At 40.2% G+C, this 72089-nt stretch overlaps 1 protein-coding gene and 1 long non-coding RNA gene across 2 annotated transcripts in view; one reads left to right on the top strand and one right to left on the bottom strand.

Moving 5' to 3' along the window:
* Window positions 1-3830, top strand: part of LOC147648397 (uncharacterized) — a 4447-nt gene extending 617 nt beyond the window's left edge. Inside the window, exon 2 of the long non-coding RNA XR_015280656.1 lies at window positions 3467-3830. This is a non-coding gene — a long non-coding RNA (uncharacterized LOC147648397). The remainder of the gene's footprint in view (window positions 1-3466) is intronic.
* Window positions 3831-33404: 29574 nt separating this feature from the next.
* GAS1 (growth arrest specific 1) lies at window positions 33405-47285 on the bottom strand. Its single transcript, XM_086867967.1, has one exon. The coding sequence runs from the start codon at window positions 36003-36005 to the stop codon at window positions 35034-35036; it is 972 nt and encodes a 323-aa protein (XP_086724093.1). The 5' UTR covers window positions 36006-47285; the 3' UTR covers window positions 33405-35033.
* Window positions 47286-72089: the final 24804 nt, after the last annotated feature.

Below are 72089 nucleotides of genomic sequence, written 5' to 3'. Positions count from 1 at the left end.
TCTTTATCAACTTTCTTTTTCAGTATTTTCTCACAATCCCAGAGGCTGAGGGCCAGACCTTCAAACAGAGCCTGTGACTGGCAGTATCTCAATATGCAAGACAGAAGAGAAAGAGATTCTGACTCCAGGGGGAGGCAAAGAATAGAAAGCACTCATAATTAAGGGGTTGAAATAACCCCTGTGCCTAAAACTCCCACATTCTGGGCTGAGCTGCTAGCAATATCATCATAAAATTGTTCTTCAGATGAAGGGTGTGATATCTGTTGCCTTTGCTTCTGATTGCTGCAGAAGTCAGCAGGGGATTCACCACTGGCTGACAGGACATAGCAGTAAGCGTAGTTTAAAGCTTCACATCGTGTGAGTCAGGGGAGTAATAGATACGGGTTTTGAAAAATACAGCTACAGAGACAATATATGCATTTAATTCAAGGGGAAGATTTTAAACAAGTGTATCTATAAAAATAAGTGGCCGATTCCCAACAAAGCTAAAACCTTAATTCCATGATGAACCCATTATCCCACTCTCATCCAGTACACAATTCTTGGTTTTATATCAGGAAAAGGACATTGTACTCTTCCTAAGCCCCAACCTATATGAAATCCTATTGTTATGGCATTCACCACAACAATAGGCCTTTGGAGCACTCAAAATGCCTGGCTGTCAATTAGGTTACTATAAGGAAGGAACAGGACATTGTTTACATCACAATGCAGCATCAATGAAGGTATATACATTAGCCAGATGAATGCATTCTGCCGTGTTTCAGTAAGCCCAGTGCAATCAGTGCTGACAATGAATACCAAGCAGGTCTCTGGCGACAGACTGTGCAGGTACCAGACTGTGCACTGTATCTGGGTGTCCAGTGGCACTCAGTACGTGGGGTGCTCCACAGATCACTAATGTTTCCGAGGACTTTGCTTCAGGGAAAAGCCATAGATGGGAGGAGGGGTTCAATGATACCTAACAGCCTGGCACTGACCCATTGAAAATAAGGAAGCAGTTTCATACAGCCTCACCATTTGCCTTTGTTGTTAGGAAATAAATCAGCCTTTGTTTTTTCTGGACAATGTGAAGGAATGTCATTATGACTTATAAATTGTGCAGTTACAAAACAATCAGGAAATCTTCCCATTTAAATCTGAATAACTTTAATTGTTGGGAATTTAAACTTTAGTCTATTGAGTGAAACAAATGCTTAAATAGAGCTCTTCATTGAAATTCTGCATTTCAGCTAAAACCTGCATTAAAAACAAAACAAAACAAAACCCCCCCAAAAACCCAGCAAACTAACAACTGTGAGGCTGGTAAAAAACTGAAAAAATCTTAAAGTTGCACCATTTAATGCCTTTTGACTGAAGATGAGATGAAACCACAGTTGACAAAGTGGCAAATTAGTGTGGTTGGTAGTGCTTTATTTTCACTATTCCAAATATATTCAGAGAGTAATTTCCATCTCATGCCACTATACAGTTTTTCTTAAGTCTGTCTGGAGTCTCAGTCCTAAACATAGCAGTGCACTGGTAGTTTAACACAGGAAGGCAAAAACACTGAAGTCAAACATACACAGACTTCCTTGCTTTCTCAGGGAATAGCAGCAAACATGCAGGGCTTGCTCCCAACTTATCAAAGTTTGCCCACAGGTTTTGTCATGTCATTGAGGTAAACCTCTCTGACCTGGTGTCAGCTAAGTCAAGCAAAGTCTAGCTGAAGAAATGGCAAAATTTTTGAGAAACAGAAGTGTTGTACTGACTTTATGTATGACTAAAAGTAAATGCTCCGCTTAAAAAAATGCCCCTGACACTAGGCAGAGGAGCTGGCATCATTGATCTGGAAGCCTGAGCTGCAGGTTTAGAAATTATTTGTGAATAATCTCAGCACTCTAATAGCTATGATTTCATTGGCATTTTCATGGTGTAAGAACCTTGCCACTGCTAGAATTTCTTTTTTTCCAGCCTTTATCTCTGGCTAAGCTCCACCCCTCATGGATTTTCACACTGTCCCTTCTCAGAGATGACCTCTCTTCCACCTCTGACCTCTTTCAGAGTTTTCACCCTTGCTTTAACAATTGATTTATGATGTGCCTGTGAAAGGGTCAAGCCTACTTTTACGGTTTGCTTAAAATATTTCTTTTTTGGGTAGATACAGAAGTGGTGCTTAATAAGTGCTAAGTAAATAAACTAAGGATTGGAGACAGCTTCCCTTTTCTGCTAACTACTAGATGTCTCTAAAACTCTTTGTAACAAGTGTTTACCAAGTCTTCAAACAAATTAACTGATAACTGTAATAATTTTGTGCCTAATGAAATGTGTCAAAGGTTTAGGATTTCCAAAAAGAGTAATTTCAAATTAAGTTGTCTCACAGTTCAGTGAAAAGGCAATGCTAAAGATAATTCAAGGACTTGTATATGTAATGGACAGGAAGTCTATTTTTCTTTTAGTTTGACAGATTGATCCTCCACAGAAGAAAGAGAAAAAGTCAAAAAGGCTACTAGGCACAAACTTTCATTGCCTCTAGCCTCCCTGTGGCAAAATTCCTTTAAACCTCACTTCAGGTGGCGTCAGAACTGCAGGATCAATCAATCACCTCAAAGGCAAAGATTTTATTCTTCTATTTCACTTATCCATTATTCTTTAATTATACACCATAATTTATCCTGCAAATTCAGTTGTGGTTTTTATGTGGTCCTCATCATTCAGTGTACCTAAAAATCAAAATTTCATATATTTAGATTTTTAAAAAAAATCAATCAGATACTTGTGATGGCATTTATGAAACTCAAAGTACTGACTAGATGATAAGGATAATGGTTATCTTTCTTGCCACAGATCACATCACACATGAAGCCACTTGAAAATATGAAGTGTGTGTTTTGAGGCTCTATGTTCCAAGTTGAAGTGTGCATCATCATTTTCTCTATAAACTTTGTCACATGTGTGTGTCTCCAAGCTAACTGGTACCAGGTGATATTTTTAGAGGTGCCACAAAAGACATTCCCTTGGTTTCTTAAATGAACTAATTTTTTTTGCTAGCCATTAAAAATTTGATTTACTATCCTGACAATTTTAATAAGGAAAGAGACAGTAGTTTATTGCTGAACACCTTTCATTTTCACATTTCCATGAAATGCTACCAATGTGGAAAAAACTACCAAGTTAACACCTAGCATTGTATTTGGTTTGAACAGAAAAGCTCAAACAGGCCAAATGCAGATGATATATCGCTTTGTGTAATTAGAAAAAATACTAAATTTTTATAGTGCTTCTGTGGTTTCAAAGCATAGCCATATGCCAGGAGCTGGAAGGGGGAGACAACAGGTGAACAGCCTCCAGGCCTCACTCAGTCTTGTTGGCAGCGTGCTCACTGCTAACCCCTGGTCCAGAGAGAAAATGCCCATTTCAGTCTGTGTCATGCTTGCCTCCTTGCTGAAGCCAGAAAAGAATAGGATGTACTTTTATTCCCATCCAGCCTATCTAGGAGGAGAACAGAAGGATCAGACAGAGCAGAACAGAGGTTTTGCAAGAATCATCTCCCAAACATGAAGACTGCTGTTAGGACTGGACACTGTCTGCCTTGTCACCATCTACCTGTGTAATCACAGGCACAAGGAAGCCTATTCATCAAAGGCCCCACTCAGGGCTCCTTTGGCATGCTTAACACTTCCGCAGACGTACAAGGATCTTCGGGTTGTTCAAAGGATAAAAGACTGGACACTATTTATAGTTTTGCTGATGTTGGGATGGTGGCTGTAAACCTAAATTCCTTTCTCAGTCCGTGCTCAGCCTTGAGCTGAATGAATAGCGAAAATAAATAAATAATAACCATGAAAAAATGACCCACTGAAAGCACTGCCTTTGTTTCTGTCCTGAACGTGGAGTGGTGCCACTTGTTACATGCTGGTGCTCAGAAAACAGCTTTTGATCTTGAAAGCTTTCTGCTTGTTTTAGTCCTTTTACATTAATCACCCCTTAATTTCATTTATAGGATGCAAATTACTCTTGCTCCTCTTGCTCAGACCATTTAAACTAGCAGATCAGTGAGCTGATAGGCCATCAAGTAAAAGAGTTGGGAAAAAGTAAAAAAAGAAAAAAAGAAAAAAAAAAAGAAGATGAAAATACTTACAAATCTTGACTACACTTGACAAAAACCAGAAGTGGCCTGTGAACTATCCATTAGCTGAAAAGCTGGTATAGATCAGTGTCACTGCATCGAAGACAATGGTGGTTTGTCAGCTGAGAAGCTGGCCAAAGGGACAGAAAGAAAATGGTCTTTTCCTGGCAAAAAGTTAAACCAGCTCACTTACTCCTTTCTGAAAACTTCTTTCCATTGCCTTCCATGGGATGCTTTAACTTAGGAATATTTTGAGTGCTGCTGAATAAACACAATCCATACCTTTCTGTGTAACTGTGTCAATAATGTAGTGACACTATGGCAGGCTAACTGCACTGTTTTAATTTTGTCATTGCCTCTCTTTCTATGCTATGGCTGCTTTTCACCAGCACTTTAAACAGGGAAATTAAAAGCACATTTACTATTGTTACATATATATTATACACATTAGAACCCCATACTCTGAAGTCCTGGGATAAAAGCTTGTTGAAAGGTTTTCCTCTCCATGCCTAGCAGGAGCAGTGGCTCTTTTGTCATCCTTCTGGACTGGGGTTTCCCTCTCTTGACCTCAACTAAAATCTCTCCTTGATATTAATTGTATGGAACCCGGTGACTAACATAAGGAGCAGTGTGTGCACATACCAGGGACACCAACAGCAGCTGCCTAGTCCCAACATCCAATGAATTTGTCATTGTCTAAAAGCTGACTTGATCAAATGTGTTAGGTATCATGAACTGGAGAATAAGGAACAAAAGAGAGCAAAGGATTATGACCAAAACAAAGTGGCAATCATAGACATCAGTGCTGTAATATATGTGCATCAATTGCAGCAATAATGACATATCTAGGAAGTTTCTGTTGTGTTCATTTGTAGCCTTCTGAAATACTCACAATGGATTTTGAAACTTTCCATGCAAAGGAAAGTTACTTACTGTGGAGATCCTGTGGAGATAGGGGAAGAACAAAGGTTTATGATATGAGCAGATGTGGTCTTTAAGGACCATCAGCACCAGAGTAAAGCTTTAAGAACAACTTGACTGGTCAGGCAGAGGTCTACAGCTCTGCGGTACTGCAGGTGACAGGGATCACCTGCCCACTTCAAATCCCTGGCCTATCACTGGGAGCACCTCAAAATACTTCAACCACCAGTTTAAGGTGGCCAATCCCATTTTGCCTGAAGGGGGGGATGGATTACTCCTTAGTTACCTTTCACAGACTGAGAAGCTCCTGTACGTTCTACCGGGCAAGATGTTATTTTTTGCAAAGAGCACGCAAAATTTGCCAAGTCACAGCTTTGTGTTTTGAGCAAAGTAGGTATTTTTTTGCAGCCACTCAACCAAGGGTGGAGACACTGGTTAGTTTCTGCTCCTCCATCTCCCTTCAGATGGTCCCTGTCCTCTAAAAATCACCTGGCCATACTGCCAAAGGTGGAAGGAATTACAATAGCATCAGGGATAGCAATTCATCTCTCCTCAATTCCAGTCATTTCACATCTTGTTGTGCCAAAAGAGCACACAGCTTGCCTCATCCACTGCTGCAGAAGCAGCTGTCCCCATGAATCTTGTTTCCTCCTTAGACATCACTAAGGTAACCAGGGATTTGGCAGCAGGCACAGAGACAGCATCAATCCAAGTGAGCAGTATCCTGAGGGGTGTCTGGAAAAGGCAAAGACAGCATGGACCTCCAGTTCTACTGTGCTGCTGGCAACACCACCCTGAATTGCACTGACTATGAGGTCATTACACTGTATATGAAAAAATCTGCATAGAACTATCAACCCTCTTCAGGATTTTTGGTGAAAAAATACTCCTCTATATTTTGGTCTTTTCCTATAGAGAGTTTGATTTCAGCTAAAACAAATAATTTTGCTTTCTAACATATTGGGTTTGTTTTTTGTTTTTCCAAAAATCAGACACAGAGAACTCCCCACAGAAATCAACTAGCATTTTGATGCAAGCTGTGGACCTGGAGACAGCACTGGAGGCTGGAAGCAGAAGCTGTAGTAGATCTCAGGAACAAAGTTCCCCAGAATTTGGACTGATATAAATATGGGAAAGCACTCTTAGTAAGGGAAAGCCCATAGATGCTCTTGCCCTTCTTCTGCCTCCTGCTGGCTTTTGCACATGAGAAGACCCTGAGAGCAAAAATTGTCCCACTGCAAGAATTGAAAGGATACTGCTGTTTGGGGCCTATAATGTTATTTTTATAATAGGATCTAATTCTGATACCACTGGCACTCAATGAATCCATGTTTATTTTAGCAGTGAGTGTAAGTCAGGTCACGAATTGACATACAAGGTGAAGTTAAATGGTGATTTGGGCTTGAGCCATAAATCTTCCTGCCTTTTTTTCACATAGCTAGACTATCATGATAAATGCCTGATCTTTGTGGAGGAAAGAATTTAGTTCCCAATAAGATGATGAGAATGAATTATCAGCTCAGCTATCTCTGCAGTCAGTTTCTACCCGGATACCATTTCAGTAAAACACAAGCATGTGTCATGACTGTCCTGCTGGAACAAATTTTTAGACTGGAAGAAACAAAAATGTTTTTAGGTTTGTGTGTGTGTGTGTAATGTGAATTTCCCCTTAAAACATTCCTATCATGCCGCTTCATATTCATTAATTAGTCTGAGGTTTCCCTCGTGTTTAGTTTACAAAGCCACTTAAACCCACGTACCCATTTAACATATTTATGACCCCAGTTTTCTTTCTTTTCTCTGAGACTGTACCGTAATTGTTCTCTGGACTCAGGAACTGCAGAGTGCCTTCACTGATGAAAGGAGACAACATAAAGAAGGAAATGAATGTGTGAGGGATGAATACCTTCCACAAAACAACTGGGTGCAATTTGGCCCATGGCCCCGGGGGTCACTTTAATAGAGTGGAGCCTCAGTCTCTATTGAGTGTATGGGAGACTATTAACTCTTAACAACTCAGTCTCAGGTTATTTATTTATTGCTTAAATGATTTGTTATTGCTACTTGAATTTAATATACCCTCTGGGAACTGAGATGGCAGCATCATGTTACAGAAAAACTACAAGTTATTTTAAAACTGTGATTGAATTTTTATGAGCATCATAAAATCTTTCTGAACAAATAACTTACCATTAGTCAGAAACTTCAGCAGGAAATCTGTAAAATTAAGGATTTATTAGAACAGTACTGTATTTGTGTGTTTCTCTGGATAAGAGAGGGTTAAATGTTTGATGCTTCAAGATTTAATTTTGTTATTTGAATATAATAATACTTCAGTAGCACCTGATGCCTTCAAAAGGCCATATAGATACAATATTAACAAAAAAATTCATTCCTTTCAGCCTGAGAAGAACTCATGTTCAGGGACTGAAACTGGCACACACTTGTTTTGGTATGAATGTTTTTTCAAAAAACTTCAGAGCACCTGCAAAGATCAGTGACAAATCTCCACATCTGTTTTGCTAAGTGGACTACTATTTGAGGTACCTTTGCACAGTCACTGTTTTTTTTTCCATCCTTGCCTATGTGCTGCTCTTGGCTCTGAAAGGGTGTATTCCTACACTTCTTTAAATCATTCACTTTCCCTTTTGCTGTTCTAGTCCTTAAAGTCATTAGGAGACCTTCCAAGTCAAACATTGTACTTCAGAGAGGAGTGGGGATGGTGGAGAAAGGGAAAAGGAAGTTAAGGAGGACTGAAGGCATCATAAAGCAGGTGCAAAATGGAATCCTCAGAAAATTAAGGGGAAAATAATAGTTCTGTAAAAATAAATAAGTAGGTTTGAAATCAGAAAGTAAAAAGGTTATCTTAAGTATTGCTATAAGACTGGTCTCTGTACTCAGCTGGTTTTTATTACAGACCCAAAGGTGTTCTCTAGAAAAACTGAGAACTGCAGAACTAGAGAGATCTCAAGTCTAAAGGTCTTGTTGCTTGAAATCCTGCCATGTATTTTCTAATAATTGTATAGGTTTATGTGCACCAATCACACCTTTTTTAATGCCAAACCCTCACATCTGATTTTGTGATTGATGCACATAAACCCATAAAATTATGTCATATGCTATTCCATTCTTAATATAAATCAGATAACCATAATTTCTGATTGTTTTAATATAGTGTTTAAGTATCAGTTACCTGAAGAAAGTCTAGACATGTACATGTAATACACATAATCATTCACCCTTTGGATCCTAGAAGTTTAGAAAAGGTATAACTTGCTTTCATGCTGTTGTTTCCAACATGCTCAATTATTGATCTCAATGGATAATTAAGGATAATTAAGGAGCAGTAAATTATAAGATACAAAAGACTTTCTTGCAGAACTGTTGCAGACTGTCTTACATCTTTTTTCTCAATGTCCAGTGAATGAAGCGTAGCAGTTAACATGGCTCTGTAACCTGAATGAAATTCAGGCATTAATGGAGTTATCTTTCAAACTTCCTCTCAATACTGAGAATTATCAATCTTCTATCAATTGTTGCCTTTGGTAATTTATGCATTGACAAATAATAGCTACACCATGGTGGTGTACACTTGTTTCTGTTATTCCAAAGTTGTTGACGCAATCTGACCTTTCAGCAGTCTTAGAGGTTCTTTGCTTCTACTGATTCTTGCTGACACTCTGACATGCCATCATGTCTCTTGGCAAGAGATTCCTCCCACCTGGTGTCACCAAGTCACTTGGAGAAACCCTGACATTTCTTCAGGGCACTTTGTATCACTTAGCTATGTTCCTGGAAGTGGAAGGAGCCATCTTCCAGATGTGCTTCTACTGGCCATAAAGGCTCAGGTATCATTCAGATGAAATGTGTCTGAGACATCTATATTTGGTGATATTAATTTCACCTCAGGTGTCTGAAGAGACACACACAGAACGTGAGAGCATTCTGTTAATGACACCTGTCCTAAGGCCATCCAGCCTCACATAAGATAACTAAAGATGGAGCAAGGTTCTCCTGTCTTCCCATTAGTTAGCTGTGGGCAGTTTTTTCTCCTCCCACAGGTCCCTCCTGACACTTCTCAGGTTCTGATGTGAATGCAAAAGCATCCTCTGTGTAATGGGCTTATTCTCTGCAAACACCTATAGACTACATGGTCTTGCTCTCTAAAAAGGATAAGCTTCATGTGAAATCATGATCTGGGGTCATGTAGATAATTTTTATCAGAAGGCAGGTTACTTATTCACTGCAGGGAAAAGAACCACAATAAGACAAGGCAAACCAAGGAGAAAATGAAATTTCTTACAGACGAGGAAGTTCTAATTATAACTAATGGATATTTAACCAGCACAAATCTAAACAGTCTAAAGAATTGGACCTAATGCAGTTTTACTTCCAACTATAAGAATATGTTTCTTTTTAGAGCTGTACTTTGACTTAACTAACTCTCCAAAGAAGTCTGGGCCCAAAATATTAAAAGGTCCAACACACTACAAAACTTCACAGGAAATTTAGTTGCCCCAGGCTTAACATACTGGCTTGAACATACGGCAAAATTTCTATCAAGAAGTGAAAGGTGAAAGGTTCACAGATAGGAAAATCAACCTGTAATCACAAAAACAAATTTTGCCTCCTGTGAGAGTCTTCTTAGACACATGAACCTTCACTAAAATTGCAGTCTAACTAAAGAACCAGAATTCACTTGACATTTTCTAGGTACAAAAATACTTCAAATGAAATGCTTGTAATTTATGTCAAAAGAACACCAGGGTGTTCATAAGAATTCTTCGGGTAGTCTCAGCTGCACAAGAATGCTTGACCTCTTAAAAATCTCCTTCAGTCTTCTCTCTTCCACCAACACAACCTCAAAGCATGCTCCAGATCAATCCAGATCAATCAAAAGGCCTCTTAAAACCCACGTTCTCCTACAAGTCAGAAATCTACTGGGAAGGATAGTGCTTTAATCTTTCAGGCAGCCTCCACAAATATTTTTGGTAATCCAGGAGAATATCTAGACAGTTGCAGCTACTTTAAATATTGTTGCATCCTGCGTCTGGCTGAGGCTTGTAAATACAAAATTTCTACTTTTTAACATCTAGAAGATTTATTTCCACTCAAACTTAAATGTCTTTAATTAGTCTCTATAGAAAACATACTAACAACTATTCACTAGTAAATAATAAACTTTAAAAAATTGAGTAAAATGGTTTAAATATATATTTTGGCTGAAATGTGGAGAACTTTCAGGTGAGTAGAAAGACAGTTTTTCAAAAATTCTTCCTGTTCCATTTTCAGACTTTTAGGAACATGATGTTTAAATTATTGTACCACATTCTAACCTCAATTCTCCAATACCTATTTCTCTGTGACTTAAATTGCTTTTTGTTCCATGGGATTTAAAAAAAAAAAAAAAAAATAAAAAAATTATGATATACTAAATGGCTGCTACATGGTCAGAGTGCTTCCTTGGCATATATATCCATAACATCTGTAAATTTTTCAAGTATGACATTTTTTTGTAGCTAAATTTATTAGCTGCGGTGTGAGAGTAATTTAGAAAATTTCTTAACATTTAAAAGTTAGGACTTCATTGGAATTCTTACCTGCATAAAACTTTCTAGACTGGGCCATTTCCTTCCAGACTCAGTGCCCTGCATCCGTGCTAGCCAGTGTATGCCTGTGATGATAACCAAAGTACCAGAATGGATTTCTATACCCAGGTGATTAACTCTGAGTACTTTATTTTCTGTCCAGGATTTATTCTGGCTTTTAATCCTGTAAAGAATAAGGCAGTCTGTATGCATTGCTAATGAAATATCTTTAATTTCCTGCATCTTCAGGGAAAAAACCCTACTACATCACAAAAGAATTCAGCTGTCTTTACTACAGTTGTACAGAAGAAGAATTCATTTCACTCTTAAGCCTTTATTTTAGCTATAATCTTACCCTAAATATCTTCTAATTTTAAAGCATTAAAATGGAAAAGCACCTGCATATAACTGTCCTAAAAACATGAAATGAAACAACTGCTCTGCTACTTAATTTCCCACTTAGGATGCAAGGTGCTCACACGTTCCATCCTTCTCTCTGTGTTGTGTTTGGTTAACTCTAAAGACGCCCAAAACCTGAAATAACGTCTAATCTCAGCAAGCATGTTATATGCCTTCACCAGTTTTACAAAGTGTCATTCAAGCTCTCCCTTTTTCATTTCACACGTGTTCCAGTAACACTTTATGTCCCACAGCTTGCAGATACTGCTTGAGAAAGAACTGCAGAAATATTTTCAGATGTAGCACTGGGGTATTACTTCCACAGAGATAAGCTGTTGTTTGTCATTTCCCCAAGAGGTTCAAAGAACTAAACATTTCATTTCCTGGCTGTGTTTATGATGCATAACCTAAGGGGAATGCTACTTCATGAACTATCTAAAACCCTGTTGGGTCAATATATGACTTTGCTCTAAACAAACAGAGGTTTTGCACCTCTATAGTCCTCCTTGGGAAAAATGAAATGCCACAAGGTGAAATGATGGGTGCAAGTGTCCTCCTGCATCCTGCACACTGTGTCTATAACTAACTCTGTCATTTGGAGAGCCAGTAAAATTGCTCCCTTGCCACCTTGGTGCCAGTGTTTGCCAGCAGTGCAGCACCACTTAAAACAGACATGTCAGGCCAGGGTGGAGAAATAAATAAAGGCATCACAAGACACAGAGTAGACCATCATGCCATGTTCCGAATTTTGCTGTAATTAATTGCATAAACACATCATTAAAAATAAAAAAACAAAACAACAACAATAACATCAAAACCAAACCCCCCCCAAAAAACCCCAAAAAACAAAACCAAAACCAGACCAACCAAAAACCACAGCAAAAACAAAACCACAAGGCTTTATCTAGATGTAATGGCTGTAAATAACTTATCTGCTTTGTCTGGCCGCTCTTCACTCTTGTTTCAGTGAGTGAGAAAGACCTGTACGTCTGTGTCTTGACAGAAATACAGGTCAGGTACAGCAACAGACCAAAATTATGTCCAGGATCAGAAGAAAAACATCATGTCACTGCTGGATTGACTGCAGGATTAGACCTCATTGAGGAGATTGACAGATTGTCAATCCTCCAGTTACCAGCATTTGGAAGACCAGCTGTAGATTCTGGTTTATTTAAATGGATCCCTATACTGAAGCCTGAAGCAGACTGACATTTTTAATAAAATACAAATGCCTACATCAATGTAGGGATCAAAAAATCAAAAAATTAGATTTCTCAGGCCACAGGTGAAGAAGATGGTGATGCTATTAAGCTTTGTGTGCATGAGATGTACAAACCATCAAAGAAAACAGTCTGAAGGGATGCAAAAAATTGAATATTCTGCGGAAAAATAGGAATCTTTATTTTCTACTGGTGGGCAAAACAGATTTTTCTCAGCACTGTTAACTTACTTCTTTAAGACAGACTTACTTAAGTGTTTAATATAAGACATGTATTTATTTTTCCTTGAATTGATGTATCTGCCATTATAATGTCTCATCGTGGGTCACAGCCCAGTGAGTAAGAGCACAGACTGCCCGCAAAAAAAAAGTAGATTTAGAACTGTGATTGCCAAGTGCTCTGCATGTAACAAGGTGATGGAAAATAGACCTAAAAAAATAGTTCATCTACAAAATGGAAATGTGGTGCAAGCTTCTGCTGCATATCTAATACAGCTGACTCACAGAAAGTCACTGCACCAGCAGCAGCGTACATTTTTAAAACTTGAAAAAGGACACCTGCATTAGGAGAAATGCGTGTCAGAGCCACTGTGGAGCATGCCAATACACATACATAGGGAGACAGATAACACAAACAGACAAACCTGCCCTATATAAACTAAAGCCCTGAAAAATATGGGCATGCACATCTGGGTATGTCTAAGTGGCTCTTCTAAAGAACAGTTGGATATGTAAAGGAGTATGCATGCCCTGACTCTGGCGGATTACAGACTCCAGAGAAATGGGCAAAACCTCTAAGCCCTAAAAACTATGTAGCAGTTTACACCAAGTAGCCATTTTTGGCATTTATCACATTTAACAATTTAAAAGACTGTCAGAAATTAGACATCTAGCAAAAGTAGAATGAATGGTACTTAAGAGCATTAGGGTATTCAAAGATGGAGGTTCCTTAATTAATTCAGCTGTTCAGATTCCACATGTAAGTTTCACTCTAACCTCAGATCTTCTTTCCATCTATTACTTTATTTCTGTGACTGACTATAGATTAACAAAGTTTTTGCTTAGGTTTAAGTTACTCCATAGTAAGTTTGCCAAAAGAACAAAAGGCATGTTGCTTCTGCTAGATATGGAAAGCTTTAAGGAAGTGAAAATCACTATAACATTGCTTTTAATCCTCATATTCCTGGATCCCTTATCCTCTCTGCATTAAAAATATGCCAATTAAGAAATACTGCTGGCCAAGGAAAGTAAGTGCTTGCAGAGAAGTCCAGACAAACAGCTGGAGTAAATCAGATATTATACTAATGTCGGACAATAGAAGGATGCTGATTTACATCCTCTGTGAATCCTATACCCAGGCATTCTTCTTGTAAATCACAGCAGTTTTTCTGGGAACATAGTAAGGAAGTGTTTTATCTTCACTTCCTTGTAACACGCGGGCCTTTTTTTATGATTTCAGAATTGTTTAGGTTTTATTAGTATGAGTTTACAGCTCTTTGTTCCCTGGACTGTGTGAAGAATGGAAGCAGGAGACTCGCTGCTATTTTACTTTTAGCTGGTGAATCAGAGAGGGTGTCTCACATTTCATCAGTGTTTGAGTCCTTAACTCCTCATACTTCTCAGGTTCTTTTCCCCTTTGCACAATGTATGCAGGGACAAGAATGTGCAAGTGCCACCGCCACCCCATTCAGACTTTCACTGAATTGGTGTAATTGGATTTTGCACCTCAATTTGCAAGATACAGTTCCCCTGAAAACCGACCCATTTTGGTAAGCATAAAAATAAAATGAAATAAAAATAATAATAAAGACAGGGCAGGCATTCATAAGGTACCAGGTCTCCACAGTCTTCAGCTGAGAGACCCCAGATTTCAATGTACCCTGAAAAGGGTGATTAATTTAAAGTGAGTGGAGTCTGTTGCTTTAAGACAAGCTCATAAATCGTGAAAGATCACCACTTCTTTTCAAAAGGCTCTCCACGGTCTGAGTTTCCCTTCTGGGTCAGTAAAGGCATTGAAGTTTTAATGGCATGCCATGGCAGATTACACGATACAGCTGTCCCGGCACCGTGAAAATTAAGTTATGCCCCGTGTCAGCAAGGTTTTTTTTCCCCTTTTCTTTCCCTACCCTCCCCCCTTCACTCTCCCTCTTTTTTTCTCTCTCCCTGTCCCCTTCTTCATTCTCCTTTTTGCTGGGAAGTGCGCATCCAGGGAGGAGGTGGGAGCCCGGCAGGAGCTGCTGCCACGGCTGCTGTTGAGCCCCAGCTATTGAGACTGAGTAAATGGAGCTGATGGGGAAAGAAGAGCCATCAAAATGGAGGGTTTTGTTCCTCCTCCTCTCCCCAGGGCCCTGTGGCAAAGGCAGCCCTCCTTGCTCACTCAGGCGCAAGCACCTACTCTGCTGTCCCAGCAGTGCCGGACACCCGCCAGGCTGTTCCCCCTGCTCCGCACCCAGCGGATCCGTGCTGTGGCTCGGGCACCAGCAGACCCTTGTGCTGATACACACTGTCACAGCAGGACTGTGCTCCTTGTCTGGGATGCCTCTTTCCCACAGGGCAGGGCCTGGTGCACTGGTGCACAGCGCCTGCACAAGCACACCCATGAACAGCATCTTGCTTGAAAAGCAATCCCTGCTGTCCCCCCAGCCCTGTATCTTCACTCTGTAAAGAACGAGGGAGTAAAGAGCTTATTAAAGCATGAGAAATTAATCACATTAGTGTTTAGTCTGCCAGAACAGGGATGTATGAGGGGAAGAAAGAGATGAGGAAACAGAAACGAAAGAATCGTTTGCAAACCTAACAACCAATATTCTGCCTCAGTTATTTACAATCTCCTTTTGATTTTTAATTCCTTGAAAGATTCAGCCTCTGAAGATTAATTTAAGCATATTGATATTGGACTTGATGGTCTGATTTTCTTATGGGATATCCTGAGAATGCTCACAACTCGTACAGAGTACAGATGGCCAACAGTTGAATATTATTGTTCTGCATAATATCTCTAACACCTCAAGATACTGAGTAATGACAGGAGATAGCCCCTATGTCTCTTCAGTCAAAGTTGTTTAGTACATCTTATCCTTGTTGGAAAAATCAGTAAGTTAATAAAGGCTTCAAGTAGAAATTCCCCATTCTGGCATGAAGCCATTATGTTGACTTGTTTACCTCTCTCAGTCTTTAAAGATATGCATATAGATATATTTTAAATATAAACAACATTGTTCATCTGAAGTGCTTGCATCACACCATCTGCAATAACTTATCCAAAAGCTTCTGGCTTTAGACGTGCACAATTTGCTGTTAGCCTTCTATTCTAACCCAGGACAATGATTTCAATGGGATTATTTGTGCTCTCTAATGCAGGGATACTTTGATTAAACTCTACTTGTTCCACTGTTTCTGTGTGTATTGATAGCAGAGGATGAGGTCTGACTACCTGCATATTTAGCCACCTCTAGTTTGTGTATGTTTGATTAAATATTAAGGCATTCTACACTGGAATTAATTTGCTAATAAGACTTGGCTTTTTTTTCCTTGCTTTCCCCATTTGTTCCTAGGTACAACCTGCTGTTCACAGCCAGTGCATCACTCAGTACGCTACAAGAATGTTTGCCTACACAGTCTGAGCTGAACTCTACCAGACTATGAAAAAGTGTCCAGACCTGGGAAAAAATTAAATTTTGCCAATATTACCATTAGCAGGGGTTGGGGTCAGAACAAGAGTTTTGCCATTTATCTTCTACATAGGTGAGGTATAGACATTAAATAAAAGCCACTTTCATAGCACTACAATAATTCTGCTTGAGTTGTAGCAGAGACAATGACATCAGGGACCAGCTCATCCCTTAGACTTACCATTCCACTTGTTTGCTTGCATACCTCAGTTTCTTTACACACATCAGTGTGTGGGGGAGAGCTGGTCACTATTCCTATTTGCGTTGCTGCTATTCACAACAAGTAAATCTTTCCCATGTTTTTTGTGATAGGTTCAGGCCTTTATTGAGTGAGGAGAGCTGTGGGCTGCCCAAGAGCTGTTTTGTTGGCAGGGGGTTAAGGAGAATTGTCTGTCACATCAATTATCTGCCCTTGAGCTCTTAGAAAGAAGGTGCCTAGAGACTGGCCACTTCTCTTGCTTGTACATCCACACACATGGACACCAAAACAGCTCACACTTTGATTGGAAGTTGCTCTCCCCCTCTCTCAGCGGTGCTGCAATCCATGTTAAATCAGCTCATTCCTCCTCAGTAAAACTAGACAGGCCCCTGCTTTGAATACGCTGGACCACACAAGGGAGAGGGGAAAAATATCTTTCCCTCAACTCTTTCTCTCCTTCGTCGTTTGGAAGCCTGTGTTCTAATAACAAATGGTGATTTAAAGAAAAAAAAAAAAAGAAAAGAAAAAAAAAAAGACAAGCCTCCCCTTCTTCCCTTTTTGGAGCGACAGCTCTGAGCCTTGGTCAGGGGAGCCCATGAATTGGACTTGCAAAGGGCCCGGGAGGGGTCCCTATAAATCTTCCCCACACAGAGGTGGCTGTCTGTCTACTTCTGGGCTGCTGCTCATTGTGACTAAAGTTTAACTGCTTTACTTTCATTTGGGGGGAGGCAGGGAGGCAAGGCGCATAAACCTGAGGTTTATGGATATTGCCTTATTTCCTTGTCATTTTCAAAAGAAGCTTGTTTGCTTCTTTATTGTTCCCTTAGAAAAGTAACAATCACAAAACTGTTCTACTTACTTTAATGCCTAATTTTCCTCATTTCTCTGTCTTTATCTTGCTACCTATGGAATGGAAACTACATTGAGTAGTCCTACATTTGTGAGAATGGGAATAGTCGCTTCCTTTGGCTGTTTATCCAGCCAAAGACTAAAACAACCAGCACAAAAATAACAAAAAATAAATATAAAAGCGATAGGGAATAAATCCTGTGTGGCTGTGCGTATAATTACATACATGCTTGCACACTGATACACAGACACAGAAACAGACACACGCTGGATGTCTCGGAGAAATGCCAGCTGTAATTGCCACAAACTAAACATGGTTTTGTTTTCTCACTGAAGCTTTTACCCATCATATTCTGCCTTTCTGCTCGTGACTAATTTCTCGATCTCATTTCATGGGTCACAAAGCAACATACCAAGTTATTTAATACCAATACATACATACTCTTTGGATATAGATCAAGTATGAAGTCACCAAAATGACAGTAATATAATAAGTAAACATCATCAATTGCCTGTGGATTCTTATCATTATAAGGATGCATCAGTCAGCTGAAAAATGTAATTTTTATTTCAACAAATTATCCACCCATATAATTTGAATCTAAGAGCATAACGATTTCTGGTTCTGCAAATTATAATCAGGATAATGGAATTGTTATTTTCTGCTTTCACGCACAGCAAATTATTCATGGTCTTTCCACATTTATCTTAAGGAGAAAGTTCTCTGAAGACTAAATCCAAGCCTAAGGATTGTATTATGAAAGTGAAGGAAACTTATTTTGAAATAGAAATCTCACTCCATCCATTTGGAAATGTACAGGTAGACAGTGAATTGCTTCCTTTAGAGTTCCTATGAATTTTAATCAGTTTTCAAAATAATTTGATTGAATACAAAAAATTAGATTTGCAAAATAAAGACAGAGCCTACTGTGCTGGGGATGTGCATAATTCATTATATCGGAAAGAAGAGGGGAGAAAAGTGTTTCTCCATTCTTAGACATTGGTTTGTCTAAGTTGTAAACATGTAAAGTTGGGCAGCTTGTTTGCTCCCTGCATGTGTGTTCATGGGTGGGTGAGGGGAGTTTGAGAATTCCTAATCCTGCAGCTCTCAGGACCTGGAGAGTTGTACCCCATCTGGGGTAACTGGATTAAAAATCTTTTCTCATTTCAAAGGTTTGATCTCAACAAGGGTTTGATGTGATGAAATCAAAGTGGCAGCTTGGATTTGAAAACTATTTGGATTTGAGCTTCCTGAAGTCTAGATCTGAGAGAATGCTGCAGTGGATATGAATGTGTGGTAACTGCACTAATGTCTGTAAAAAGAAGAAAGTTATGCGTGAGGAAATAAAAAAATATCCCATTTCTAAAATAGTACCTACCCCAGTGAGAATAATCTTATAGTAAAATAACTTTTGTCAACTAATGGTAAGTTGTTCTTGTGCTATTTGATTTTAACACATCTCCTTATTGACAATAATAGATTTTGTCTTTACAGAGGTGAAGCTAAATAACAACAGCTACAAAAATGATGTATGATGTGGTAATTACTACGACTATTTTGTTGCCCTGGATACTTCCCAAGTGTTAAGGGACCCCAAAGACATGAGAGAAATTCATTGACCTATCCAAGGAAAGAGCAGGTTCCACATAATTTCGAGCAAGTCACCTTCCCTCTTTCTGATCTTGCATCTTCACCTGCACACCAGGGACAATAGAAGAGTAGCACACCTATTTCACAAAGTCTTTCTGAGGGAAGGGCTTCAAGGCATTCTCACTCTTTACAGTGAAGCCTGCCAGTAGTTCCTGCATTTTTGAAATCATATACAAATAAATTTCTTCTTAAAAGCAAATACTAATTTTGGCTCCAGGTGAAACTTCACATGCATTTAGAAACAACAGCTTAAATAGATGATTAAAAAAGTTATACATTTATAAGTATACACAAAGAAAATTGTATACAACCCTTCATAAGGTAGGTACTCAGAGTGAAAACATGCTAAATGTACAAAGGGACAAAATAATTCTGCCTTGAAAGGCAGAATTTTTACAGTCTTTTGTCTTTTTACAGTAAAGACAAGCATGGCAATCGATGCTGCCTCTTTAATAATCACCATACATTGTCTATGTGGGATATATTATCCATGTGCCCTATTACACACCACCTAAAACTGACTACAGTCTTCAAATTACACAAGATCATAACACTTATACAACAGAAATTATGTTCCTTTTTTGTTACATGGAAAGCATCCTCAGATTCTCCCTTCTCATAGATACTTTCTGTTAAAATTTGACAAAAACCTCATGTAGTACAAAGAATGGATTAGAAGATATCTCTGAGGCATAAAAGTAATTTATGTAGGTTTATAAGGTAAGAGTGTAAAAACTTAGTAGAAATGCTCACTGCATATGAGAATGAAATATATCAACAGCTCTTCCCTGATGACACTTTGGGGTCATCTACCAAAAGACTGAAACTCCAAGCAACAGGCTGCTCTCAGAAACTGGTGCCAGCCTGCAGAACTGTGAACCACATATATAAGTTTATTTAAAATCCAGCATCTTTCGTTCCAACTGCGGATTCACTCTACCCTTTTATTGCTAAGGTAGTCATACAGCATAAAATACATATATGAGTGTCCATACATGTATGGACATGCACGTGTACTCTCACAAGAAGAGAACAAAAAAAGGATGTCTTCTGTGAAATTCTCTGGAAGACAAAGACTGAAAACTACAGACCACTCTTACTTATATTCAGTCAATACTGTTGAGAAAATCTCAAATAATTTAGGCATGTTTCTTGAGATGACTGAGAACCAGACTTGTGTTTTAAATATATCAAATATTAAACTTGAATTCAAAAGAACAAAGAAGAATAACAAAACAAAAAAAAAATAGTAGTGCATTATGTACATTTATAAACAGAATTCAGTGTAACAGAACCTGTGCAAAGTAATATGGCAAAGTATGGAGAAATATGCTGTGGCATTAATAATGTATTTAAGTTTTACAGTTCGGCTTTCAGCTGTTTCTTCTTCTGTAGACACTTATTTTGGGGAAGTCTCGAGTTTTCCATAGTGCCTCTGAATAAACTAGTCCTGTCCTCTAAGGCTTGTCCTGAGTTTGACTGAAATGGAGTTAATTTTACTCATAGTATCTTATATGGTGTTGTGTTTTGGAATCATGACCAAATAAGTTTTCACAATACACTGTTCAGAATGGTTCTGCCAGTGTCAAGACTTTCTCTGTCTTGCAAACTGCTCCTGTGTTGAAGTAGTCTGGGGATGGGCAGGAGGCTGTACAGTGACACAGCTGAACAGCTGACCCCAGCTGACCAGGGGGATATCCCATGGCATATGGCACCATGCTCAAAAATAAAAACTGAATAAAAGGAGAAGAAATGGAGTGACACTCATGGTTTTGGTGCTTGTGCTTCCACATATATATGATGCAAGATGAAGGCCAGCTATTCTGGAAGTGGCTGAATGCTTGCCTGCTGATAGGAATCAGGAAATTAAGCCCTCCTTTTGCTTTACCTATTGAGCTGTTAACTTGTCCTTATCTCAAACCATGAGTTTTCTCACTTTTGCCCTCTTATTCTCCTTTTCATTACCTGGTGGGGAGTAAGCAATGACCTGTTTGCAGCTCAGAGTTTACAGGGTTAAGCCACATCTCTAGTCCAGACCATCTACACCTTGCCAGATGGTCTTGAAAATTGTCAGTGAGTACAAATTTACTCCTGAGTAGGTACCCATTTAATTCTAAATATAGGAAATAACTTATTCCCTACTTCCTTGAAACAATGTTTTTATGTTGAAAATTATTACTATTTCACCTCATTAGTCCCCTTCTCTTCCCTTCCTTATCCTTTTTACTCTTTCCTCTGCCCTGCCTTGGCCCTTGTCCTCTTCTCTCCACCATAGTCACAATGAGTATGTCTTGGTTTGGTTTCTAAAGTTTTATTTTGGAAATAATGGCTAAAGGTTCTTCCTGAAATTGCTTCATCCAACTTTGTTAAGTTTTAGTAGGATTAATCTATAGTCATGAAAAATCTAATTAATTTTTACTGCTGTTTCAAACAGCATTTCCCTATTCTGGATTGTGTTCTTATCCTTTATTTACTGATACATTATACAAATACTGTTTGTACACGACCTTTTAAAGGAACAGTTTGTAACCAAGGAAACTAAAAATGGAAAAATGCTTTTGGGCATTCTTATCATCACACCTCAAAATCTGTTTAAAACAACTGAAAAAAGATGATTTTCCTTTTGTTTTTCTGGGGGAAGACAAGGAAGAGTAGTGAATGATCTCAGGTAAAATTGTAATTCATAAGCCACTGAGATCTGGGGCTGAGTTTCTAACAGGTAAACTGGTGTCAATTGAAACTGTGAACATCTGACTTCTTGAGAATGAAACTCAAGTTAATTATTATCCTAATATCATTTAGCACTATTGTCTCTTCTGTCAGTGTTAACTTTTCTGTCCCCATCCCCATTTTGAAAAGCTTTTTCACAATTACCTGTAAAAACAAATACCCTAATTTCAAAAAGCTTTATTCATCATAAATATGATATCATTAGGCTAGATCAGGTGTTCTAGACCTGGGGAATGTGGTATAAAAGGCATTTCTGGTTTGATAGGAAATGCCTTTTGAATACCATTGCTCTTATGTCATAGGGCACTATCTTAATAAGACTTAAAATAACACTAACTTCATGATAATTGGATGAGTTCTGGGAATGTCCTGCACAACCCAGGACTGCTTTAAACTCTTCTTATGGTGAGCAATCACAAGGAGAAGAAATAAAAAACACAAGAAACTTTTGGTAGAATGCCAGGATGCTGTAACATTCGGAGCAAATAAAAAAACCACAAAATGCAAGGTTTTTTAGTTAAGTAGGACGATCAGAAATCTAAAAGATGATAGCAAGAAAATCTGGCTATTTTATGGTTCAGTGCATTGTCAGATTTCTAATTATGAGAACATAAAAAAACTCCTTAAAAAGGAAATGTAAGAGATCAAAGTAGAGTTTGTCCTTAACAACCAGTAGGGCACAAACTTTTCTTTCTTTTCTAATCTGTGTCATGCTCATTGAATGGACTACTGCAAGACTACCAAGGCAGCAGAAATCCTGGTCTATAATGGTTAAAAATAATGTAAATGAGTATAAACTGGAAATTGTGCAGTGCAATCCTCCCCTGGTAAATCTTCTTGTTACTGGGCACCAAAAGCATCACGAAAATCACTGAATTTAAATTTCCATGTCTGTATAGGTCACAGCATGTTATCAATCTTTTAATGACATCAAAAGGAAAGACTGAAGGGCCTGCATTATCATGCAGTGAACTTTGACAGAAATGTAAAATCTAATCCTCTTGCACTCATTATATTCCTATCCTCAACTAGACTCATCCACTGTAAACTCAACTCAGACACCCAAGCCATTGCATTAACAGCACTAGTAGCCATTTTTGATCATTAATTTTCCAATATCCCAAGCTAGAAACACCTGTCATGATTAATTCTCTGAATCATTGGGTTCAAATACATCTCCATATTCTTGAATTTTTAAGCCATCTAAAAGAAGGAGAAAGAGTATTTTCCTATGGTTCTGCTCCTCCTGTCCCCACCATATTATAATAAAACTCTATGTAGTACAGAAAAGAGAAGGAAGAATTATCAAAGTGATGGAATGGTTCCACGGAAAAGAAAACTTGAAAGGGAATGTGGAAAAGTGCTATAAAATCACTGTGGAGCAAGGGAAAGGTTAGGTGGCAAAGTCCCACCAAAGAGGAAAACCTCTCAAAACTGTGCTGTAAAGTAGTGGAACTCCTTGATGTAGGCTGTGGAGGATGTGAAAGGTGTAGGTGCAACACAGCTAACTGAAGGCAGAAAAATCCCTGTGTACTTCCAGAAAAATAGAACTCTTAGTACTCTAACTCCTACATTGTTTCTTCATCTGTCATATAGCTGAAATAAAAACTGTAAGCTACAAATAAATATCATTCTACTGAAATCTCAGAATAAAACTTTGTTGCTGAAGAAAAAAACCAGATTGCTGTGAATACGTGGGTATATATGTGTCTGGTTAACTCCTCCTGCTCATATTGAAAAATAGACATGCAGTGAAACTGTGGCAGTCTGGATTCAAATCACATGGGCTGCTTTATATGAGTTTTCTGGTCTTGGCCTGGCTGGAATGAGTTCTTGTCATCCAAGCTTGCTAAAGGACAACCACGTGAATCTGGCAACTACTTGTTAATGAGTCAAAGTGAGGTGTCACATAACACGTACCACTCTAGTCTCAGAAGGAGAGCCTGTGTACTCAAGTCAGCATTGGAGATGCTTAACCTTGGGGCAGTTTAGGAGGATGGGACAGGGATGGGAAAATAATGCTTCCTCCACCAAAGGAAAGTACACCCAACTGCTTCATAGTATCTTCCCCATAGCCTGTCCTTGTGTGGTGCCAGCCTCAGCAGCTTGCTTTCCTAACACTCCATGATGTTCTTTCAGGAGCAGTGGTGCCACAGAGGGAAGGACAGCAAATATGCAAGAGATTCTTTTGAACGCTGGGTAGAAAAAAAGACAAGACATTCCTGTAAATTTTCAGTACCACTTCGAAACAGAGAAGCCAAGACTGACATAAATATTCAATCTTATGCTTTAAATTCAGCCAGCATGAGCCTTTACTGGGAATTAGCAAAAATACTTGATTATCATACCTGTTAATAAACATAAATGCTAATGCTCTGTAATCAGCAACAATTCATGTCTCTGTACCTTGGCTATATCCTGACAGGAAAAAATTATTTTGGAGGTAGAGAGTTATATCAAGATAAAATCATGCAACACTTGGCAAAAAAAGTACTAAGCTTTCAACAGTGTTTTAAAATACACTATATCCCACACATACGTTAATTTTATTTGCATATAGGATAGCCAAACATTTTAAGACAACACACATATGGGCAAACAATATGCATATTATTAAATCAATACACACCTCTATCTAATATGTCACTACTGAATGCATGGGTATATTTAATATTAAAATGTCTGCATCTGTATTTGAAAGTGTAATTAACCCCAAGCTTGCTTTAGTCTCCACATGTAGCTGTTCAAAAGTCCAGGTTTTAATGGCAATACTTTCTTTAAAAGATCTGGGAAAATAGTTGTGGAGTCAGTTCCTACAGAGATTACAGAAATCTGTCTGAGGGATAAGATTTTTGCTTAACATCTCTTCAGTTCTGCCTCTTATTTAGTAGTCACAGTTATGCCAAATGTCTTACTCTTTTTTCATCAGGGAGCAGATAATAACTCAAATGCCTCATCCAAAACAAACTCTTTGAAAAGATCTTATGAAATCATTTCTCTTTGCAAATCCATAAAAATCACCTCGGACTCCTTATCAATAGAAAGGCTTAAAGAGGGTGCAGAAGTCGTTGAATTATGATGTGCTTGTTTTAATGAAATTCCACTCCTGCTGGGATGTTCCCTGCAGATTTTCCATATTTCAGCATGGGAAAGGTTTGATGCTTTCCTGCCGGTGCCAAGAGTTAATTGAAAACATTTCAGGATAAATTCAGCTTGGGGGCCAACGCTCCCATTCCTTCATTATTCTTAACAATAATAGAGGAGTAATACAATTATTAATAGGCATGTTGTATCCTCTTAAAGTGGCAGTGTGTTTCTGAAACCGTGTCTTTCACATTCTTTTTCTTAAGCAAATCTGAAACAAATAGAAGAATAGAAATCTCGGGAGAAAAGCAAGCCTGGCTGGTATATACATACAATTCATCACTTTTTCTTCACAGTTAGCATTTAGCCGTTGTTAAATATAGGTAGTTACTTAAAACTTTAAGAAATAAATAAATAAACAATCTAATAAAACAAAAATATCGCTCATCTAGACCAGAATTCTCTAAAGATCTTCATGCTTAAATTCTCATCCCTGTGGGATATTAAATGGTTTTCTTTGAAGATATGTATGTCCTCAGAGTTATTTAAGGAAACTCAGAAAAGAGAAATGCAATTTTTAATAAAAAGACCATTGTTTTAAAGATTAAATTGGTTTTGCAGTGACATATTGTTCTTAGGATTTATGTCTTCAGTTTAATGAATCTGAAATATTGGGGGTTTTTTTATGACAGAAGACATTAGATTGTCTTGCTGGCCTAGGGCTACTTATATGTTATCTTCTACAGTAAACAATTTATACTACAATCTTGCAGAAAATACTTTTAATTTTAATTTTTTTTTTTCCCTGACCTTGACTCTTGATACATTCATAGTAATTTTGCCAGTATTTATGCACTCCTGGTAACTGAATATGGAAACTCGTAAAAGATATAAACTGTTAGGGAAATATTTCCAAAATAATGTTTTCACTTAGTTTATTTTCATCACACATTTTTATCTCTTCTCCACACTACTCCTCCCAAAACAGACAACATAAAACATTAAGTAGCTCTGTTTGCAGAACTATTTTGCCATAAAGCTTGCTGACTAGAGAACCACAAAACCAGTCCAAGCAAATGGAAGTTACGTGATTCCTGCAGACTACAATGAGTCAAGGACATACTTGTACCATTTCAAAAGGCTTTATCTCATTTACTACAGCTCTTCCCTTTTTTTAAAAGAAGTTCTGCTGGCAAAAGTCTTTGATGGGGTCACTGCCCATTCTGGCAGCAAACATGATATTTAAACTGCCCCACAGAGGTAATTTAACCAGCTTTTTGCACCCTGTCTTAATCTTCTCATCCAGAAGGACAGCAAGGATAAACGAGATTCAGGCTCAAATATTTTTCAGCCAGTGGTGTTTGCATGCACTGATGCAGCATTCTGGAAGAATAACAGGTGTAATTTAAAGCATTTCTGTGCTCCAGGGTGAGGGTAGGACCTGAGTAGAATCAGGACAGGGTTAGGAACAGTTTCTGCCTCAGTTATCCCCACTGCAAAACAGGAATATCTACTGAGTCAGAGCTAACAATGTGCAACAATCTTCCTTGATTTGCACAGCAGAGTATTAAGACAATGTTGAACTTAAAGTCTGGACTGAGAGAGCATCACTACACAATTCTTTCACTAGTTCTCTTAAGTGTAACAAGTTTTCCCTATAGCATCAACTGAGAAAATAAAATTTGGTCCCATGAATATCATAAAGGCAGACTTCAGCAAGCTTGCTGGACAGGAAGAGGAAGCACTGGGTTGCTACAGATTTTTTCCTTGCTTACTGCACACAGATGTGAGAAAACCAGAAAGTTTTCTGACCTAAGTTCCCAATGAGATCTGGAAAGAGTCAGAATAATTTCTGAATATAATGGCAGAGACTATATTCAGGCTCTACATGCAGTCACTATGTTCTAAGATTGAGCCTAATACTTCCAAAAACTGAACCACTCAAGGTTTGAGCAGCCCAAAAGGGAAAGATTTCACAGTTTCTCAGATTTCTTGTATCATTCTTATCCACTCATTTTACAAATACCTCCTTGCCATCCTAGCAGTACCTTTTGCATAATAGCATGCTCTTCAACATATCCAGGCACTTCCAACATATCCAGGCACAACATATCCAGGCTCTTCAACATATCCAGGCACAATCCAGCATTGGACACTGTCCCTCTGGGCAACATCCTTTCCCTTGAGTGTGTTGACTGCACAACTCAGCCCCACTGTTTGTGTCACTGACAGAGCTGTGGAACAGTCCCAGCCCCAATACTGACCCTGGAGGACACCACTTGTTGCTGCTCTCCACTTGGACAGTGAGCCATTGACCACAATTATTTGAATGCAGCCATCCAGCCAATTCTTTATCCACTGAGTACTCTATCCATCAAACCAATATCTCTCCAGTTTAGAGACAAAGATGTTGCTAGGGACAGTGTCCAATGCTTCCCACAAGTCCAGGTACATGACATCTTTTGTCCTTCCCTTGTCCACTGGGTCTACCATATAAACCCCGTCATAGAAGGCAGCCAAGTTCAGTGTGATTTGCCCTTAGTGCAGCCATGTTGGTTGCCACCAATCACCTGATTATTCTCCATATCTCTTAGTACAGTTTCTCTTAGCACAGGAAGAAACTTCATGATCTTGCCAGGCACTGAAGTGAACTCCCTGGTCTTTAGGTCCCTGGGCCTTCTTTATTTCCCTTTTTAAAAATGGGGCTTATATATCCCCTTTTCCAATCAGTGGAAACTTCACCAGATTGACATGATTTTTCAAATATAATAGGCAGTAGCTTAGCCACTTTCTCAGCCAATCCCTTCATCACCCTCAGATACATCTTATCAGGACCCATGGACTTGTACACCTTCAGGTTCCTTAGATGTTCTTGAGCCTGATCTTCTCCTGCACAGGACAGTTCTTCATTTTCCCAGTCCCTGCTTTCCCCTTCTGCATCTTGGGGGTTTGGCTGGAGCACTTGCTGGTGAAGACTGAGGCTAAAAAGTGATTGAGTACCTCAGCCTTCTCTGTGTCCTGCATAACCAGGTCTTCCATATCCCTCCTGAAAGCAGCCACATTTTACCCAGTCCTTCTTTTATTGCTGAGTACCTAAGGAAGCTTTTTTTGTTACCCTTGATGTCCCTGGCCAGATCTACATCTGCCAGTGCTTTAGCTTTCCTAGCCATCTTCCTGGCTGTTGGGATGATTTGTTTGTATTGCTCCCAGGCTACCTTTCCCTGTTTCTGTGCCCAGTAATCTACCAGTTTGTGTTTTAAATTTGTCCAGGGGCTCCTCGTTCATCCATGCAGGCCTCCTGGCATTTTTCCCTGATTTCCTCTTTGTAGGGATGCCAATACATCAGAATGCAATACTTCTTCAGCTACTATCACTGCTTAAATTAGAAATCATCGCCAGTGGATGACTGGAAACCTGCAGTGCTTGTATTTACTCTGTTTAAACCACCTTACTTCCTTTATTTTTTAAACAATTAAAACTAATGGAGGCTCTAAATACACTCTCATATACACTATAAAGTAGTAGGTGATTGCATTATTTTAGTATAAGACATTATAAACAGATGTGTCTTGCTTTTGCATTACTAGAGAGCATCTAGCAAACTATGTTTATTTACAAGAGGATGTGTGTTTTGTGACTACCAGAGCACCATAATCTCTCAGATAGTTAAAAATACAAACTGTGTCTGTATTGTCTATATTTGCATGTAGACATAAGGGAGAAGGTTCAGCTGTATTTTATTTCTTTGTTTCAAGGCAGCAAGATACTGTGGCCAAGAAAATGTTTATAAACAAGTATTTCTCTCTTGCAAAGGAAAGAAACACCCTTTCTGCACTCCTGGTTTCCTCCAATTATTTTTCCAAGTTTTTTCTTTCCCTTATCAATCAAATTGTCCACTTTCCAATTCATAAGTGTTTCTCTTTGATGGACACTTTTCATTTCCTCACTATATTCCCTTATATTTCACTATTCCTCTTGTGTTATACTTCCTATGTTCCTCTTGTCTTCAAGTCCTGGACTAAATTCTATGTTTTGGTCTCCACTCTCCTCCTAAATTTTCCCTTTTACCCCTTTTCAACTGTTTCCATCTTCTCTGGCCTTGTGGGCACATGTAAGAGTTACCTTCTCTCTTCAATGATCATGCATCACCATCTCCATTGAAATATGCTATATGTATGCTTGAGCCTAACCTCATCCTATGTCTACCTAAGAATTATCTTGGATCATCTTCCCACAATCAGGTCAACATTAAAATCACAGCAAAAGAGAAATTTATTTAATGGGACCTCCAGAGATAATCTACTTTCAAATTTTTCCAGAAGCTAAATTTCAGCCAACACTAGAAATCAGCTGTATGACCTGCTAGCCAAGTCTTGGAAACCTCAAATGATGGAGGTGACGGAGTTTCTTCGGGAAACTTGTCTCAGTCCTGCACTACATCCTTCACCTCCCAGCAAAGTTCTTCCTAATGCACAGTTTCAACCTACTGGCCACAGTCTGTGCCTGCTGCACCTTGGCATACCTTCTTCTTACACTACTGAGAAGAGTTAAGCCCTATAGCCTTTACAAAAGTTTTCTTCCCATGGTATAGGGTGCCATTAGATTCACTTTTCAGTTGCAATAAAGTTCAGCTCCCTCATCTTTTCCATGTTGATCACAAACTCTAGTCATTCCAGCAGCCTTCTACTAGCCCCTCAAGTTTCTCAGCATCCTTCCTGAACTTGAGAGAGGGGTGGTCTGAAACCTGGACACACTGTCACAACTACCAAGAACATGAGGATGATAGTTTTCATCTCCATCTTCTGGAGATGAGGAAAAAAAACACATTTCCAGAGCTGAATGTTCATCTTATTTTCGCATTACTCTTTCCTTCTGGCTGTGCCAACATTACTAAAGACAGACTGCTTTCTGTCTGCATTCCCCCATTATTTTCAATCTGTGTCTCAGCTAACTTCTTGACACTATTTTGGAGCTTCTTTCTCCTTATTGGCAAGTATGCTATCAATTCTCCAAATCTTCTCTACATAACAGTCATCTCCTCTTCCCTACGCTTTCTTCTTCTCACCCATTCAAAACACCACATTTGAATGTGGATCTTTATTTATGCAGACTTTGTATTACTTTATTAATTATTTTTTATGTTTTCTACACATCACACTTTACCTCATGACCATCCTACTAAACCTTAGTCTATTTCCTTACTCTAGGATGTTCCTCTTTTCCCTCCCTGATGAATATCCAACGTATAGTATTAGCACTATTTTCTCTGTGTGTTAACAAAAATCTGTCTTTGTTGAGCTTCTACTATAATATACACTTGACTCATAATAAATTCATAAAAAAAAGAAACTTTAAAGAGAAGGGCGGGGGGAGAGCTCATCAGCTACTATTTTGATTTTGAGCACCAAACTCTCATCACTAGCAGTAGCTGCGTAAGTAATCCCTCTTTATTGTTTTATTTTTATGCCCTTCAGTTACATTTGCACTGGTTGAATTTTGGAGGTAAATATCCAAAATATTAGCTGAAAGCTTCCTCAGAAAGCAAATCTTTCCCACATCCTTCCCTGCAGTTCCTCTTTAAGAGGTGTCAGCATGGCTGAGAGAATGAAGTGGCTCCACATTGTTTGCCTGAACTATTATGTGTTTAACATTTCCATAACAAAAGTGCCACTCGACTTCTCCCCGATTAATGCAGCTCGAGGGCTCTTGTCCTCCTTTAATAAAACATTGTTGAAATCATTTATTTAGAGCCCCTGGTTACTAGTGGGAGAATGACCATCTTTGTGCCAAAATATAGTGTATACAGTCCACTATTTTGTAGTAGATCATTCTGTTATTTAAGAAATTGATTAAATGGATGTCCTAGAAAGTATTTATGCTAATAGCACATTACTTATGTCATTCAGACAGTCAATGTGAACCTTTTCAACTGTCTACCACAGCCAGTGCCTCAAGTAAAATACAGTAACTTCCAACTTTCCTGCTTACAAGTCTGTATCACAGGCATAAAATCACTGTTCCTCCCATTTGGAAATGTTTTCTGTTGCACAGCTACCTACTTTTCCTAGGACTTGCAACGGGTGTGTTACCACAGGCAGTGTGGAAGTGCGTGGAGTTATTACTGCAGACAGGAACAAAATCGGTTGAAGGTCTAAATTTGTTTTGGCAACATTTGAAGACTATGCAACACAGTCACTCAAAATCATTTTCCTTTACTCAAATAGGGATGATTTTTTGTCCCACTGCTTCTTATATGTGCACTTTGGCTCTTTCGAAGTACCTCCCAAACTCCAGTGCACTCAAAAGAACAAAACAAACCAAAAATCAAGTACTAGTTTTGCATCACATTGAGATGGAATGTCTTGTTCTCCACCTGTAAAGCTGCCTGCAGCCACCTTTACAGCCCTAAGATATGCAACTATAGAGGCATGTCTACCGTGAGAGATCTGGTAGACCAACAGCTTTTAGGAGGAGTGAAGATTCTAAGTAAAATCCATCATGCTTTCCAATGTGACCATGAAAAGGCTTGGCCAAACCAGAGAATGCTCTGCTTATGGTCATTGTAAGATTTTGTTTCATAACAATTTTAAAGTTATGTTTGCCTGTGTGTATACATTGGTGTATATTGCTGAAAATAAACAGAGACCTTATGTTATGTCCATTGTGATTGCATACAAAAGATTTGCTGTGTGCTTGGGTGATCAGTGAAGCTTGAATCTCCCCCTATTTACTGTATGGTCACTGTCAGTTCAATGAACTGCCTCCCTTGTTCTCCACCATTGTCCCACACTCCCTTAAACATTTGTCACTGAAGTGCCTCCAAAGACAAATAAACTGTCACCAAGAATTCAAACCTGGTAACTGGGAATGAAAAGGGATCAGAACCTACTGGATTATTTTACATGAAATGATGCAGAGTTCCTTCTCCCCCTGGAAGAGATAGCCTGGACAGGACTTCAGCAGAGAGCACTGCCAAATAGCCAGACAAACGAGACAACTTCCTTTCCTATGAAAAAAATCTCCCTGTGTCAGGAAAGGTGAAGTCTTTCCTTTGCTTAAATATGTTCTCGCTACATCACTTGACATTTCAAGATTTCCATTTGTCTGAAAATCAAGCAAAAGAAGTACGGATTTGATGGACATCAACATCTTCACAGGCTTATTTGGCTGGGACAAATAGCAACACAGGCAGCCATTCCTCCTGGAAATTGTGCTGACTGACTGTACAACAAAACCCAGAGCTACCTCCTTATGGAGAGGAGGTCGCAGGACAGAATCAGTTCAGCTGTATTTATTGCACAATAACTTAAATTAAAACAATCCACTTTTTCTGGAGAAGGAAGCATACAGATGAGTCCTCCCAGCCTAGTAGTGCTTCGTGTTGATTTATTCCAGGCAGATGCTTTCGACAGGAGCCTGTAAAATTAAGTCTTGAGTTTATTGTAGCAGTTAATTATCAGTCCTTTTCTAGTGCTAATGTCTTTACTCCTAAATGAAGGAAAAAAAAAAAAGGCTTTTAGCTGGGACTTAATTTTTCATCAACAACTAGTTAAATACTCCTTGTGGGTGCTAACTGTTGACAAACTGAAAGCATGTTTCTGGTCATCTGTGCAAGAAGTATTTAAGATCATCCTTACCCCATTGTGAACTCAGCACTTTGTAAAGAAAGCTGACTCTATTTACAAGTCTCACCCAACTACTCTGTCCTCCTCCCGAAGAAACAGTTTCCAGCTTTGTTTTAACAATAAGCTTACTCAACCGTTCAGATGACTTTAAAAACAAACTTCAGATCATAGCCGCACACCATAGTCATACACTTGTTTGGTATCACAACTATTCGGGGTTGGCTTATGTGTGCGCACGTGCACTTATGTGCATTTATTGCTGGGCAACGTAAGCAAATTCACACCCTAAAGAAATATAATAAAATAATCTTTCATTGAAATAACTAGCCCAGAAGCAGGGATTTCTAATTTTGTTGGTTTTTACAACAGACAGATGTGGATTTGCGCTCTGTCAAGATCTGCTAAGATGAAAAAGACACTATCTTGCTAATCTGTCGCCCCCTCAGTCAAAGTTTATTTGTGGTAGCTTTTAAACTTCTGACTTGCCTCCCAATTATAGCCTCTAAAACGAAAAGCTTTAAATAAACACCATGAATAGAAGATAAATAAACTTTCTCCTTTTTTTTCCTTTTTCTTTTTCCTTTTTTTTTTTTTTTTTTTTTTTTTTTTTTTTTTTTTTTTTGTGAGTGCCTAGCTTGACGCAGTCCAAACTCAAATCCCTAGAGGACTGAGCTCTCTCTTTTGTGTTAATGTTTAAAAGATTTTCCAGTGCCGGAGTTTATTCCTACTGCAAACATTTCTATTTACAAGGTCAAGTGTATCAGCACTCGACACAGCTTAAGAGTGTAATTATTTATCTAAGGGCGTTTGAGTGTAGATCAGTAGCTCTGGCAGCAAACCAGGCTTCAGCACGATGCAAAGCATCTCCTAAGCACAGTATTACAAGATCTAGTAATTGCTGATCCCTTCAGCGTGTTTACTTTTGCATTCTTCGTTGTGGGAGAAGGCAGGCTGAATAGCAAACTTGGGGTTTTGTTGCAGCTGCCTTGCTGCGTGCGCCCCTGCCTCGCTGGAAGGGCCGGCCGCCTCTGCGCGGGGAGATGCTTTTCTCACCGCCTGCTCGCACGCCTAGGAGCACTTCTGCAAGCGCCAGCGAGAGCGGCGAGCCGGCACGAAGGAAGCCCGCCGCACTAGTAATTCTGCACGTATATATATATATATATATATACAGGAGCAAGTGTCCTTGAATTGCTGTAGTCTCTTCTGGCACTGGCAAGTTACCATGCCAACGCATTATAAAATCAACCACTCATTTAAAGAAGCACTTTCAAAGCTGTATTTACTTCTTGCATGTAATTATCCATTAAAGTAAGAATAGCGGTCATTTACATCTATGTGAATCAATACAGGCAGACACAGATTTCGTTTATTTTTTTTTTTATTTTTTTTTTTCCACTGTTTTTTGGTTTGTTATTCTGTGGTTTGATCCCCGCCTCTCTTCCCCCACCCTCTCATCTAGGGTGCTGAGAGTTCAAGTGTCCCTGGAAGACAATTTCACTGCATCCATTATTTAAAGCTCTTTCTTAACTAATTTACACGTTCAGAAAATACAAAAAAGCCATACATATTTAAAAGACAGGCCTTTTTTACGCCTTCTATGAAAAATACAATGTTTAAGGCAGCTCAGAAATGCGTTTACACAATTCTAAAACGTTCATAAAGTCTCTCCAAATAAGACAGTTAACTTTCAATCTGTAAAATACACTGTACATTTGACGGTCTAGACAATACTTCACTTAATCACTGTTGCTGGTATCCCTTTAAACATAAAGTGAAATCTTTACCTTTCCAGAAACTAATAGCAAATGCAGCTACCTGGCAAATAGGACGTGAAATTAAAACTTTTTATTATTTTTTTTAAATAAATTATCCCCAAAGCATACAATTTATAAAATTCTATATACAATGAAGAGCGACTGGTAACAAATCCCAGTTTTAAATACTTTTTTTTTTTTTTTTTTTAATATAAGATTTATCAGAGGTCAGCACCCTGATACGACGAGGCAATAAAACTTTTCAGGATATTTGTACATACATGTTCTCGAGTTTAAAAGTGTCTTTCAAAGATGGCAGTGCAGAGCTCTTTTAAAACAAAAGTTGCATTGTTCAGTATAGCCAACAACTCAGAAACAATTTTTTTTTTTTTTTTTTTAATGTCGCTAGGTTACAGAGTAAGAGACGGCTGCTGGCACGCTTTTGTTACACGGAATATGGGTGTGCAAGAGGGAGTGCTGTAAACCACCGAACGTATTCAGCCTGCTATTTCCCTAAATTTAATAGCAGATGCGGCGAAAGCCCCATTCAGGCACAACTGCAACAGAACGAGCGAGATGCGGCTAATGATAAGTTGCTGACTAACTAGTACGGCAACGCTTTGGCAGCAAGTTTGGGTTGCTCACCTCTTACTAACCTTCATGTCAAAACTCTTAAAAGACCCCCCCCCAGAACCAGCATGCCACGACTCCCGGTTTGTCCCGAGGGGCGGCTGGCGGCCTCGCTCGCAGTCTCTGTCAGCCGCTCCGCTCGCTGGTAACACGAAGGCAGGGTGGCAGCAATTGCATAGTGCACACTCGAGACCAACACACCCGAAACACGAGCGGCCCCCGCGCTCCGGACACCGCTCCAGCGGCCGGCCCGCAGCGCCGGGACGGGGGGAAGGGGTCGGCTGGAGGCTGCAGGCAGCAGCGGAGGCACAGGGGGAGACGCGAGGGGACGGGGAGCCAGGACGATGGGTCGGGGAAACCGCGGCCAGAGCGTCTAAAGCCGCTCCGCGCCGAGGGGCCCCGCCGGCCGGATCCCCGGCCGCCGCGGGAGGGCTCGACTAGAGGCCCGCGGCGGCTCGGCGCGGGGGGCCTGGCCCGGCCCTGCCCGGCCCGGCAGAAGGGAAAGGGATGGGGCGGGAGGCAGTGATGGAAGGAGGCAGTGATGGGAAGCAGGCACGGAGAGTGATGGGAAGCAGGCACGGAGAGGTGCGGGAAGGGAGGGGATGCTAGAGCCGCGGCAGCAGCGGCACCAAGATGGAGGCGAGCAGCGCCCCGGCCGCCCCGGCGGGCCGGCCGGCCTTATCTGCCTGCACAGGGAAGCCGGGCTCGGCGCCCGCATTGTCCTCCGCGTCGTCCCTCCCCTTCTGGCTCGGCTCCTCCTCGTAGTCCTCGTAGTAGTACTCCTCCAGGCCGCCGTCCGAGCCGCCGCTGCTGCCCGCACCGTTGCCGCCCATGTCGGCGCCGAAGCAGAGGCGGGCCATGTTCTCCTTGACCGACTCGCAGATGGGCCGCTCCAGCCCGTCGCAGACGCAGTCGTTGAGCAGCACGGCCTTGGGCACGGCCAGCATGTCCTCGATGACGGCGCGGCACTCGGGCGTGCAGCGCAGCCCGTTGAACAGCTTCCCGCAGTAGGTCATGTAGCGGTTCAGCGCCAGGCTGCAGCGGCTGTCCCAGTCGCAGCGCCGCCGCGCCTCCGTGCAGCCCATGACGCCGGGGCCGCCGGGGCCGGGGCCGCCGCCCGCGGGGCTGCTGGTGCGGGGCAGGCAGGGCTCGATGGCGCGCTTGGTGGCGCGGCAGTTCTCGTCCTGCGCGCAGTCGCAGTCCTCCAGCGCCGGGCCACGCCGGGTGTGGTTCAGCTGGATGAGCGCCGCGATGCAGTGGCTGGGGCACCGCCGCTTGGACGAGGCTGCCGCGCCTCCAGCGCCCGCCTGGCCGTCCCCGCCGCCCGCCGCCGGCGGCTGCTGCTGCTGCAGGAGCACCGGGGCGCACGCTTCGGCGTACTGGTTGTACGCGTAGCTGCACTCGGGCTCCCCCTGACACTGCAGCACCGCCTGCCAGCAGATCAGCCGCCGGCCCTGCGCCAGAGAGCCCCGGGGCGGCCACACGGCGCCCAGCGCCGCCGCCAACCACAGCCAGGCGGCCGCCCGCGGCCAGCGCCGGCCGCCGCCTCCGTGCCGAGCGGGCGAGCGGGCCACCATCGCGGACGGGGGCAGTGGCTGCAGCCGCGGGCGAGCTGGGAAGAGGCGCCGGTAGACGAGGAGGACGAGGAGGAGAAGGAGCTGCCGCCCGTGTAAAAGTTTCCAAAACTCCCGCCGGCCGTGTGCATGAGGTCTCCTCGCATCAATCCATGCGCGCCGGGCCAGGGGCTCTCCAGCCCCCGGGAGCTGAAGTCGGCGGGGCCGCGGTACGAAGCAGGCGCCCGGGGGCTTTCCCGAGTCCCCCGGCCGCTGCTCCGGGCTCGGCGAGGCGGCGGCGAGGGCGCCCGGAGAGGTGCGGGCAGTCAGTGCAAAGAGCGGCTCGGACGACAGTGGATCCGTAGTGCGCTCGGGGAATCGCAGGCTGCGCCGGGAGAGCTCATGGTGCTGTACTGCTCTTCATGCAGTTCCGTCTCTCTCTCTCTCTCTCTCTCTTCTTTTTTCTTCTTTTCTTTCCCCACAAAATAAATGCCCAGCTGCTGCTGCCTCTGCCTTCTCGGGAGCTTTTAACTCTCCGCTCGCAGCATCTCTGCATATGCCAGCCGCTCCGATGCCGTTCACGGTCCCGCTGACTCCCTCTCGGTACGCATCACGCTTTCGGGTGGCGCGGAGAAGAAATGTCTTTCCCCGCTACCGAGACGAGTGCACGGGGAAAGGAGAAGCGGCAGCCTTCGCGGTCTCTTTCTCTCTGGACGACTGATGCTGCTTCTGTTGTCAACAAGCCCTGCAAGCTGCTCTCTGGATCCGTCTGTGGATCTTTTTTTCTCTGCAAGGCTTTAAATACAAAAGTGCCCTCCGAGCAGCAGCAACGTGCTCTGATTAGGCTTCATTATGCATGCATGGAAAAGCAAACAAACAAAAAAAATTAGCAACGCTTCTTCTTTTACACAACCCCCCCAGCCTGCGCTTTCTCGCTCTCTTTCTCCCTTTCTCCACTTTTTCTCCCTTCGCTCGGCCCCCTTTCCCTGCCTCGCCACTTGCCATTGGCCCAGCCTGTTGTTGAAACCTTTTTTTTTTTTTTTTTTTTTTTTTTTTCCTTCTTTTCCCCCTCCTTCTCTTTACGATGTGCTGGAGGGAGGGAAGGAGAGAGGGGGGCTGGAGGGCAGCTCACATTCAAAGCTTGAAAGGAAAGGCTTAAGGAGAGTGACAGCCCCCCGAGGAGCCCCTCCTCCCGTTAAGGCGGCGCGGCGGCCGGGCCGGAGGCGCTGCGGGAGCGGCCGCGCCGGGCTTCAGGCGTGCTACCCTCGCTGGTCCTGCTCCCTACGACAAGGAGGGGAAAAACGAGTTCTCTAGCTCGAGTGACGCGTGTTCCCAAACTTCCCAGTGATTCAAGTGAGGGCAGAGCTGCTACCAGAACGGTAGGGAGGATTAGGCTCAAAATGGGACCGACTTTGTTCTTTCTGAAATAGAAAGGGAGGTCCTGGTTTCAGTGTGCTGGTACTCTCCGGGAGTGCAAAGCTAACTGCTAGTGGTGTAGTGCGACCGTGTACTTCTCTGCCGTACTTTCAGTATTGCAGCTTTCCACTTGCCGCATACCCCACCGATTTTAAAGTCATTCAGCTCAGCTTCTCGCCTGCAATTCTTGTGCACGGTTTTGATACACTGACTTACGAGGGTGCCTGTTGGCTGTAGATCCCGGTATAGTTCTTCGATACTTTGATACTTGATCTGCCATCTTGTAAAATGTTTTTAAAAAGCTGTTTAGAGTTTTAATTTAATTCAAAATCCCTTGCTGAAGTTCTGCCTTCTTGTTACACTTTCAATTTATAAGGAAATAGAAACAAAAATATTAAGGCACAAGGAGAAGAGCACAACGAAGTAAGTAGTCGTGCATTTATCCATTGCCTTTCATTTCAGTGCTACCTTAATTCCAGAGCAACATCGTCTCCAACCACAAGGGGCATCGGTATCTGTTGCCTGTCAAAACTGGCGCTTTTTTTCATCCCCAGACTATCAATTCCATCTGTCACAAAAATCGGGACAAAATCTATTTTCCTGAAACTTGGGGATTTTGGAATCCCATGTGGTGTGGAATCATGTCTGTCTCAAAGTGCGTAGACTGTTGGAATGGTGGTGTGGCGTGGCTGGGAGTCAGTATGATTGATGGGTTGAGAAGCATTCATAAGGGCTTGCTCCATTGTCATCAGTTTTACAAGCTGCTTGTGTTTCTCCTTCAGTATAGTTTTTCCTATTCTCGTGTGAAAGCTCAATTTTTAAACCTGCAAAATCTGTGTTTAGAAAACCTACCGCCACTCACCTAGTTTAGAGCTTTTTCTTATAATTCTTTTTGAATTAGTGGTATTAAAAATTCCAGATGCCATTCAGACAGGTTGTAGTAAATGTACATTGCTGTCTACACTGGGATCGTTCATGCATTACTTTGTTGCCCTATTATCTGGTCATACCGCTGCTATTGGTGGAAATCAGCAAGTTTGGGGGGTCTTGGTTGGAGATGACATTGCAGGTGCTGATCAACATACTGATGCACTGACTGGTTCCTAGGGAAAATGCCCCACGGTGCCGTTGGAGGGAAGAGGGCCGGGATGCCAGGATGTTCCAGGCATAAGAGAGTCTGAGAGGGGGGATTGCAATGGAGCAGGATCATGGCTTGGGGCCTCCTGAGCTTCCTCAGCCCGGGAGAGAGGAGTCCCAGTGGGGCTGCCTTCTACAGATAACTGGGTGATGAGCTCTGCCCCCTCCCAGCTCCTGCCTTCATTTGCAAAATCCATCCAGCTCGGCTGTGCTTCATTTCTTGAACAGAAGGCAGGCTGTTTACTACTCTGTGAGGAAAGGCAGCAGCTGAACTTCGGGCCTCCCAGGAGGGGGAGTAAAGGAGCCTTCACTCTGGCCTTGCATCGTTGTGTGGCTGGGAAGAATCTGCTGTATTGCGGCAGGAGCAGGAAGAGGATCAATGCTTGGTCCCACTGACGGTGCTGGCGGACTTCCCTGGCTGGAATGGGAAGATGGGGCATGGCATGAAACATCACATTATTCATAGGTAGAAATTTTCACACACAGCTTTTAGTTAAATAAATGAATATTTTGTACCATTTGATAATGGAAATGTTGGTTTTGAAGTTTTGGTATCATACAGCTGGCAAAAAATTTAACAGAAAATAGGTGGATTCGCCAATTACCACACCTTATAGCTGTCTAGAATATAATCATCTACATTCACAATTATATATTGTCAATAAATTAACTTCCTAAAATGGTTTAAAACATTTTTCTGTCCTGTCTTTATTTAATGAGTGTTTGAATTCTGTCTGTATTTCTAACAACAACTTTAGGTGAGGACTTTGGAGCTCACATTGCTCTGTTGGAGGAAAGAAATCTTTTCTTGTGTGGAGCTAAACCTAGGGAAATGATTCTCTGGCTCCACTTTGATCCAGGTTTTTTAACAAGCAAAGTGATATTGTCATATTCAGCTTTTCAATTTTCAGAATAGGTATAAAAGTAATGTGGAAGGCAGTTTTTGCTCTGTTGCACAAAGCACAAAATCAGACAATACATTCCACAACTTGACAGTAGAATACGACCTGTTAACTTTCTGAATTCTCACATTTGCTAGGTTTTTCTATGCCATCCTTTCCATTCTCAGCAATTACACCAGCACTCCAAATTAATATAGAGTAACAGTCATCCAGCAGTAGGGGTAGTTTTGGCAACCAGAAAAGCCAGTGTGTATGTGGTCTGGATTTATTGGAAAGACTCCTGGGCACCTTTTTGTCTGTTCCTGATGTAAGAAAACAAAGTAGACACCCTACCAGTTGACTTTAAAATTTAGAAGTTCACATTCAGTTGTAACTGAAAATACATGGCCAGTCTTTGTGGTTAATTCCTCTCAAATTATTTTTAAGCATGTTTTTTATTGGCTTATATTGATTGAAGAGATTTACAACTGCTATTAAAAATTTCTGGCAGGCGTACTGGGAATTAATTTGCTGATACAATTTCAGTATGTGCATCTGGTAGTATCTTAAATGTGTGCCTGATAAGGATACACAGAGAGCAATTTTTCTTCTTGAAGAAGGCGCTTAATTCTCTAGTAATAGTTGACTTCACCTGTCAGTGAAAGGCAAAAACTCTGTCAATAGATCTCAGAACCTTGGAGTTATGGTGCATGGGGGTTGTGGTAGACAGCAAAAGTCCTGTCTCTTACACCAGCATTCATCCTGTAGAAATGGTCCAGTAAGGTGTCACTCACAGTAGCCTGTGCAGATGACTGAATATAGACATGTGCATGCTGCAGCATTCTTGGATTTGGTGTACCTTCAGAGACCCATAAATAATGTCTGCATTCTAAAGTTACAAAAGAAAAACTTCGTGACTTACCAGATTCCCAGCACAAACTGGGGGCAGGGGAATGAATATAATGTGTTCAAGTGGTGTATATTTCAATAGAGAAGAGAGAGTGAAGGCATCTGAATTAGGTTTCTCCTCCACATCTGGAGTAGTTTATCTTTTTATTGTCTCTGCAGGACTGTTTGGGACATACATGTCTTCAGTTAGCCTCCTAAAGTAGGTGGAATTCACCCCAAAATAGTGACTTCTTTACTAGAATGTGCATGACTTCCCAGTGTGACCATTCCTTCTCTTCTTGATTCAGTCAGAAAGAGAAATAATAAACAGGGAGGATAGTAAGCAATTGTATTGACCAACAGTTTATTTGAAGCTCATAGCTGCTGAGACTACTACACTTCATGCTTAGGATCAGTGAGACGTTGTTTTGCTGGCTGTATATTTTTGAGGCAGTCTTTGCCAGTGTTAAATCTCATGGATGTTACAATATTAGGGGTCCTGCAAATGTGCTATTATGGCTTACTGCCCACACAGAATCATAGAATGGCTTGGGTTGGAAGGGAGCTTTAAAGGTCATCGTTTCTTATGACATAAATGTATCCCTCGTATTGCAAAGTCATAACTACAGGTCCCACACCAGATGCACAAATAGTACATGAGCTACAGGTCTGGATGCAGTCAAAAGAGATAGGTGGATTCACAAATAGCAAAGTGCATTGAGTGCAACACACAAGGTTCTTTTGGATTGCAGGTGACAGTGCATTTACTGCAGAGTAGCTGTATATGGCAGTAACAATGTAATTGCAACCACAAGCTTGATATCAGGGTCAACACTCAGCGTATCTGAGAGTGTAGGGCTTACCAAAAGGTGTCCCTGCTGGGGAGAGCATTCCATCAACCTGCAATTTTGTGCTGATCATGCAATCCCCTGATTAGATGTAAGATCGGGGTACATTTTATAACCACTACTGTGTGAAGAGCTGTGGATGGGACTGTGGTCAAGCCTTTCATTGTTTGTGGGCACATTATATGGAATATTTCTTTGTAGGAGGTGTACTTGGTTTCTGCAAAACATTTCTGGGCATCAGGCTGAAGAACCACATCGTGCAGACTACACCTCACCCCACATTCCCCCCTGCCCCTCCATGCCATGACAAGACAATCCACCTGATTTCAGCACCTGCATCACAGGCTCCATAGCACATTGAGCTATACCAATGCCTGCCCATGACAGGGGGGTTAGAACTAGAGATGATCTTTAAGGTTCTTTCCCACTCAAAGCATTTTATGATAGGATGTGATCTAGTACCAAACACCCTGCTGTGAGCAGAGACATCTTCAAATGTATCAGGTTGCTTAAACCCTCATCCAACCTGACCTTGACTATTTCCAGGGATGGGAAATCAACCACCTCTCTGAGCAGCCTCTTCCATTGTTTTATCACCTTCATCATAAAAAATTTCTTCCTTATATCTAGCCTAAATCTACCCTCTTTCAGTTCAAAACCATTACCCTTGCCCTTTTGCTACAGGTCCGACTAACAAATTTGTCCTCATGTTTCTTGTGACCCCCTTTCAAGCACTGGAAGACCACAATAAAGTCTGCTTGAAGTCTTCTCCAGCCTGAGCAGCCCCAGCTGCTCTTCATAGGAGACATGCTTCAGTTCTCTGATAATTTTTGTGTCCTCCCTCTGATCCTGCTCCATCAGGTCCATGTCTCTGAGGATCCCAAAGCTAGACACAGCACACCAGGTAGGGTGCAAATGCACATTCACAGTCACACAATCACATAATATTCTGAGTTGGAAGGGACCCACAAGGATCACTGGGTCTAGCTCTTAAATGGCTGGCCCTTAGAGGGATTGTATCCACTACCTTGGTGTTGTCAGCACCAGGGTCTAACTGACTGGTTCATGTCCAGCCTGCCAACCAGCAGTACCTTTAAATCCTTCCCATCAGGACTGCTCTCCACCTGTTCATCCTCAAGCCTGTGTTGATATCAAGGGTTGCCCTGACCCAGGTGCAGCACCTTACCCTTAGTCTTGTTGAACCATGGGTCCACTTCTTGAGCTTGTCCAGGTGCCTCTGGATGGCATCCTGTCCTTCAGGTGTGTCAACAGCACCATTTGGTGTTTGGTGTCACCTGCAGATTTGCTGACACTTGTTATGTCTATGTCACAGACATTAAGCAGTCCTGGTACCAATATGGACCCCTAAAGGCAGCCACTTGTCCCTTATCTCCATTCAGATATTGAGCCATTGGCCACTACCCTTCGGATGCAACCATCCATCCAGTTCCTTATCCACCAAATAAATGACCCATCAAATCCTTCTCTCTCCAGTTTAGAGAGGAGAATGAGGTGGACCATGGCTAAGGTCTTACAGAAGTCAATAAAGATGACATCTATGGCCCTTCCTTTGTCCTCTGATGTAGTCACTCCATCACAGAAGGTGAGTAGTTTGGTCAGAGGGGACTTGCCCTTGGTGAAGCTCTGCTGGCTGCCCTAAAGCACAGTGTCTAGGAGGAGCTGTCCTATGATCTTCCCAGGCACAGAGAGGAGGCTGATGGTTTGGTAGTTTCCAGATTTTCTACCCTTTTTAAAGATGGGTACAATGTTTCCCATTTTCCAGTCACTTGGTATTTCACCTGACTGGTATTAGTTTTCACATGTCAAGTGGAGTGTCTTGCCAACTAGACCAGCCAATTATCTCAGGAGTTTGGGATGCATTTCATCAGGTCCAATAGATTTATGTATGTTCAGGTTCTTCTCTTACTGTGGGAGGGACTTTGCTCCCCCAAGTCCCTGCCTTCAGATCTGTCCACTCATGAGGACACACAAGTTTTCCTGAAATAGATTTTTAATACACTGACTCCTTTTTATTTTTCAATATGCCTTTTACATTTATAACATTTACTTAAAAATTGAGTAGCATCCTTGTAAAGTTGGGGGTTGTTATTTTTATACAAAATAGTAAGTATCATTGAGAGATTTACCCAGTGCATCCAGTAAAGTAAACATGGAAGTATTACACAATACAGTATTGCTTGACTTCTCTTTTGAACTCTCTTCCAATCTAAACTAGACCACACAGGCTGTTAAAACAAATCTAAGTAGGACATCAACCCTTTTTTGGTCCTAAGAAAGGCAAAAGTAATGGTGAAGCCAACTGATCCCTGATCACCTGTTAAGCCAGTTAGAGACAGGTTTTAAATAATCATATTCTATGAAGGTAAATATGAACCATACACACTGTCTGTATGTGCAACAGGACAGTTGTGTCTTCCCCTTCATCCTCCCTGCCCCACACACAGCCTCTTCCCTTGTGATTTTCTCCAGCAGGCAATGTGATTTGGCCTTTGATAGGAACACTAGGTGGGAGCTGTGCTAAGATGAGAACGACGGGTAGGAATTTCAGGCGGAACTGTCTGGATGCTCACATAATGAATGCATTCCAGAGATGGAGAAGCTATGGTGATCGAGGCTGACTTGGTTACACGACAGCCTGCAGAAGGGCTGTAAAATGCTGCTGGAGTCAGGCAAAATGGTTTTTCAAGACTGCAGCCAGATTCTGGGTGGATCCCCTCCCCGGCAGGGATGCCTGCGTTGTACATCCCGCCTGAGGACAGGGGAACACTCGTTTTTGGAAGGGTGAGTAAAAGTGCTAAAACCTAACCATATAGTTGTATGTGGAGATAAAATTCTAAAGTAACTACTTAGGTGCTTTGTTGCTTTGTAATTGTACATTCAACATTGTAAGGCAAAAGACTGTAAACCTGTACATTTCTAACTGAACCTGCTTATATTACAACCCTTAAGACATTATATATAATTATATTATATAATTCATTGACTATACTTAGATACTGTATTAGCAATAAATCTGATCATAATCATCCACAAAATCAGTATCATATTTCCCATGCCTGATCAAGAGTTTACTACTCTTCCATGTCAAACCGATTTCAACCATTACAGTTTTATGGGAGTTCTTTGGTGGACGTGTCAATGTACATACACGCACACAGAAACAGTTAGATTTCTTGCTTGCTGGATTGTTTTGGTTTGTTGGCTTTTTTACTTTCAGATTTTCCAAATGTTTACAACTACCCAGAAGCTAATACTAATAGGTTTGTGTTTCATTTTCTGGGCGTTCTTCTTTGAAGTTTGAATAATATGAGCTTGTAAGAGTGTTTCTGCAGGTGAAGCATGAAGAAATGAGTAATTTTGTGGGTAAGCAGAGTTCCACTCAATATGGACAACAATAAGATGGATAAAAATAAGAGTAGTGTTTCATTTTTTTGTCATTTCAGATTATACCAACTCAAGTACAACAACATGTACTCTGTAAAGGTAAAGCCTAATTTGGTGTCCTACTTCTTCTACTCCCAAATTCAATTTCTGTATTAGATTTTGAATATGGCTGTAGTGAAACATGCCATTCATAAATATATCCTCAATGTGTTCAATTTAGTAGTTATCCAGATGCATCCTGTGATGATATTTGCCTATGGCATTGTTTACACACAAAAGTAGCTGTGATTAAAATAAAATCATCTTTCAAAACAATTTGATTAAAGCAATAAAAATCTAATTCAACATAAATTGGGAGCTAGCAAAGTGACTTTGGTTCTTTTCCATTAGGTCTCTTTAAGCACAGTTGGCTTCATATCATCAAGAAATGGTGATGTCTTTATTGAGTTGACCTGCTATAAAAGAGTGTCAGACTTGTTTATTACACCTTCTTAGAAGAGTTTCATTCATTCTACTGAAACAAAATGTATTTAGACTAAATAGTGTGCTAAACATGAAGTAGGCATGCAAATATTTCAGAGTCCTTACCCAGATTACCAATTCAAATAAATCAATGTTACTCAATAAATAAAGTGTGCTGAGGCAAGGATTTGCTTTGATTTAACTAGGTCTTTTAAAAGCAGTTATAGTTAATCAGTGTAACTTTTGATACAGTCAGCAGCCTACACTCCCTTAAGTCCATTTGATAATTTGCTTGAAATATCAGAGGAGAAGAATGAGTTAAGGTGGATTTCTATATGGAGGGAAATGGCATGTATAATTAGCAGATTTTATTACAGGAAGAGCAGCTATATTCATGCAGGTACATGTATCTTTCTTCCTACACATCACCTAAAATTAAAAGATGTCAAAGCTGTTAGTAGAATTCTGCTCCATACCTCTACCACACCCTTAGCTGTGGTGTCTGAATACTGGGATGAAAGAAAAATGTCTTTGTCTTAAAAATTTAATTTGTGAAAGTGATGAATGATACAATTACTTCCTTATTAGAAGCACAGTTTGAAACACTTCCAGGCAGCCTGATTTTCAGAATATGCTGAGCATCTAACCTTTGAAAATCAGATTTTCTAATTTGACATTCAAACAAGAATCATTCACAGTAGTGAAGAGCTTTGAAAACATATCTCATTTCTGCAGCTAACAAAAATTAAGGGTTTTAGATATGATAGAGAAGTACAGTCAGTGATAAACTTGCTATTGTGCCAATTACAAGAATTAAAGTATTGAGGTGGGAGATCTTGGTAACAGCATCATATAATAGCTGTGGTTTTCCTTTCAGGTGAATTATTAAATGGATTTATTTTTTTCATGTATCAAAAATACACTGAGCCACCAGCTGTTTGCAGTTGTGTTGCAAATGAGTATTTAATTCTTCCTACACATAGGAATCATTCTGTGTGTGCATTGAAGATGAGCTCTTTCTGCTTGCTTGAGGCAACTGGTCTTTTCAAAGTTCTGCAAGAGGGATGGATCAGCTCTAGGGTGACTGTAAAGATGAGACTAAAGTTGTTATTTTGGGGAAAATGGTTAGCAACAGTGGTGCTCTGGAGATTTCCCAAACTCTGGGAACTGTCTTGTATACTAGCATCATGCTGTTTTCTGGAGCCAGACCCAATATCCACGGCCTCATAGCCCAATCAAACATGTACATGTACCTACACTTACAAATACTACACATTGGAGATGGAAAAGAAGGTTTGGAACATTCTTCATTCCTATTGCAAGATTATGCAATCAGTGTGAGATTAATCATTGTGTTAAATTTTCCAGTAATTTAAGTTGATCTATTTTTAAATGTCCTAGGCGATAAGGGGTTTCTATCACCTTCTTTCAAAAGATTTCTTTGTTTGGAAACGTCTCTTATATCTGAGATTTACCACTTTTAGATGTGATTGTTCTTCGCTATATTTCATTTCCCCCCCGCCCCGGTATCTTTCTAGAAGTATTAGTTCCTGTGGAATTCAGAGATGTTGTACTTGACCATATTTACTGATACTGCTGTGGCCTCTCCAGCTCCCTTTTAGCAACTTTCTGAACAGAATTTCCCTCCACAAAACTATTTATTAAAGGTAAAGCATTGTACAAGTAGATGCCTGGATGTAGTTGTGTGAGAATTTTTCAGGATCATTTGGGTGGTCATCCTGAAATCTTTCTGTGGATTTGGGAATGTTCCAGGAACCAGAAGTTACAACCAGGTGGAAAATTGCAGCCTGAATGACACACTACAGAGGTGCATGGCTCAGAGCAGAGAGTTCAGAGAAAGCCATCTGAATGAATCCACATGAAGTGTTTAGTGAATTATTAAAGAATGTGGCAAAATATAAGTTTGCTTGCACATCATTTGAGAACAGAAAATGGGTCAAAAACTGTCAAACAAGAAGCTTGTTGTGAGCAGTTCAGGCAGTATGAGGCTTCTTGTAGGTGGAATGTGACCCTGCTAACCCTGAAGTGTGAGTTAGACCTTTGATGTTCAAGGGGATTCTGAATTAGGCAGACATAGTTCATCCAGCCTGAGACAGTAGCATGTAAGTGCCTGGTGCAAACTCTCCCTTCAGTCAAACCAGGCCCAGATTGTAACCAGCCTTGAAACATGCAAGATCTAGTAAAATACTTTGAGGAAGTGGTCAAGAGTTAACCAGACATCTGTTCCTCTAAAAAAAAAAATTAAAAAAAAATATTAAAAAGAATATATATATATATTATATATTTTTTGGAGATAGAAGGAAAGAAAATGCAGAAGAAAATGGTAGACTTCACAGGGAGGAGAAACTGTGCATTTCTCCTTCCTTCTTCCTTGTTTTTGAACAAGTAATTAGTATGTATTGACCTATCATTGTCATTATTATCATGTTCACTTTCATTGTGGTGAAACACTTAGCAATGAATGAAACACTTTTGGGTTTTTACATATATTGATTTGACAGCTCATCAAAAGAGAACAAGTGGAATTTATTTCTGAAAACATGAATGCTGTAGGGAAAAGGTTCTGATCACAGGTGAAAAGCATCATAATTTTTGTCCACTTTAGGCCTTTCAAATTCAGTGTAATCCCAGTAATGTTCATGTCCACAGGATGTCTCCTGATGGGATAATATCCACCATATAGGCACTGCTATGTAATAAGTAAGTTAATGTTCTCAGACTGCACATCTGAAAAGGCACAGGAGAATACAAGTTTCATTTCTTCTGAAATTGGTAGGCATTTATTGTCATTATGGATGAAAATCACCCCTGTACAAATAGCCAGAAAAGAGCCTCAATATCCTTTTCCTAGAACTACAAGTGATGGGATTAAAACTGGGCAGATTTAGGGTTGAAGAGGAGTTTCTGTGTAGTCCATCTGTGTCCAGAAAGATTTTGTTGAAGGCATCAGGTCCCTAGGAAAAACTGGTGGAGATGGATTTTGTTCATTGAAGTTGCCATGGCAACAGTGAGGGGAAAGCTCTTGTCTACATTAGCAGCATGTTAAAAATCCTGTTGTAGCTGGGTAGAATCACAGGAACCATTTTCATCAGAAGTATTGTCCTGCAGTTTGGGTCAATATTTCCCCAGGAATGTAAAGCTATTAGTCACATCCCTGCAAACTTTCTCCCCACGAATAGCACTGGTTTATTTTTATTTGCCATTGATTTTTTTTAACTGGAATATATTAAACAAAACTAAATTCAGCAAAATAAAATTATTATATCTGCTTTGTATTTGACAAAAATGAAAATGGATGGTAATTTTTCTCTCAAAAATTCAGATTATTGAAATGTAGTGTTGTTTAGGAGTACAGAGCCTTCCCTTTAATTCAGCTTAAGTGGTAGTGTACAAGGTCATTCATTTAGAAATAGGGTAATTTCCTGTACTTTACTAAGTCTTGTTTTATAAAGGTAGGAAAAACAGAAATATCAGAAAGCCTTCTATGATATATAATGCATCCTGTGTTTTCTGAATGGACAAGAGCACAGTTCTCTCAGTGCCCTTTCCTTGCTCAAGTCTGAGTAATCTATTAGCCACTGCTACTCTTACTAGATGGCTTATCTGTGGAATGAGCTAGTCCTGTTCCAGGAATAAATTCTTGTGCTGTATAAGATCAAATGAAATAAGGTTTCAGTGGCCAAACTTTAATCTTTCTTCATAGATCATGAGAAAGTGTACTGATTTTCATCAGTGAGAATCCTTAGTTGGACCCCAGGTCTCCAGTGATTGCTTTGTAGTGTCATAGATCATCTGTGATCTGCTTTTGAGGTCACAGAAACATCTCCTTATGTTTGGTTCCGTTGTCTTTCTCTCTAAAGTTGGCTTTATATAATTATAACAGAATAACATGCTTTGGGTACCTTTCATTTTTTGTCCTGCAAGAGGCTAATAAACCATTAGGGCTGTTTTATAACATGGTGAGTGCTATTTTGCAGTGTTTCATTAGCCACAAATCCACAGCTCACCTTCAGGAATTCCGGGTGACAGACTAAAGGTATTTTGGCAGCTGTTCTATGGGACCTCATGAAAGTTCTTGGTCTCTTTAAAGAAAAGAAAAATCCTGACCTTTTTATAAATCAGTCCTTTTGACAGGCCTCTATAAAGCAAGAAGACTCATCTCTGTTAAATCTGAGTACTGACCATTTTATCTATATGCCTGTGGATAGTTCAAATATCATCTCTCTTGTAAAATATTTTTTCTGTAGGATTGAATGAAGTGAACTCTTTCAAATAGGATATAATATGCTCCAAAATGCTTTGAATGGCTGTTCACTTAATAAAACATTGCCTAAAGCAATACTATCTTCTGACTATTATATGGTGTTTCATGAGTTGACTTTTAAATTGAATTCCCTGCCATCTTTATGTACCAGAGAACATCTTGAAAAAATCAAGATACAAATAGTGACTGTTTTCTAAAGGTCAAAGAAATTGTAAAGGGGGAAAAAAAAAAAGAAAGTCTTTTCTGAAAAGAAATATTCAGGAAGCCCTGAATATTTATATACTGATATCATCTTTAGACCTCCAGGGTGTTTCAGAGTACAGACAGCTACAGTTTTTAATAAAAATGTTTTCCAAACCAAATTTCATTTCTCTTCAGATATATAAAAAAAAAGCGGTTTCCCAGCTCATACTTCTTTGTTTGAGTTTTAATAGTTAACATTTGGTTCTTTTCCAAAACAATTTTCTGTCAATTTTAAAAGTGCTAAGGCTTGAAATATAGAATGACCAAGGACTGTTTGGTAAAATATATGCTAGACTTGCCTGCAAGGTACTGGAAGGGGATAGATGGGTCATTCAAAATAATCTCTGTTTGCATGACAGTGTTTTAGTTCATATTAGCTGGTGAGAAATGTTGAGATGTGAGAGATGTTTTATACTGCTATTTTAAAATTGCAGTTGGTTTACTCATTATTAAGTCAGCGTGCAGATGACTGTTTGTTCGTCTGCTCTGAATACTCTTCTGACTGTCCTGTTTTTCAGCCTTACCAGGATGCACCAGCATCTACTGTTGTTGTCATGGTGATGAGATACTGTATACGTGTTTAAGTGGTAGCCTTGCTCAGCTCAGTCCATTTGCATCTGTGCACTGTATCTCTGTACCATATTTTCTACAGCTGAGACATAAGAGAACTACTTGTGTTTGCCATCTGGGAAGAACTGAAATATCACTGACAGTAAATATTTCCAAAAACATAATTAATGGACAGTCATCCAAAGGTCTGTGGAATGCAATGGCAGGTGGCATCTTTCTCTAAAGAGTACAAAGGCCAGGTGTAAGGTAAAGAAGCAAAGAATATTAAGTCCTTGAATAATATCTAGTGCAAACATATGCAGGTATAACCCTGTCTTGGCCTTTAGTCACCTGCCAAGAACTGGGCAGTGATGTGATGAGAGAGCATGAGACAAGACAGTGACAAAGTGGTAATGCACACTTCACAACAGTAATCTCATGGGCCATCCTTGCAGTTCAGGACAGCTCTCTTCTCATCGGTAGTGAGAAGCTGGATTTTCAATTGGAAGAAGCCATGTGTTTCTGCATTGCTACTGGAGAGTTGCTCCTGTGCTCACATGGGTGGACTGTGGGCAATGGCTTGGTAGCTGGCACAGGAGCTGCCTTGCACAACCAAAGGTGTATGGTGTCCACCATTTAGGCACAGCTGCTGTAGTCACACAATTAAGCTTTTGTCTGTGTTGTCTGGACACAATGGCAAGCAGCACAATATGGGTTTTAAGAGGTCATAACTTGTGGAAGATGTATGAATTTGAATCTTGTCACACACTGTCAGTTGTGTCTGTCTTATACCTTATCCATAATGACCAGCCAGGCAAAACCCCAGATATTGTGTGGGCCCATAGCAGGACACAGGAGTATTGAATACACAAGCTGATTCATTAGGGCTGAGTGCAGACACGGAAGAGCTGTTTGCCTTGTGTCTGTAATTACCTAAATTGTCTTTCCATCTAGTAGGAAGACCAAGACAGGTGCTAAACGGGACTTAGACAAGTTCCATGTGAACCACATGTGGGCATACCATGGCCTCAACAGAAAAGCAGATGTGTAGCTTCAAGAAGCAGCAATTTGTGTATGATAAAATGGAGACAGACTCATTTGCAAGCACTTAAAATGTAAGCTCTGGGGGCTCTGCAGTTTGTGCAGTTGACAAGGAACATGGGGTAGTGAAATTTTGCTTCCAGGACTTCAGGCTTGGTGTCTGGTTTCTATATACCTCCACGAGTGTATAGAAAGACTAAGATATTTTGGGTAGCACCCAGAGGTGGAACTGGGAGCAGTGGAAAAAATTTATGAGGGAAAAGACATTCTCACCTTGGAGAAAGTCACTGGAGGGTGACAGAAGCTTTGTTGTGTCTGTGTTTCATTGTTTCCTGTTTGCATTCTGGCCAAAAAGAATAGGGCTGCAGGTATTTTTTACACACTGGGTGAGCTTTTCCTGGTCATTTATTGAACTTGGGTTTGAAAGGAAGCAGTAAAAAATAAGTATCTGATTTATCAAAGAGAGTCTATGCAACAAATTAATTTTGAAAGAAGATTGTTGTCTCTGCCTTGAAGCAAATGGGTTGCGGAGGAACAGGCACAAAGGATTCCTTGCTTGGTTCTTCAGTCTGACAGTAAGAAAACAAAGCAGTGAAAACAATGCTGAACCCTCTCATCTGTCCTTCTGAACAAAGAAGTGGTGTAAACAAAGGAGACCTCATGCTAGTGGAAAACCCTAGGTGCTACTGATTTAATTCTCCATAAAGTGGCGCTTGCCTGTAGCATTCCAGATCCATGCACAGACTTGACAGGTAAAATCACAGTGTAATTTGTGACTCCTGAAAACAAATTAATGAATGCAATAAAACTTAATGTTTTCTCAGAGATTACATGAGATGAAATGAGATGAGAGAGAGAGGGAAAAGTGAAGGAGAAAGAGGAGCACAGTTGTTCTAGTTTGTACCTATATCCTGTCCAACTTCTCAGTTTTCACTTCCTCATCCCTGGCTTCAGAGTTCCTTAGTCACTTCTCTTTTCATTACTCTCCAATCACTCCAAGATCCAAGATGACCTCCTCTTTCAGCTTGCTCAATCTGTGCCACTGTCACTTTCCCATTGTAATTACATACAACTCACTCATTAAAGAGTAAATGTACCATATATTCCATGTCAGTGTCTTCATTTGTAGCCCTTGCTCTTCTTCTCTCATAGTTCCTTTTTTTGTTATCATTTATGCAGATGAAAAATTTTCTCAATAAAGTGTTCTATTGTGATGTTTTCACATTGTCTATAGCAAAGTGTCAAAGGAGTGGGATGTGATAAAAAAATGCAGGAAAAGAATGACAACACACAGTAAAAAGCTCCAGTTAAATAGATAGAGTTGAAATCTGTTGTTCTGCTTGGCATCTATCTCCTCTTCCACATTTCATAAGCAGATGTGTTACCTACACCTGCAGTTTCTGAATATTTCCTATTATAAGGCCCATTCTTATGATTGGTGCTAAACTTGCCAAATTGCTTTAACTGTTCAGGCTGAAAGCTTTCCATTCTGGGTATCAGCTTCAATCAAATTTAGAGTGTCTTTAGAGTAAATAAAGTATGCTAATTATGTTTAAGTTAATTTATTTGCAGGTCACTCACCAATTTTGCAATTTCAAGCAAGAACTTAAAGAAGAGGGCATGTTGCCTTCATGACAGAATGTGCCATTTGTTTCTTTTTCTTGTTTGCATGGAGCATGAGAAACACTACTCACATATTTAGCCAGGTTATATGGGGGGGTATTTGGTTTAGTTTGGTCAGCGGGTTGGTTTTTTGGTTGGTTAGTTTGTCCTGCTTTTTTGGTGGGTTTTTGTTTGTTTGGTGGGTTTTTTTGTGGGTGGGGTTTTGTTGTTTTTTTTTATTAGTTATTTGGTTTAGTTTTTGGTTTTTTGGGTTTTTTTTTTTAAATCAGTCAGCAGAAATTTAAGAATTAAGCAGACATTTTTACCCCAGAGCTGGCTACAAGCCCACAGAAGATCAGCAAGAACTGGGTACCATTTTTCTCCCCTCAGTTTGTGCTTTTGAGTCTTTGACTCAATTTTGAGTAGGAAGTTGCAATAAAAAAAGAGCTAGCTTCCTCTTTAAGACAGAGGATGTCTTCTTCAGCCACTGGATTGTTTCTCTACATTTTCTGCTGGACCACCATTTGAGTCAGTCTCTTCTTGCATGGCCATTAGCCAGGTAATTTTCTGACCGTCCAAGGAACACATCTGCAGACAGGTTTTTCAGAATGGCTGAGAGTACACAGGAGAGAGTAATGCTGATTGCAGATGCCCCATACAGGCAGTATGCAGTCATGTTCTAGGTATGCCACCAAGTCAAACACTAGCCACTTGACTTTTTGTAGTATATATATATATATATAATTTTTTATATTTTATTTTTATAAATATGCTGTTATTTTTGCAGTATACTCACAGGCTGTGGGGAATGGAGGGCACTGAGCCTGCCAGTGGGCTAGCAAAGGCATACTAAGAGCATCCCTAAAGCAGCCAAGAGGGATTGAGTACTTGTGCATCCAGCGCAGAAGCTTAAAAACATTGTATCAAATAAATTTGGGCTCCACCTGAGAAATGGAAATGCTGAAAACAAATAGAGGTAAGCCATCTGCTTATTAAGTAGAGCACAGCGTGGCTGGACTAGAGGGAGATTTATGTGGCTGTGTGGTAGTTTATATGGGTTGAAAAATGGCATTAAAATTGGAAACTCTTGCAATCCCTCGTTCCTGATTCTTGAAAGCTTGATTTTCCAGCCTGAACAATCTTTTGACATAGGTGTTTAAGAATGTATATGTAGTTTCATTAGCATGTTTGGGATTTGCAGTTTCTGCCATGTATGTTATATAAAAACTCTTCTAAAATACTTTGAAACTTTGAAAAATATTTTCAGGAGCCTGTTCCTTGTGTCTCTTGGCCCATTAAGCTAAGTGCATTGACTGCCATGAGGAAGAGAAAAATTAAAACTAGGACTTTAAAAACATATCTAAAATAACTTAAGATCACTTGCATGACTTAAAAAAAAAATATCACTGTTTTAAAGCCCTGTGTCTCAGACTCTATGTTTCACTGAGTTGGTCTGCTGGAAAGCTGCTGAAGTTCTTCCCCATTCGCTAGGACAATACACACATATGGTTTTAAAACCAGGACAGTTTCATAACTTTCAGAATTCATCTTGCCTTTCCTGGACCTCATGCAGGTATAATTTCTGAGGAAATTCCATTTCTTTGGTGGGGGGAGGGAGGAAATACTTCCATGACAGGTTGGCTTTAAAATATAAATGGTGCTGTTTGAAGCACTTTAAGAGCCAGAAATGCCAGACTGAATCGGGGAGACTGATTAATGGGCAAATGATGCAATCATAGCTATGTGATAAATTGCTTGGATATTTCTTTATCAAATGCCCTGCAGTACAATATGTCACACACTTATCACATACATACACATTGCCTACATATGCACGGGCAGATGTCTGTGGGCAGATCTGTAGCAAGCACAAACTGACTGAGATCTTCTGAAATCCCTCAAGTTCTGGACCTTCGCTGTTTTGTACCAGTTAAGGACTTTGCCCTTTTGTCTCCATGTATGTTCAATAAGCTGCAGACCAAACTGATGATTATTCTTCCCAGTGAGTGTTGCAAGTTTCTGGCTCTTATTTGTAAATGAAAAAAACAAATGTTCCAACATGAAACTGGGCTTAGATCCCAGTTTTCAGTCATACTCTCTACTAAAGGATGAAGGCTGTTGCCTACATCACCTGAGAAGCATAAATCAAATAGTAATAGTGCTCTTGTTTTCCTAAAGAACTCAGGGAAGGACTTAATTGCATTCACATCTCCTACTGCATCTAGCCCGATGTCCTGCGTCAGTTGCATTAAGATTGAGCAATCCTTACCACAGATACAATGCACACAATGGTTACAGTCACTGATGTAATACTGGCGCCAGTAAGCTTTATTTTATTTAAAAAAATACTACTTTCCATGTACTTCAAAATAGTATAGACATAAAATATTTTTAAAAAAAACAGAAGCTCTGTCTGTGTAATTTGATGCTGAGCCTTAGCAAAACAGGCAAAGTTCCAAATATTTTCCCCTACTCAAATGGTTTAAAATATGTTTCCAAGGGTGATTTGGCCAGAGAGGCGACCACTGGGGAATTGCAAGCTGAAAAGTTTTATTTTTTTGTGAAGATCTATATTTCTGTGAAGAAACCGCAACTGCTTTTAGAGCTGGCCAAGAGCCAGAAATAAGGTATGCTCAAAAAAACGTTCACTCTAGTGAACTCTCATTAATGAAGCTGAAAGCAAAAAACATTTTTTTTTAAAACTTCAAAGAAAGACCCTGAGACAAGTCCATTGCAAACAGAATACTCCAACTCATACGTAAGGCCCCTGTCCCCTGGAGACTCCTGCCCACATTTCCCCTACCTTGTTTCCTACTCACACCAAATTTTTGCATCACTAACATGAAGAGGGTCATTCTTGCAGTGCTTGCCAGGCTGGGGCCTCCCTTTGTACTTGCCTAGCGTTCCACATATTCAGTAGGAAGTCAGATTGACTAGAGTCAGAAGAAATGCAGAACTTTGTATTGCCAAGGGAAGTTTAATTTACAGTCTTGTTGTACTCATAGCCAAACGTTACTTCTGGCAAAAAGAATGTTTACGACGTTGTTGTTTGGACAAATTACAGCTATTTTTTTTTCCCTTTGGGCCCTGGTCCATGCACCCCTGTAAGGCAGAGAATACTGTCACAGCTTTCCAGAGCAGGGTCCCTCTTTCTGCCTTCGTGCCTATGTGTAAAAGCCATCTGCCACTTTGGAGGACTTGGCTCATGGGAAGCCTGTGAGGAACCCATTTGGGAGGCACCTGAGCTATCTTCTCTAGGTAGCATATACACTATTTGTTTCAGTATATGGGCTAAGACCTTGTCAGAACTAGCTACATTAATCCTATCTCTGTGCTCGGGCTCCTTCTTTGTAAGCATCACTTCCTGCACTGGATGTATTTTCCTAATATGCCTAAATCTAGGCTGCAGTGTGTATTACCTTACACCATTAAAAAAAATAAAAGATAAACTAGTACAGCACTTTCATCACATCTGTGCCCAGGGGAATCTAAGCTTGGAGCATATGTTGATTTCTGACTGTCAGCTTCAGAGGAAAACATCTCTGGTCATTCTTGTTCAGAAGTATTTCCACCATTGTGGTCAAGCATTTTTCACAATAACCTGGTGGTTAAGGAGGTTACCCAGGAGCTGTGAGACAGGAACATGCACTTTCCTGTTGGCTTGTTCTCTGGTCTCATTAATCTGACATTCCTCTCTGCACGATGGTGCGGCTTTGACAGGGAAAGTGGGAATGACCTTTCCAGAAACACTTCTCAATTTACTGCCCTCTTAATCATATTTCAGGAAATAGCTACTTTGTGCGGCATGTTCCCTTACAGAGAAGGCTAAAGAGTGGATAAGAGGAAATCTAGTTAATCCAGGCCAACACAGCATTTAAGGTAATTCCATGACAGACTTCAGGAGGACTTGTGTCCAGCTCTTCCAGGAGAGCAGCACCAACAGTCTTGCTGTCTGTGTTGTGGAGGAGTCAGATTGGATTCATACCTTCAACAGACCAACAATAACCCTGGTCCTGACTTATTATCACTGCAGTTTTAATGTTCAGTTAACAATGAGTTATTGCATGATAAAAAAGCTAGGGATTATTATATAGACTCTTGGCCTCAGGGAAATGGCATGTGCAGCTATTGCTGTACTTTGATCATAATTCTCTAGGGGTATTGGTATGCACACCAAATTCTGATTATATTTTACAACTTTCTCTGTTCTTTTTCTGTGCCTAACTATTTTATGAAAGAAAAGACCAGAAATATTTTTAGCCATCCAGGGAATGGCCAAGTTGCCACAATGCAGGTAGCAAAATATTTTGCAGAGGTGATCCATCCTTTTAACAGCCCACAAGGAAAACCTGAGATTTATCATTTTATCAAACATCAAATGACTTTTCATGTGAAATATTTTTATTTTGATTGTCCTGAATTAGCTAATTGAACAGCTGTTCTACTTTATTTTTGTATTTTCAATGCAAATTGAAAATTTGAAATAGTTCAGTGCTCTTCTATCTCTGTTCTTTCATTTACTTTTATGATTTGTCCCAAATAATACCTGAGAACTGTCCTACTGAGTCTGTGCGAAAAAACAAACAGGTAAGCAAACAAACAAACAAAAAACAAACAACAAAACAACAGTAAGATATAGCAAAAACATTTTAAAAAGCTACATATGCAAATATTTCCGTGGCATTTAACCACGATGGTATTCTGCAGGCTGACCCTTGGCAGTCTAATCTCATTAGAACGAGGATAAAGTAGGCAGTCTCTTCTCTGAAGAGTAATTGGATGAGCTGGTCAGTTTTCACACAACTACTGAAGTGAGTCCCTTACTCACTCTCTGTGCCACCAGCCTCCTATTCCACACAGACAGACTGACCTGAACACCAACATGTGCATGGGCTAGCAGAAGCCAAACTTCTGCACTGGCATAATCAAAGCTCACTTTATGGAAATATTTCTCCACTTAAATAATATCAGAAAAGGTTGTTATAAATAATGTGAAGAATCAAGCAGTGGAATGCAAAGATTCCTCCACACCACTGCTAAGTAAAATAAGTAAAAATCAGGGTGAACAAGTCTTCAGCTTGTAGGTGTTTACCATAACCTCTTCAGGCTGAGCCAAACAACCACGACTAACTTCAAAGAGTTCAGTGGCATTTCCTGCACTAACTCTTTGGTAATCTCTTCACTGGTTGTCAAGCAATTCTTGCAGAGATCATTATGCTAGATGCTGCACACTCTGGGGAGCAGGCCAGGAGCAGGGCATGTGCAAGATGATGCTCTTCTGAATCAGCTTTCTCAGCCCCCATGTTCAGCAGTTGCACTGCATTTGTCCATCCTGGTCAAACAATTCATTTTTGAAAGGGTTAGTATTCCTTTGGACTGTACCGCAGTCATGCTGAGGGGTCCATATCTTAATTATGAACTGTGTAAAAAAGTGTGCGAGAGATTTATTTTGGTTCTGCTACCAAAATTTATTAGCAGCTCTGATACTGTGAGAAGCAATGAAGAGCCATTCCTGGTTTGCTTTTTCTGCAGTACATTTGAGTTCATCAATATACCCCTCAGAAGTCTCTTTTTTCAGACTGAAGGTGCTAGACTGTCTAATCTCCACCAATTCTTTACTCAGTCTAATGACTGCGCTTGTTATTTTGCTATTAGGACACCTTGATAACAAAAGAGATGGAGCACAGAGCAGGATAAAAAGAATCAAAATTGTCTACAAATGAGGTAGGACTCCTCACCATCTGCTCTCTTCTTGATGAGAACCCATAAGGCCAGTTCCCCTCTTGAAGATATAGCTGGTGTTACCCTTAAGCTGTGAAAGGAAAATAATTAATCATCTACCTATGGCTGGGCATTACAGTTCCTGAAATTGACTAGTATCTGAAAGTCCATTAGACATGTAGCTCACACAGCCTTTCACAGAGGCTGGCACAGGTTTCATTATTAATAAAGTCCCATGCATACGCACATGACAGCTGATTAGTAAATAACATGTTTCCATGGAAACATTGGGTATCTCTCTGTGAGGTAGGAATTGATGCTGGCCACAGGTATATTATTTTAGCTAGTAACTAGGTTTAATTTTTAATGTTCAAACTACATTGACTGCAAATCTGCACTGCGATTTTTTTCCAGTTAAAGGATGATTACATACACAGTGAATCTTTAGGAAACAGTGGAGCTATTCTGCTTGCATTGTCAAAGGTAGTGCTGAGGATGAAATATTTCAACAAATCAAGTGCAGTCGTCATCACAATTTGTTTTCCCTTTCAACATGGCAAGTACCTTAGCCCAAAGCCAGTTCTTTAGGGGGTAAATCTATTCCATGGTGTATTATGCTGGAATGTGCAGTAAAAATAAATTATTTCACTTGCACAATCTCTAAAAAACTGCAGCTGTTCAGCTGCATCAGTAAGGAAAAAACACTTGAAAACTTCAAAGCACTATGGCAAGTTCCATCTGCCTTTCTACCCATGAAACCTAACAACTGTGTCTGCTTTATTCATTAAGTAACCATGGGTCGAGTAGGAAGCTAATCATGCTATACATGCTTCAAAGAAATGGGACATTAGGGAAAATCTGTATTACCACAAATAAAAAGCCCATAGTTTACCTTGCAAATAAATATAGGCTGTTATACATAGGATAAAGCCAAATAAATCTAAGAATGCTTATATTTTACTTTGAAATATTTTCTGAAACATTAGGAAGTTGGTTTATGTGTATTTTTTTTTTTTAAGACACTGCCTGCCTTAGAGCAACAGAAAAACACTTGAGACCCCTTTCAAGGATAAAAATTTGAGGAGCTGCTGAGTGAAGGAGACAGCTGAAATGAGCTAGACAATAAAAGTTACAATTTAACGAGTAATTTCTGTGCTTCCACGTGTGAGTATGTGCTCAACAAATTTACAAGGAGCCGCTTCAATTTATTTTTCAAAACCATATATGTGAACTGTGAGTCCTCATCCCACTTCCAGACTTGATCCATTTGGGGTCCTTAGTTTAGCTGCAAAATGAATGTGACTCAGGATTCAAAGAAACACATTTTTAGAAGGGTTAGAGCACTTGTGAAATTCTAAAAGTACCCAGAAATTGAAATCTTATTGAAGCCATGGACTTCCAGTAAATTGCAGTGCATTCACAATTTAAGAGAGGACATTAGAGTACACACAGTAAGAACTAAATCTTGAACACTGTAGAAAAATAAGAGGAACATTTTGTAGCTTTACTTAGCAAGTACAGATTCTTCTTTTAGAAGATGCATTGTACGTATGAGAGAACTGTCATTTCTCTTCTGAAACAGTGCAGCAAACTTTCATTTCCTTCTGGTTTTGAATACCCAGAGAAACATACTCTGAATTGTCTGAATTCCTAGGAAATCCTATGTGCGATTTCCAGGGGTATCAAATAAATATCATCACTATATTAATTTTTTTATTGCATTCCCCAAAATAAAACCAGAATATTTTCAACAGATAGCATGAAAACACAAAGTGTCCACATGGAGACAGACTATTGAAAGTATTGTCAATCAGAAAATTCGGTACACTTTTTTATTTTAAAAGATTCTTGAAATATATGGTTGAGCCAGGAGGCTTGGTGAAGATTTCTAAATACTCACAAACTCTTGGATTTAATATTCCAATAGTTAATACAGATTTAATACCACTTAAAATTCATGCCTTGCTTTTATAATTCAAAATGGTTAAACAAAATATTGGGACCAGCAAGGCACACATGCTCTGATAAATTGCAGTGTGCTTTTACTAGGTTAACAATGCATTAACTTTGACATTGACTGTAATATTGCATTACAGCATTGTGAGATGCACTTTTAAGTTTCTGGCACTTTTATTGTCAAGTCTGGCAGTTTTGCTGGACTATTAAAAATATTATTATTATTGGTATTATTGGTATTATTTTTATTATTGTTATTATTATGAGCTGAATGTATGTAGGTTACAGGGCAGGGTTTTTTTACAGAGTGACAATACACGAGTTCCCTTGAAACTGCTTTACATGCCAAATGAGGTTGTGGAGAGTCTAGAACTGGGAGCAAAAGTCAGTGCACAAAAGGGCTTGTGTCTTAAGATGCTAGTCTGGAATTTACCTTTAAGTCAATCTCCAGTTCTGCTTAGACAAAAATGTACAAAATGTCAGTCATGGATGGGCAAACTAAGGGTATTGCCGGTCTCTTGACACTGCACAATTTGGATATGATGGATGTGGGGAAATTTAATCCTTCCAGAGGGAATCAGGTGGCACTGTCAGGAGAAAAAGTGCAAACAGTTTTGTACTGGAAAAAGCTTTCCATTTTAGTCTTTTCTGTGCCAAAAACATTACAGTCTCCAGCTGTTCTGTGTTAAACACTAAATCTACTAGAGAAAAGAATCTTAGAGAAAAGGTTAAACACTGAATAGCAAGTTCTATTGGCTGGATTATGTTTAGATCACATAAAACATGCTAAAAATCATTTCCCAGGCACTGTTAAAACATCTGCTTTCTGGATTAGGAAGCTGGATGTTCAAATCCAAGTTGGGAAAAAGCCCTGATAGCCACAAGCTGTTTTCTTTAAAGGCCCTTTGCTGCAAACAAGTGAATTGAGTGTTTGTGATATCTTCCTACTATCCCAGAAGTCAGTCTGAGCAGACGGAGAAAGAAAGCAGATGTCCTACAGACTGAGACACTGTTGTTTGAAGAACAATGCAAGTAATCTTCAAAAAAACAATTATTTAATTTGGGCTTTCCCTTATGTCATCCCTCAACTAAAATCTAATGTTTTCCTTTGTCCTTTTAAATCCAGAAAGAAGACTGGAAGTGTCTGGTTCTTTGAATTTACACTGACTGTTTAGGCCTGTGTATCAGTTTTCCATCAATTCAGGGAATCCCAGCTTTCATGATGGAAGTCTTATATTTTCCTGTATGCATTACAGTTCCTACACAGGTGGTTCTTAGTTTCCACTCAGAATAGCGCCTCACCTGGGACCATGACTTTTAACTTCTTCAAACTATAAATGCTAATTTTACTGCAAAAGCTGAGTACCATAGGTCAGCAGGGCAGAATTTGCTCTGAAGAGTGCTACAAAATCTTACGATATCACTATAAACCACTGATATCTGGCATTCCTTAAAATCCCCAGATTTCTAGACAAAAAAACAAAATGTGTTTCTATTCTTGTGGTAGTCTAGGAACTGCCCCCTCAACATTTGAACATATGAATTAAAGTTTCCCCAATCGATTTTCTGAAATCTTGTCGTTTTAAGCACATCTCGTGATTTTGGGGGTGACTCACAGCTTTTTAATTTTAGAAGATCAGAGTACTGTAATGGAATGCAGAAAGCTGGTTAAAGAGTGTTGACTCTTTTTGCCTTCTGTGGCTGACTTGCATAATTGAAGACAGATGAAAACATACTCTGGTCAACATTTTCAGAGCTGTTTTGAGGTCAGATTTGTGAATAGAGATAGCTGGAAACATCTTGTAGTTACTTTTTGGTAATTGGTTTTTAATTACTTGTTTGTAAAAAGTATTCCTTTGTTTCACCAAAATTATATTTCATGTGAATACTGAAAACATCAATAAGAGACCAAATAATCATCTAAAAAAAAGAAAATTAAAATCCTTCTTTTTAATGAAAACACCAAATATTGTGTTGTATTGTATTCTGGTAGCAGTGTTATAACCTGCAAATTACACTGGATCTGAAAATGTTTGCTGAATGTTTCTAGTGCAGAATTAGCTGTCCACAGGTTATGCATGCTGCAGTGTCTGGCATTTATGTACCAATTTCAAAACTTGCCTAAGCAAGGGTCACTACTACAGTGAAAGCACAAATCCATCACACATGCTAATGGCTGAGTACATGGAAACCTGGGCTGTACATTTGATCAGATCACCTAGAGAGGACATGAATACTTGTGAATATGCAATAGGGGAGAAGCATTACACATTCATAATATATTCACAAGTTTTTGTCCAGTAATTGATCAACTCTATCATAAATGTGCTTACTATCAAATTTGGAGGTATCAGCCTGCTTTAGGTGCTTCACCACATGAGTGTGTCCTTAACACTCACTCAGAGATCACTGGGAATAGGCTGATTGTTTCCTCTTGAGCACACAATCTACTGCACCAAGGAGTTAAACCAAAGATTTTATGGAAGTGCCACACTGATGACCTAGTTTTGCAAGGCTGAAGCCAACACACTGCTGAAGACCTCTGAGCCTTAAGGAAGCTTTTGTGCAGGAGGTGAGGACAGCCTAGGAGGTCACAGTTTGCATATCAGTGGTGTCCATCTGTTGACAGGTACCTAGGGTTAATTTGCTTTTCCATTTTGTATGACCAGATAAACTAAGACAAGGAAACATTACATGTAAACATGACACAAGTTAGGTGGAGGCTTCCACTTCATTAATGAAACTGAGGGTGTGTGATAACCTGGCACATTTTTGGCTTTCAGCTTTCTTAAGCTGCAGTTCACTGCTGTATCCAGGGAGTTCAACTTAGACTCACCTTGCACAATAGTGCTTGGCTGGGGTTGAGTAAAGCTTAATGTTCTTAGGTTCTGAAGCAAGGCAACATTTCAGATTTTGGGGGTGTAATCATCAAAACACATAGAGACGAGCATAATTCCATCACATTTGGTACAAAGGAAACCATGCACCATGTCATGCAGATGGTAGCATTTACATTATAATTGAAAGCAGAGCTGCCAAAGGTTATTTAGCATTTGCTAAGCATCTCAGTAGATGATTAATGAATTAAGGTAGCTTATGATTTTCAGAAAGCTGATTATTATCACTTTATTTGACAGCATATCCCAAGAGAGATAATTAAGTTGCTGTTGACTGTTTTTGTCCTTTTGTCTTCCTTTTATCCTGCTCATACCACATTTTATTCTTTCCTCTTCTTACCTCTCCTCTTTCCTGTGTTACCCTGGGGCAGGTAGAATGAGAATCCCAATGGAAATGAGTCATGTTTCCTGTGTTTTTGTCTTTCCCTGGTCTGAGTGTCTTCACCCTTCTATCTAACTCTGATGGTTAAATCATATTTTGTTGGATAAAATCTCCAGTAAGATAAAGTACCCAAATCTCCAGTAAGGCTTTATTTGCTGAGAAGTCTCTCTGTGATGTCATTGACTAGTTGTTCTGTTCCTTGTAAACAAAGGTTAAGACTTTTGGAAAATAGTTTTTGGGGTTTTCTTTTGACAAGAAGGCAAGGTTTCTAGAAATTAGAAAATATATTCAAAATGGTAATGAAACAGGTAACAGGAAAATCTCCGTTTTCTGACTTCTGTTCTATGTTTCCCTCCAATTCAATTTTGTTTTCCTGTAAAAACAAAAACTGATTTCACATTGATCTTGATAAGAAAATGTAGGCTACACAGGAAGCATTAGTATCAAAATGATGCTGGTTTTCATACTTAGTAACATCATTTGCAAGACTGAAGATGTCTTCTCTTGGAACACACTTGTTTTTCTCATATATTACTGGAGCAATTTCATTAATTGGTTGTTTTCCTAGTGGGTGTTATTTAGCTGATCTGTCTCAGTTTTTGGATACTGTGGCACAGAAGTGGAGTCTAGTCACATAATACTGCTTTTGATCCCGTTTAGTGTAATGTAAACTTTTTATAAAGCAGCATATGAATTGCTGGAATAATTATATTGTTAATGTTCAATTTTTTTTTTCAATCACAGCTTGTGTATAAAATTACTTCTGAAAGGAATGCAAAGGTTTTTCAAGTCCCAACATTCTACAGTTACAAAACCTTCAGCACTTACTATGAAAAAGATGTATAAAGTAAGAAAAGACACAAAACCATAAGGTGATGGTTATGGCATCAGAATCCCCCTTGAAATTTTGCCTGTGTGGATCCAGCAGATTGTATATCCAGCACTCATCCAGCTGAACTGGTGACAATCCAATTCCTCTCTGTTCCTGAGTTGCCAAGTATAGGTATAAATTCTCCAGTGAGATAATATAACTGTAGATTTTAGTCAACTGCTTAGGCACCTTGTCCAGCATTTTGTTCAACTGCCTTTTTGGCTCTTTTTTAAGCTGTCTGTGGCCTTTGGTACCTGGGCAATGCAGAGTACAACAACATGAGCAGACACTTTTGAACATATTAGCCTAATCCCTTGGACTCTGTGTGTATGCCTAGAAGGTCCAAAATTTTCCCATGCTAGGTGTGAGGAGCACTTTTTTTGTTGAACATTTCCTTGGTCACACCAAGGGCAAGATAAGGTAAGAAGATCACTGGTAATTGCTCTTAAGAAACCACACCTTTCTGTGAAATCTGGAGCAGCGCATAACAATATTTTAATTTTTCAGTTGTTGGAAGACCTAGCTCATCTTCCAGTGGTTCAGATGAGGCACAAGTCCTTCCACTAGCATAGACAGGAATTAATCTGAGCCTGGAAGGAAACCCACCACAACAGTGAAAACACAACTGGATCTGGAGCTAGTAACAGCTCTTGATGGATATGCAGAAAAAACAGAAAAGTGTAAAAGGAGCAGTAAAAGAGAACAGCAGTTCTATCTCTGGATTACAATGCAATCACTATATTGGGTAAATGTTTTAATTTTTATTAACAAGAGTGTTTCCTGTCTCAATAATTAGAAGAACCAGACACAAAAACCTGCATTTTTTTCTGTAGGTTACTTCTAAAATTGACAAATTCTGTCTAAGTAATTTCATGATTGAGGGAATGACTATGTGTGTGTTACTCTTTGTGTGAGGATGAAGTGCCCTCTCAGTGCCCTCCGTTTTACACCTCATGCATGTTTTCATCTTCCTCATTCTGCAGGAAATAGTTTGTTCCCTCCACACAGAGCTGGGACTTGTAGACCAACTCCCCTACTTCCTTTTTCCCGCTTCTTCACCCTGACTGAGCAAAGGAGACTTGCTCTGTAGATCCATCTTTTCTCAGCTTGCATGTGTGCCAGTGGGAACTGCTAAGCCCAGCATCACCATGGCCTGCCAGAGAGACAGACCCAGCTCTGAACCAGGACTAGGAGCCATCAGAAGTGGTCAGAGTATCCTGTAAAACCAGCATATCATCTAACAACAGCCTTTGACATGTTTATGTAATTTTCTAATACTTTGACGTAGTTTTTATTATGCTGAATTTATGTGGTATACACCAAGTGAAAGTTCTCTGACATTTAAAGGACATTTTACCACAGGAGCAAGTACTGAGAGTCTGAAGTGCTCATTGATGCAGAAGGCTTCCACAGACATAACTTTTCCCAAGAAGGTTATAACAAACTGGTGTGGTTCAGTTTTTTAGACATGCTTTACATTTTCAAAGAGTAAGGATAAGAACCAAATATTTAACCTAGTAGCTTTCTAGCAGACATAAGTTGAAACCATTCCAGTCCACTTTAACCCCTGGACATAATGTTTACTCATTAGACAGTCGAGTGCCAGCTGTTACAACATGCACAGCTCTGCTCCAGCACACTACACAAGTAGGTGTATTTATACAAGCTTGAGGGATTACTTACAGACAAATAACACACGTAAGATGATGCTAATAGACAGCTACACCATGGAAAGCAGAGCAAGGGAAAGGATCCATGTTCAAAAGAAGTCTGCAAAATAAAATCTGCAGGCAAATTTCTGCTCTACTCACAGAGAAAAGCATCAGGAATACAACACAGCAGGACTTATTTCCAGAGTGTGGCACATTTGCCTGCAGTTCTGTTTGAAGTGGTCATGAGCCATGCAAAGTGCAGAATTTAAATTTCTTTACTCTTATTTTCCTTGGAGCCCTAAGTCATATTTCTCCTTTTTAACCCTGTACGGCTCTAAGTGTGAAAACAAAATGTAAACCAAGATTTTTTGACAAATTTCTGCATTTAGTCGTCTCTCAGACAGAATCTAGCCTTGGTCCTTTTCTCATTTCCCTTTACCCAAGTCTGTAAAGCCACTTGTCTGTCTTTCTGTCTGACCCCCTTGCTTACAGACAAGTCCACTGGGGTGCCAGCCTGCTTTGCTGCTAACCCTAGCTTTGGCAACCTCAACACCTTTTCAACACTATGTACATGGTCGTGTACTCATCTAAAAGTACTCTGTAAACTGGCAGCTTTCCTGCCGCTTGAATGCATGCAACCTCATCAGATTGCTCTGGTTTATGGATGTGTGTAACCAATTCAGAGCAAGAAGGTCCCATAAGCCATTCAAGGAGCCACGTTTATCAAGCTCATCAAAAGTTTTGGCTCTCTGACTCTTGTCAGAACTATATATTCTTTATTCCTCTGCCTGATTTAGCTATTGAAATCCCAGTTTATAGCTTTTTTTTTATTAAATATATAGTTTCCTTGAGGCCAGTAGAAATACCTAAGCACTTGGAATGAAAAACTGTTGAACTTTTGGCAGATATTTGGTATCCACTTTAGAGCGGTAGAAATTACTCTGGGTCATTATTGTTGTTGGAAGCAGTCTTTCCAGGCTGAAGAGATATTGTTTTATTAGAGGGATATGGTCAGAAAGTGACGTTGTCTTCATTTGTACTATGGCTTAATTTGCAGAAGTTCCTGATGACATAGAGTACCTTTAGACCCATTTGGGGCAACAGGAAGCATTGCCTAATACCTAGTGCACAGAGTGAAGAGGTTTCAGGACCTTCTTCCCATCATCCCATCATATGCTTCCTCCTGTGAGTGTTTCAGGCACACCATCTTTGACTAGTTTCTCCTCTGATTAAATGAGGTCATGAATAGATCTCTTGTATTTCACAATTGAATTGAAAGGGTTTATGTTTATAAAGTGTTTTGAACATGAATGTACCAAGTAAGAAAAAATATAGCCAGTCCCACTTTATTTGTAAAGTCCAAAATGTGGTTTCCTGTGATTTAACACCTATGTTTATGAGTGAACATGGGGGAATAGTCAGCCCTATAAGCAAACAGCAATGTTTTCACTAATGGCAACAGGAAAAGAGGAGTATAAAAACCATTAAGTGCCTGTAGGAAGAGGGTGCTGAGCTCACATTATCTAGCTAGACAGCAAAACTCAGGTGCTGCTTTGCCATCCAGTTCTGTCCACTTCATCTGGATGACAAAGTAGAAATTTATGTTGATTTTTACCCTTTCTGATGATGTCCCTACAACCATTTTGAAATTCAGCTGAGACACTGCAGGCTGTGGCTTCCCTCTTGCTCAAAGATAGAGGGTAGTGCCCATCAGAAGCATGGCTATGCTGGTAACATTGACAAGGGATAAAGTACATTTATCCAAGGAATAAAGCACAGAGGAGGAGTTTATTTTAAGAAATCCTGCACATCAGTTTTTCAATTTGGGGCCCAATGCCATGGGGAGAGAGAAACCTGTATTTCCCATAAAAAGATAAATCAATGCCCTGTGATCCCAGCAGCAGCAGCAACCAGCTGCTGCTTTATTTCAGTTTTTCACTGCAGCCAACTTTGAATGTCCACGCTTAGGTCAGAAGGGAGTTTAAGATTTCCTGTGATGTCACTGTTTCCAGAGGCTCGCTGAAACATTTGCAGCCAAAGATGAGCTAGGAATGGGAGGAGTTCCTACTAGGAAAGCTGGCAGGCAGATGTTAGCTCAGTATTTCTAGAGTCCTGGGCACCTGGTATCTTCCTGTTCAGGTTGCAGGAATAGGAGGCAGCAGTGGGATAGGTGAGAGAGAGCTTGTAAGTCCTTGTAGTCCTAACTGGACTTATTCCATTGTAGTTCTAAACTAGAACTGGTTTGTCCCTCCCTAACACTGCAGAAGTGCTTGTATATTAGCAAGGAGATGGAAATATTAATGGGATTAGTTCTTTCCCATCTTTCCAAACAATGTAGAATGGATTATTATGGAATTTCTGTTCCTACAGAGGTTAGAGCAAATTATTACCAGGTCCTTTAAAAAGCATAGTATTGCTGCTTGCACATCACTCAGCAGAGATTTGCAGGCCTCATGACAGGTTGTCTTTCAGTTTTCAGAGAAGCTGTTTTTTCCAAGGCCATATTTGCAAGCCAAACAGCCAAAGGTCATTTGCAAGGCAATTATTATTGCCAGTACCAGGGTAAGCAATGTGCAATATTGGGAGGTACTGACCAGTGACATTACTGAGAGCAGGGGGTGGGAGGGAGCTGCCTGGGAAGGGCTGGCAGGCAATGAGCAGCTGCAAGTGTGTCAGGCTCAAACATTCATTTCCACCATCTTCCTTTCCAACAGCAATTGTTTATCTTGAGAGAATGTGTGAGAGATGCTCTGGAGACCAGCTGGTTTTGGAAGCTTTTGAATGAAAGCAAGGCATCTCCCATGGTCTAAGTTCCACGCTGACAGGATTCAAATCCCCTTGTCAGATGGGATGAAGTCAACATCTTTGCTCCCAAATGGGTGCCTCCATGTTCACAAAAGCATCTTCCTTAGAGATTCAGACTAAAACACTAAACACTTCTCTTAGATTTTTAAAATTAATTGTAAAGCAGGTTCTTTAAGATATTCAGAATGATAAGGAGCGGGTTTTACAGTTCTCTCAAAATTCACGGAAAGCTTTCAGCTGGTGTGACTTTGTAATTAAGATGGTTGAGGGCCCCTTAGTTCTCTCACTGCATGCTTAACTCTTCCATACTTTAGTAACAGAAAATGTCACTGTAATTTTTTTGGTCTTAAGGACAGAAACTTAGTAATGTTCAGAATCAGACACTGATATAGGCTTTCCTGAATAAACAATTTTAATAAGTCATTTGCCACATTTACATGCTGAAAAATGAAACATATTGAAAGGCTAATGGTAAACACTCAGTTTTGGGCACATTTTGTTAGACCAATTCTAGCTTTGTATGCAAGTCCAGCTCTAAGATTGTGAAAGAAATAGTCTTTATTTTACATAGGTAAACCAATCTGCTATTCACATGCTCCTCTAATACTGGCAGCCAGCCAAGGAACAGATCTCAATTAAACAAATTAGGCTGAAGAAAGCATAAATGTAGAATTCAGGCAAATTACAAAAAATTGCCCTCATTCAAACATACCTCTCATTTGAAATCTAGGTATAAGATGCCCTGAAATGTGAAAAGTACATTTGAAAAAAGCCTGGTAGGCTTGAGCACCTTGATATATGTCAAGAGGCAGCACAATATGAAGCCATTTCACTTGAACACAGGCTGGATGTTTTTAAAATGCATCATATCGAAGCCAGCACTTGCTTTGCTTGCCTGGTCAGAGCAACCAAATGATACAATTTCTTTCTAAATAAACAAATGGAGCTCATAGGCCGCTAAGACTTTTTCTCAATACTCAGGCTCAGATCTCATCAGCTGCCTCTGAGCTCAAACAGACTGCCCTCTATGCTGGCTGGCAGGAAGGAGATTTTATCTCTTGTGTGCTTAGGCCCCCATAATTGCATCTCACTCCTGACTCCTTCAAAATAGCGAGTGTATCCTCTCCACAGTTTGCAGAACATATGCAGAGGAAATAGCAGGGCTGCAAGCTAACTGGCACAGAAATTCCAAACAGATGATGGAAAAAGCAGTTGTCAAACTGAGAGCACTTGAGAGATTTTCTTCTTCCAAGAGGACTGTATATAATCCAGTAAATAGCCTCCCCTGGAATTGATTGACCCTATCTTAAGCAAGCTGTTACTTATTATTCCAGTACCATTTTGCCAAACACTCTTTTAATGTACACAGGAAGATTCCAGGGTATAATATTCCCCCTTTATTGGCAGGCATATAAAGTATGCTTGGAAAAAAGAGGGACAAAGAGGCCCAAAAGCAATAAATGATGCTTTGGAGGGGCAAAAGCAGCTCATAAAACAAGGTTATTTCTCCGACATTCTTACATTAAAACAAGGTGATTAAAATAATTCCAGAAAATTAATGCTTGTTTTGTTGAGATTTTTCCTTGAAAAAATGACGATGTTTTTTCCCCACTTGTCCTTGAAGTCCTTGAGCATTTACTCAGCTCCTTCAGAAGTAGTCTGTATTACTCAGTACTGGAACAAGTTATTTTCAGACCAGATTTTCAGGTGAAGCATCAGTGAGTCATTAAGAACTGGGAACATGATGTTAGTGTTTCCTCATCTCTGGAGGCTTTCCTGCCTCATTAACACACTCAGTTTCAAAAATAACACCTATTTACCAACAGTAATTCACCAAATACCTCTGACAGGCCAAGTAAAATTGTCTTCTCCGTTGCTGAGATAAATGTATGGACCCAAACTGACAGACTGCAGAAATAAATCTGCCTCTTTTTTTTATCCCAGAGGATAGCACTAACATACACCAGCTGAGGACTGGACTCCCATCTAAGTGCAAAGAAAATTTCCTTAGCAAAGATACTCATGAGTGGAGTCTACTGTGAAATAAGAGAATTGGTATCGTTTCACCCTGAAATCTGTGCTCAGGCTTTCGCCACACATGCCCAAGGTGCCTGGTCTGTAGTAAGGCACTCTCTTCATTCACCTCAGTCTTTGGGGTTATTACTACCTGAACCTTGCTTTGACTGTGTCCTTGGTATCCTCACTATAGCAGCTTTTAAAATGATGTCTCTTGGGCAATTATACCCTTTCTACCTAGATTCACTTCAAGAAAAGAGAAAACTCCCGTGAAACAAAGTTACTTCATTTAGAGTGAAAAAGAAAATAAGATTGGGAAAAGACTGGTGCTCCTTTAAAAAAAAAAAAAAAAAAAAATCTGTATAGGGATTTCTGTAGCTAGATCTTGAGGGGTCACCTAGTCTATCAGAAGTTCACCCTGCAGCCATATTCTTGTTCAATCTTTTTTTTTTTTTTTTTTTCCTAGAAACCTGTGATAACGGTATTTCCAGATACCATAGTACGTACTATTGCTGTGCTCTACAGCCTTACTGCTAGAAATAATTCTCTCCAAACTACTTAGTAAACCTTTGGTATAACTAAGTCTCAGTGTACATGAAAAAAAAAAAATACAGTTTCCTTTTACATATTTTAAGAATACAGTAACCACTGTAGTCAGCTCTTCTTTAGAGTTAGTTAAGATGCTCTCTTGCTCCACTCTTCTTTGCCATCAGTTCTTTCAAGACTCTTGATCATTATCCCTCAGACTCTCTCTCAGTGATCTTCACCATGTCTGGACTGCAAAATCCTCTCTTCAGAGCTTCATGTCTGTACTGACATATTTCCCCTGTCACACTCATCTTCTATTCTGCTCTACGTCTCTTTAGCCAGTCCTCTCCCGTTGTGTCTTTGCATAGCTGCCTCCTTGTAACTCAGGAAATAATGGAGCTGCATTGACCCATAATAAAACACATCTTCATATGTTCTGACCTTCATTACAGTGGTCAAGCTTGCTGACCTCTGTACTGAGAATATACCTTACATGGGAGTATTCCCTGCACATTGCTTGCCT

The sequence above is a fragment of the Cyanistes caeruleus genome, chromosome Z (genome assembly GCF_971803275.1).
Source record: "Cyanistes caeruleus chromosome Z, bCyaCae1.hap1.1, whole genome shotgun sequence".
Taxonomy (NCBI): domain Eukaryota; kingdom Metazoa; phylum Chordata; class Aves; order Passeriformes; family Paridae; genus Cyanistes; species Cyanistes caeruleus.
Note: the sequence above shows the minus strand (reverse complement) of the source record. Positions and strands in the feature narration are given on the sequence as shown.

Excerpts from the sequence above, each read along its gene's own strand:
- GAS1 (XM_086867967.1), bottom strand. The coding sequence starts at position 36,005 with ATGGTGGCCCGCTCGCCCGCTCGGCACGGAGGCGGCGGCCGGCGCTGG.